Source organism: Leuciscus leuciscus (genome assembly GCF_965113295.1).
Source record: "Leuciscus leuciscus genome assembly, chromosome: 1".
Classification (NCBI taxonomy): Eukaryota; Metazoa; Chordata; class Actinopteri; order Cypriniformes; family Leuciscidae; genus Leuciscus; species Leuciscus leuciscus.
The window spans coordinates 31,935,329-32,007,417 of NC_138725.1; the positions used below are offsets into that span (position 1 = coordinate 31,935,329).

General features: G+C 37.3%; 3 protein-coding genes and 1 long non-coding RNA gene across 4 annotated transcripts; 3 read left to right on the plus strand and 1 right to left on the minus strand.

Annotated features, from left to right (window-relative positions):
* Positions 1–26,422: 26,422 nt before the first annotated feature.
* LOC309478419 lies at positions 26,423–40,797 on the plus strand. Its single transcript, XR_014198984.1, has 3 exons — positions 26,423–27,276; positions 27,866–27,977; positions 40,756–40,797. It is a non-coding gene; the product is annotated as an uncharacterized lncRNA (long non-coding RNA).
* On the minus strand, positions 32,547–40,098 carry LOC309477909 (uncharacterized protein). The gene is made up of 2 exons (XM_082141415.1): positions 34,527–40,098; positions 32,547–34,362 (listed from the first exon to the last, which is right to left on the minus strand). The coding sequence occupies exons 1-2, from the start codon at positions 35,346–35,348 to the stop codon at positions 34,282–34,284; spliced, it is 903 nt and encodes a 300-aa protein (XP_081997541.1). The 5' UTR covers positions 35,349–40,098; the 3' UTR covers positions 32,547–34,281.
* Positions 40,798–48,991: 8,194 nt separating the features above from the next.
* Positions 48,992–59,346, plus strand: pick1 (protein interacting with prkca 1). The gene is made up of 13 exons (XM_082141230.1): positions 48,992–49,150; positions 49,330–49,449; positions 49,740–49,851; positions 51,439–51,567; positions 52,327–52,393; positions 52,762–52,851; positions 53,740–53,793; positions 53,877–53,939; positions 54,752–54,885; positions 55,779–55,871; positions 55,960–56,010; positions 57,038–57,182; positions 58,462–59,346. Exons 2-13 carry the CDS (start codon positions 49,409–49,411, stop codon positions 58,713–58,715), a joined length of 1,233 nt encoding a protein of 410 aa, XP_081997356.1. The 5' UTR covers positions 48,992–49,150; positions 49,330–49,408; the 3' UTR covers positions 58,716–59,346.
* Positions 59,347–60,421: 1,075 nt separating this feature from the next.
* plbd1a (phospholipase B domain containing 1a) lies at positions 60,422–71,224 on the plus strand. The gene is made up of 11 exons (XM_082141087.1): positions 60,422–60,743; positions 62,256–62,478; positions 63,933–64,016; positions 64,098–64,236; positions 65,213–65,353; positions 65,426–65,570; positions 66,460–66,660; positions 67,326–67,466; positions 67,551–67,736; positions 69,493–69,599; positions 69,674–71,224. The coding sequence occupies exons 1-11, from the start codon at positions 60,671–60,673 to the stop codon at positions 69,848–69,850; spliced, it is 1,617 nt and encodes a 538-aa protein (XP_081997213.1). The 5' UTR covers positions 60,422–60,670; the 3' UTR covers positions 69,851–71,224.
* Positions 71,225–72,089: the final 865 nt, after the last annotated feature.

A 72,089-nucleotide genomic window follows, 5' to 3' on the forward strand; every position in this document is an offset into this window, starting at 1 on the left:
TAATTCCTACTTCCATAGGAATTCATTGAAAATGCTCGCTCTACTCAGCACCATTATTAAAGTCTGTGCAGACATCTGTATTTTACTTTAAGTTAGCGATTTAAAAGCCCCCAGCGGTGTCACACGTCGATTAACCGACATCCCTAATATATTTATACAATACAATAGGCCTACCTGAAAGAGAATTTAGCCCGACCAGAGTAGCCTGATTAGAACGTCAATGACAAAAAATAACTTGGGAATCACAAAAAAACGAGAGATTATTCTAATTTTATTACATTCATTTTAAGTTGCAATCAACAGTTGATAATAAATGTATTACTGATCAATGGTAACAAGGTTGCGCTGCTGAGACTCGTGCAGCTTCTCCAGGAGAAACGTAAACAAATGAGCGCAGCACACAAAAAAGAAACCCAGTTAACAACATACTGACTATAAAAATTACAAATATGGAGTTTTTATATATTTTATAACCTATGATCAGAGGTGGGTAATCCAGGGGCCAAAGAGTAAAAGTCCTGCCATATGTTTATTCCACCCATAAACTCAGTCAGCTGATTTCACTAATTAGTTCTCTCTCCTGTCTGAATTAGCAAATGCAGGTGATCGGAACAAAATACTGAGGAGGACTTTTACTTTCTGAACCTGGACTTTACACCTCTGCATAGCAATGCCACATGTCAGCCAAGAGCAAAGAAATAAACCAGAACTGGACCTTATCGTAGCCAAAATAATCTGTGTATATTAAATATGGAGTAATTTCAGCCACAGCCTCAGATGAAATCAACTGAAGAGAAAAGAAGACATTAAATCTGTGAAGATCTCAGCAGAGGAGGATTAAACAACTCCACAAACAGCATTACCAGCTTCACTTATTACTAACCAGACTGACTTTATTTCTGTCAGACGTCTACAGAAGTTTTATTGAGAATTAACAGAGGTTTAACTCTAATGTGTTTCATTTGAAATCACCATAAGAGTGAATAGTGTTTCCATTAGTTGGGCTCTTAACTCTTATTATACCTTTTGTCTTTTTTGGCTGCTGTGACAGTGTGTTTGTCAAACACATTTGCAGCTGCAAAGAAAGCTAAAGTGAAATGACATCAGGTGATGATGTTCACCTGTTGATGGTTTTATAATCATCAGGAAATAAACTGATTCCCTGAGGTTTTTATAATCTAAGGAATATGTTGTTCCATTAATATTTTCACGTCACAAACCCTGTTTTACTGCAGCATGAGATCCAGAAATATAACAATCGGTTTAAATCTTTTAACAAACATGAAATTTAAAAATTAACTTTTGCTGACACACACAGATATCAACAATCAGCATATGAATCTCGACAATGGTGACAATCACAAATATTTAGATAAACAGATCAATTCAGAACATCACTGAAAAGCTACTTATTCACAACAAAACCAACAGCAAAAAATAAAAGCAAATATTTAGAATCAAACAAAATTATAGGTCAATTCAGCTGCATAATTGATTTATGTTGCAATGCATGCTGGGAGTTTTTTTACTATGCTGGTACCCAGCATGCATTGCAGCAAAGTACTTTTGATTGTCACCATTGTTGAGATTCATACGCTGATTGTTGATGTCTGTGTGTATTATGTTAAACCGACTTTTTTGTGCTCATGTCTGTTAATGTCTTCTAACTTACTGTTATAATATTGCTGGATCTAATGCTGCGGTAACACAGGGTATGTGTTGTGAAAAAATATTAATGTGATAACAAAATTGTTAGATGCAAAAGACATCAGTGAATCAGTCTATTTCATGATGATTATAAAACCATCAACAGGTGACCATCATCACCTGATCTCATTTCACTTTAGCTTTCTTTGCAGCTGTAAACGTGTTTGACAAACACACTGTCACAGCGGACAAAAAATACAAAAGGTATAATAAGAGTTAAGAGCCCAACTAATGGAAACACTAATCACTCTTATGGTGATTTCAAATGAAACACATTAGAGTTAAACCTCTGTTAATTCTCAATAAAAACTTTTGTAGACGTCTGACAGAAATAAAGTCAGTCTGGTTAGTAATAAGTGAAGCTGGTAATGCTGTTTGTGGAGTTGTTTAATCCTCCTCTGCTGAGATCTTCACAGATTTAATGTCTTCTTTTCTCTTCAGTTGATTTCATCTGAGGCTGTGGCTGAAAGTACTCCATATTTAATATACACAGATTATTTTGGCTACGATAAGGTCCAGTTCTGGTTTATTTCTTTGCTCTTGGCTGACATGTGGCATTGCTATGTAGAGGTGTGAAGTCCAGGTTCAGAAAGTAAAAGTCCTCCTCAGTATTTTGTTCCGATCACCTGGATTTGCTAATTCAGACAGGAGAGAGAACTAATTAGTGAAATCAGCTGACTGAGTTTATGGGTGGAATAAACATATGGCAAGGACTTTTACTCTTTGGCCCTGGATTACCCACCTCTGCCTATGATAGAGTTAAGCAACCTCACTTGACGAGTAGGCTACCGTTTCCTGAATACAATCACGATTGAAACTGTGACATTGATTTCATACAACAGGTTAATAAACAGTTATAATTAAGTCACTTACATTTTAGATGCAATATTGACTGTTTTTGTTCTGTTTCAGTAGCAAAAATAGTTAAACAAAGATCACAGCAGAACCGTCGCGCATCTCACGGCAACTTGTTTTCTCATTACTGAATGATTCAGCATTTTGAACGAATCGGTTGACTCAAAGATTCAATGATCAATCCATGAACATCTGTCTCAATCATGAATGACTCAGTCATTCGAACGAATCGTTTGAACGAATGAATCAATGACTCGCTCATTAAGACGGTCGCCTGGCGACACCTAATGGCGGTTTAGTGTTATGTTTAAAAGTATCATTCTTTCCAACGTGTGTGCACCGTTATCAATGTCCGTGCGGACGTCCGAATTTTACTTTCACTTTTATATTAGTGATTTAAAAGCACCCGCTCGTGTCACACGTCGATTAATCGATGGGAAAATATCCTCACAGTCATATACCTAATACATTTATATTTAAGTACAATATAGGCCTACCTAGTAAAAAGTTTAATATACTAGTTTTATATCCTTTTGGACACAAGAGGGCAGTATAGCCCTATGTTTGCTTTTTTGTTGAACCAAATAGCACTAAATAGCCTGTTTTTAACTTTTTTATACTTCTTGAATTGCAAAAACAGAATAAAATGGGTTTAGTTCTAATATTTGTATAATTTTCTATAAAAATAAACGGTGTATAATTACATTTGTAGAAGATATGAGATGTTTTCTGATTCCTTTTTTGACATTACTTTAATCCCTCGCCATATCAAAACCGTTTGAGATATTTATTATCCGTTCACAATTTAGCATATTTAATGTATTTTCATCATGTTGAAAAAGTTTGGTGAGAATAAAATAAATAGTTTAAGAGGAGTGGCTAAACATTCAGAGGCTGATTTTGCAAAAAAAATCCACATTCAGACCAAAATATCTGACTTCCTGATGGCCGGAGCTAATGAATGTAAATTAGAAAGTTGTCCGGCTAGATGAGTACAATATACAAACTATTTTTTTTTTACTGTAGTTAAAACTAACCCGCCCACTTTTGTCAAAAGCATTTTGAAAGTGACACACTTCCTGCTGCCACTTGGTGTCGCTATAACTTTGACTCACAATAGTTACATCCATCTGATCGGCCTCTTACCACGAACACACTGCTGAAGTTTCATCAAGATCAGTTAATGTATGCAGAAGTTATTCCACTTCGTGTTTCTCTTTTCTCGCCATAAATTCGTTTCCTCGCCACGGCCAAACCGTTCGAGATATCAAAAATCCGTCCGCAATTTAGAATCCTCAATGTCTTGACTTCATGCACACCGAGTTTGGTGGGGATTGGATGAATTCTCTAGGAGGAGTACTTCGCATTCCACAGCAAGCGTTTTCCAAACAACCCATAATAGCCGACTTCCTGTTGGGCTGGCGTAAAACTTAGAGCACGAAAGTTGTTCGGCCCGATGAGATCTATATGTGTACCGAGTTTCATATCATTACATGCAAGTGTGTTTGATTTATGGACAAGTGTTCGGATCCCGTTCCAGGGGGCGCTGTTGAGCCCCCCTGCCACGCCCGGGTACCAGCTTCAGCCCGGCCCTGATGGCCGCACGTTCTGACCTGTGTGCAAAGTTTCAAGAGTTTTCGAGCACGTTTAAGGCCCCAAAATCCCCTGAAACCTTGAAAAACAGGAATTTTAAACAAATCTCACTCAAAAGACAAATCCCCCCACCCCTCACACACACAGAGACGCAGAGGCAGAGAGAGAGAGGGAGAGAATTCTCCAAAAAATCACATTCAAACCAAAATATCTCACTTCCTGTTGGTCACAGCTTATGACTATAAATTAGAAAGTTGTCCGGCTTGATGAGAACAATATACATAACGATTTTTGTGACTCTACTTAAAACTAAGCCCCCACTTATGACTAAAGGTGGCGCTACTGAGCCCCTCACCACGCCCGTTTCTGAAACTTTGCACATGTCTACGGGCTAATAAATGTGATGTGTCTGTCGAGTTTCATCCAATTTCAAGTATGTTAAGAGTCTCAAAAGCATCAAAAAAGAATATTAAAGTTTGAAGCGTTGCCATGGCAACAGTATTAAAGATATCAAAAATCCTTTCACAGGTCTACATCTGCCGTGTGTTTACATTATACACATAAACTTTGAAGCAAATCGGGTAAAAATAAGAGGGTGATTTCAAAGCATTTTGAAAGGGACACACTTCCTGCTGCCAGTTGGTGGCGCTATAACTTTGACTCACAATAGTCACATCCATGTGATCGGCCTCTTACAACGAACACACTGCTGAAGTTTAATCAAGATCAGTTAATGTATGCAGAAGTTATGACACACTTCCTGTTTCCATTATTCGCCATCAATTCGTGTCCTCGCCACGGCCAAACCGTTCGAGATATCAAAAATCTGTCCGCAATTTAGCATCCTCAATGTCTTGACTTCATGCTGACTGAGTTTGGAGGCAAATGGATGAATTCCCTAGGAGGAGTACATTAAATTCCACAGCATGCGTTTCCAAACAACCCATAATAGCCGACTTCCTGTTGGGCTGGCGTAAAAAGTAAAAGTACGAAAGTTGTTCGGCCCGATGAGATCTATATGTGTACCGAGTTTCATATTATTACATGCAAGCGTGTCTGATTTATGGACCAAGTTTTCGGACCCCGTTCAAGGGAGCGCTGTCGAGCCCCCCTGCCACGCCCGGGTACCAGCTTCAGCCCGGCCCTGATGGCCGCGGGTTCTTACCCGTGTGCAAAGTTTCAAGAGTTTTCGAGCACGTTAAGGGTCTCAAAAGTGCCCGAAAGGTTGACAGAAAAATAAGAATAAGAAGAATAATAATAAATAATTCTACCGAAAACAATAGGGCCTTCGCCCTTTCAGGGCTTGGGCCCTAATAATCCTACCGAAAACAATAGGGCCTTCGCCCTTTCAGGGCTTGGGCCCTAATAATTCTACCGAAAACAATAGGGCCTTCGCCCTTTCAGGGCTTGGGCCCTAATAAATAATCCTACCGAAAACAATAGGGCCTTCGCCCTTTCAGGGCTTGGGCCCTAATAATAAATAATCCTACCGGAAACAATAGGGCCTTCGCCCTTTCAGGGCTTGGGCCCTAATGATTGTGATGACAAAATCATTAAATTGCATTTTCATTCTCTAAAGAATTCATTCTCACTCGTTCAGAGTTTAATCCTCAATCAAAAGTGTTACATTACCACCACTGTGAAATAACAGCAATACGTTACAATGACTCTTTTTTTTTTTTTACACATCATGAATAAACCCCCCCCCCCAAAAAAAACAGAGCTACACTGTTATTTAGAAACACAGAGATATCACAATTTAGCACATGAATCTCAACAATGGTGGCAATATTTATTTTTTATTTTTTATTCATGCAGCAGTGCATGCTGGGAGTTTTATACTATCCTGGAACCCAGCATGCATTGCGACATGAAACTTTTGATTGTCACCATTGTTGAGATTCATATGCTGATTGTTGATGTCTGTGTGTGTCTGAGTCGAGCAGGAATTCAAAAAGTTTTAATGCGCTATATGATTATGATATTCTTCAGAAGGCCTGATAACAGAAATAATGATTTCATGTTGTAGATTCACAGATATATGCTAAATATGAAATACCCATAAATTCAAAAAATATACAGGAAAGATCAGAGAATCAGACATGTCCAGAATGATTGTGACATCATCTCAAAAGCCAAAAACACATGATCATCTTCCTCTTGACTTTTTCTTGCCATAACAAATGTGTTTTATAAACTCACTGTTACAGCAGCCAGAGAGAGAGGAATGGTAAGAAGTCAAGGGACAAGAGACCAACTAAAGCAAATACTGATCTCCATTATGGTTACAAAAAACTTTATTATTAACTAAATCTCTGTTAATTCTCAACAAAAACTTTTGTACATGTATGAAAGAAATAATCGTAAACTGGTTTGTAAACTGGTTTCACACTCAGTGTTGCTGGAAGTCAGTTGTAGTTCTTGTGTTTCTCTTTTTTCTGTTCTTGTTTCTCTGTCCTTCAGTGATTCTGCTTATCAGGTGTTCATCAGTGTCTCAATTCACTCACTTCTTTTCATTCACTCTGTCAAGGGGACTATATTAGTGAACTAATGTAGGGAATAGTGAATGAGGGTATAGGGTGTGATTGGGAAAACAGCCTCTGAGTGTCGATTTTGAGCACTGTTCATTTACAGTATATTCCTGTAGGCTATTTTTGTTTTCTACGGTATATTACTGTTTTAATGGAAAATGGTATGATACTGTCAGAATTAGGCCTTTTTTTACAGCAAGGGTTAACAGTGTATGTTTCAACACACTTGTCACTCCTTTTCGATTTTATCTTCACCCGTACTATTGACAGCACACATTCTGCTTCTCCGGCCCCCGTGAGGCTACAGGACTCTTGCAAAATAGAAACTTGTGCACAAGATACTTCACTTTCATGACGACCGTCTTTCTTTTCAGGTGAGACATAATTCTTCCTTTATTATGTGCAGAATGTCTGGATGCTTCAAAGCACACTCTTTACACTCAATTCTTCTTTTGCAGAATTTGCTAATATGACCCGGAACTAAGCATCCAAAACACAAGCCCTTCAGTTTTAAGAAATCCACACGCTCCTTATGTGGTTGGTGTTTGATTTTGCTGCATGAGGCAAGGGTATGTGATTGCTGGCAGTACAAACACGGCTTCTCAAAGGCACTCACAGTTTTAATTGAATGTGTTGGCTTAACATGCGTTTCTTGAGGCCCTTTGCTTTCGGTGAAAACATTTGTTGCGAAACTGCTTCCACGGACCTCTCTTTTTCCATGATGCTTTTCTTTTTGGTCAATCTTTCCACTTGAGATTGGGCGGCTGTCTGAGATATTTCCAAAGAGGGGATCCATCGCTATTCTAGCTTGGCGGTTTATGTAACTCACCAAATCAGCAAACCTTGCTCTTCTGCCTCTTCGCTCTTTTATGTCATAAGCTTCAGCACGCCAACGTTCTTTCAGTTTATATGGTAACTTAGACACCACTGTCCGTAAGTTGGTTGGGTTATCCATCTCCTCTAAGAATTCGATGTCTTCCATAGTATTGCGACATCCAATCAAAAACATTGCATAGGCGCTCAATGCTTTCCCATCATCAGATTTCACTTGAGGCCATTTGAGTGCTTTGTCAATGTACGCACTGGCAATCCGTAATTCATCCCCATAGTGCTTATGAAGTAGTCGCTTCGCCTCGCAGTAGCCTTTGTTTGGCATCATATGAGCACAGCTGCGAACAAGCTCTTGAGGTTCTCCGGCCGTAAATTGTTCCAAGAAGTACAATTTGTCTTGATCATTGCTGGTTTTCTGCTCTATTGTGTGCTCAAACGCCCTCATGAAAGATTTGTATTGTAGCGCATCACCCTTGAAGACAGGAATGTCCTTGGTTGGTAGATGAGATAGCTGCTGTTGTTTTACTAGTAGCTCAGTGATTACATTTTGTTTTTGCATAACCGCTATTATGTCATCACCTCTGTCAGATTGAGCATTAGACACATAATTGAAGACCGGTTGAGATTGATGTATTCGGGAGTGCTGTGTTTGTGGTTGAACATGACTGTTCGTATTAGCTTGCTGTGGAAGCAAAATGCTAGTTCTTTCCTTCACGTGTCCACCTTGTGGCTTTTGTACTGCCGAATAGCTACTTAAACCATCTTCAGATCTTTCATATTCTTTAAGCACCCTTAATTTAGCTTTACTCTCAGCTAACGCAGTTTCCAGCACTAACTCTTCCTTTTCAGCTTTGATTTTAGCTGCTTCAAACTCAAGCTGTTGCATTTTCTTAAGTGCTGCAGCACGTTCGAGCAGGGCTGCATGTTCTGCTTCCTGTCTTTGCTCTTGCTGACGATACTCGTGACACAGCTGAGGTGCGACTGATTTGTGATCCACGTGTGCTGGCATGTGTGACATCACTGACCCCCACTTGTGAAACACTGTCATTTGGTTTAACAGTTTCTTGCAGATAATCAACCACATTTTCTTCTTGCAACACCTTTTCCACTGGCAGTATGGGTTCATGCTCAGCTGCAATCCAATTTTTTGTAGTTTTCATAAATCCTCTAATTACTGCCATTTTAGGATCAAACCAGATCTCTTGATCAGCTGTTTTTTCATCTTCAGTCAAAAGATTTGCAACTTCGTTGTTGAGACGGTTAAACTCATTTAGTGATGTTGCAAAATCATTTTCCATCATGTTTTTCACCCTTTGTACATTTTGAGCATCACTCATCATTGATTTTAACTCCTTTTTTTTTGCTTGTCAGAGTTCCTAATGTTCTTCTTCTCAGTGCAATGCACCTCTGCAATCTCTCTTCTAATTCCTTCTCTGTCAGCTTATGTGACCTTCCCTTTTTCATTGTATCCTCAATACATCTTTGTTCATCTTCCTCAGCCATCTTACAAATAGCAGAGTTAATGCTTTAGTTGTATGCAAACGTTTCAAACACTTTCTTCAAAGGTACTTTTCTAGATAAACCGAGTGCAAAACAACTTCTTAAAGATCGCCATAACTCCACATTGACTGAATCAGAGCTTGCTATAAGCATACGTTTTACAGGGAGAAGTTGATCTACTTTTTTTTTCTCTTCAAAACTCACTCATTATCTTCGTGCTTTGTATCACGTCTTTTGAAGAAAAAAGTCCTCACTTCAGCGCACTGCGTTTACTGACAGGTCGACCAACCGTTACCCAGATAGCAACATTGTTTCGGCCCAGATCCGGCCCACATCTGGCACTTGTGGAATGCGGATCTGGCCCACATGCAGCGTGGAATGACGGCACTTGGGTGGCCCACTCCTGTTTGCCAGATCTGGGCCACAAGCAGGCCATAGCAATGCCACATGTCAGCCAAGAGCAAAGAAATAAACCAGAACTGGACCTTATCTGAGCCACAAAATCTGTGTATATTAAATATAGAGTCATCTCATCCTTAATAAGCCTGTTAACAAGCAGAATCACTGAAGGAAAGAAGAGAACAGAAACAGAGACAAGCAGAAACACAAGAACTACAACTGACTTCAGCCACAGTCTTAGATGAAATCGACTGAAGAGAAAAGAAGACATTAAATCTGTGAAGATCTCAGCAGAGGAGGATTAAACAACTCCACAAACAGCATTACCAGCTTCACTTATTACTAACCAGACTGACTTTATTTCTGTCAGACGTCTACAAAAGTTTTTTATTGAGAATGAACAGAGGTTTAACTCTAATGTGTTTCATTTGAAGTCACCATTAGAGTGACTAGTGTTTCCATTAGTTGGGGTCTTAACTCTTATTATATCTTTTGTCTTATTTGGCTGCTGTGACAGTGTGTGTGTCAAACACATTTACAGCAGCAAAGAAAGCTATAGTAAAATGAGATCAGGTGATGATGGTTACCTGTTGATGGTTTTATAATCATCATGAAATAACCTTTTTCACTGATGTTTTTGGAATCTAACAATTGTGTTGATCCATTAATATCTTCATATCACAAACCCTGTGTGTTACTGCAGCATGAGATCCAGAAATATTATAACAAGTTAGAAGACTTTATCAAGCATGAGCACCAAAAAGTCAGTTTAATAAGACGCACACAGACATCAACAATCAGCGTATGAATCTCAACAATGGTGACAATCAAAAGTACTTTGCTGCAATGCATGCTGGGTACTAGCATAGTACAAAACTCCCAGCATGCATTGCAACATGAATAAATTATGCAGCTGAATTGTCCTATAATTTAGTTTGATTCTAAATATTTGCTTACATTTTTTGTTGTTGTTTTTGTTGTGAATTAGTAGCTTTTCAGTGATGTTCTGAATTATTCTTTTTATCAAAATATTTGTGATTGTCACCATTGTTGAGATTCATACGCTGATTGTTGATATCTGTGTGTGTCAGCTTAAGCTAATTTTTTAATCTCATGTTTGATAAAAGCTTTAAACTGACTGTTATAATATTGCTAGATCTCATGCTGCAGAAACACAGGGTTTGTGATATGAAGATATTAATGGATCAACACAATTGTTAGATTCCAAAATCATCAGTGAATGAGGTTATTTCACGATGATTAAAAAACCATAAACAGGTAACCATCATCACCTGATCTCATATCACTTTAGCTTTCTTTGCTGCTGTAAATGTGTTTGACACACACACACTGTCACAGCAGCCAAATAAGGCAAAAGATATAATAAGAGTTAAGAGCCCAACTAATGGAAACACTAGTCACTCTTATGGTGACTTCAAATGAAACACATTAGAGTTAAACCTCTGTTCATTCTCAATAAAAAACTTTTGTAGACGTCTGACAGAAATAAAGTCAGTCTGGTTAGTAATAAGTGAAGCTGGTAATGCTGTTTGTGGAGTTGTTTAATCCTCCTCTGCTGAGATCTTCACAGATTTAATGTCTTCTTTTCTCTTCAGTTGATTTCATCTAAGACTGTGGCTGAAGTCAGTTGTAGTTCTTGTGTTTCTGCTTGTCTCTTTTTCTGTTCTCTTCTTTCCTTCAGGGATTCTGCTTGTTAACAGGCTTATTAAGGATGAGATGACTCTATATTTAATACACAGATTTTATGGCTCAGATAAGGTCCAGTTCTGGTTTATTTCTTTGCTCTTGGCTGACATGTGGCATTGCTATGGCCTGCTTGTGGCCCAGATCTGGCAAACAGGAGTGGGCCACCCAAGTGCCGTCATTCCACGCTGCATGTGGGCCAGATCCGCATTCCACAAGTGCCAGATGTGGGCCGGATCTGGGCCGAAACAATGTTGCTAATATCTGGGAGCTGTACTTAGCCCTATCGCCTAACGATTACAGCCCCATTGACTCCCTGTGCCAATGCATTAACGAAGTCAACAGTTGTTCAATTAAACAAAGACAAAACTGAAGTCATTGCGTTTGGAAACAAAGATGAAGTTCTCAAGGTGAACGCATACCTTGATGTAGGGGTCTAACAACTAAAAATCAAGTCAGGAATCTTGGTGTGACACTAGAGTCAGACCTTAGTTTCAGTAGTCATGTCAAAGCAATAACTAAATCAGCATACTACCATCTCAAAAATACTGCAAGAATTAGATGCTTTGTTTCCAGACAAGACTTAGAGAAACTTGTTCATGCTTTCATCACCAGCAGGGTAGATTATTGTAATGGACTCCTCACTGGCCTTCCCAAAAAGACCATAAGGCCTGGTTCACACCGGATGCAGAAGCGACGCGGAAGCGGCGCGGAACGGAGGGCGCTTCCTTTCGGCGCCCATGTTAACCTATGGTGTCATTCACACCAGACCGTGAAGCGCCAGTTTCGGCGTCTGGTCTATTTTTTGCGCGAGCCGCGAGTGATCCACGTCAATTCCGGCAGGAAGTCACACCAAGAAACACGAGACAATCCGGTCAATTGTCAAAATATAAGCAATTTTCAAATTAAAATACCGCGAGTGACAACTGCGAAGCAATAGATATAGGGCAAGGGCTCTCCTCCTGTCTACTCGCACTGGGAAACAGGAAGAGGAAAATAGATTTAATAAATTTGAAGAGAGGATGTATATTACAAGAAGACCGCGCGTGATTTTCCGTTCCGCGCCGCTTCCGCGTCCGGTGTGAACCAGGCATAAGACAGTTGCAGCTCATACAGAACGCTGAGCAGAACCAGAACAAATGAACTCATCACACCAGTCCTCAGGTCTTTACACTGGCTCCCAGTTAAATTTAGGATTGATTTTAAAGTATTATTACTGATATATAAATCATTCAATGGCCTAGGACCTCAATATATTGCAGATATGCTCACTGAATATAAACCCAACAGATCACTCAGATCATTAGGATCATATCAGCTAGAAATACCAAGGGTTCACTCTAAGCATGGCGAGTCCGCTTTTAGCTATTATGCCAGCCACAGCTGGAACCAGCTTCCAGAAGAGATCAGATGTGCTCCTACAGTGGTCACATTCAAATCCAGACTCAAAACACTTCTGTTTAGCTATGCATTTACTGAATGAGCACTGTGCCGCTGTTCGTCCGACTGTTTGTACTGTACTGTATTTCATTTTATTTTTCTAAACTGTTTTAATTCTTTTTATTATTTTAATTTCTTCTATGTAAAGCATTTTGAATTGCCATTGTTGTGTATAAAATGTGCTATATAAATAAACTTGCCTTGCATTGCCTTGCCTAAATATGATGGTTTCATTATAAATATGGTGATTATCTCTAAAGTGGACACCAAACTTAATATGGTATTTGAATCTAACCATGTCATTTCAACACATGGAAAAGTCAGCCAGATGTTTATTATCATGTTAATTATTGTGCCTTTTACCCCAAATTCCATACTTTTAGAAATTATTACGTTACTGAAAAACTGTTGTTTTAATTACCTTGAACACAACCTTAAACAAAACCTTGAACAAACCTTGATACCTTGAACATGAAAATCATTAACAAGACCTGTCTCAAAATATAGTCAATCATTTTATTGATTCCGGTGCGCCTTGAACTCCATATACCTACTTCAAGAAAGACGTACTAGTTCTGTTTGAAGTTAAAGTGCAACATAAAGGTAAGCGTGTCATTATTATTGTTGTTAATTTTCTGAACACGAAATGACACGTTGGCTTTTAAGGTGTGTGCAAGGTTTAAAGTCTGTACATTTTTTGACTGTCGTTTGCAAATATTTGACATAGGCTACTGTAATATTTTTAATATTAGAAACATTTGATGTCATTTGCTAATTTTCTCTTTTACTAAATTTGCCATGTTTCGATTTGTTTTCTTCTTGTATTGTTCACCTGGCAGGAGAATTGATTCATTTTTATAATTTTATTTTGTCATTAGAGGTGCGCGATATATCGTTTAGACGATAATATCCAAATTGTTGTCTGGACGATATGCAAAATTGGGATATCGAATATTTCATAATTTGTACAATCCGACCCCCCAAACATGAAAAAAGCTGAAGTAAGTTAAAGAGAAAACAAATAACGCACACTATAACCTTCTAAACAATTATATGTAGCGATTTTAATAATGGGGTTTGTTTGACTGTATTTCTTTTTTTTTTACAAAATCACGATCGTTCCTCAATTGCACGAGAGTAAGCTGCTACTAATTTGCAATACAACTAACGTTACGGAGTTCTTACCTGTGTGTTATGACGTTTCTTAGGTTGAAGCAACAATCCAAAAACGTAAAGAGTAAAGCCGATGAACGATTAATAGCTGCTAGAAAAGGCAAAATATGTTGTTTGCGGAAAACTGAAGTCTGAAGTTAAAAAGGTTTTCTTAAATGTCTGTGGCGTCCTCAAGTGGCACGCTTCGTGATTGCATCATTAGAAAATTGCGTTGCATTGCAAATTGCATACATTTTTGTATTCTACAGGGCTTCTTTTCAGTTCAAGAAAAAACTTTTTTTTTAGTACAAACTAAAACATTTTTATTAATACGGGGAACTGCCCATAATGCCTCAGTGCCCCTGACGTCTTACGTCATTACAGTGTGCCGTGCGTATGTTACTCATCGTCATCTGTCACTTGTTAGCTTCGAGCGCAACAACACAAAAATGAGCGAAGAAAGCGAAAATTCAAACTCATCCTCAAAACCAGTACAAGAAGAGCTAATAGCGAGACGTGGGTCAGCTTCTTTAGCCTGGAGATGGTTTGGGTTTGACAAAAAAGACGAGCAGCAAACGTCGCCCATCTGTAGAATTTGTCGCAAGCAGATCGCCGTTAAGCACAGCGCCACAACCAACCTCTTCCATCATCTCCGTACCACGCACAAAACACAGTTTGAAGAGTATGAACGGCTTCGTGCTGAACAAAACAGCACTGCTGCTACAAGCACGGTACAGAAAAAAACACAGACACAACAGACCTTGGCAGAAACATTCACAAAGAAAACACCATATGACAAAACAAGCGAAAAGTGGAAAACAATTACAAACTCTGTAACAAGTTTTATTGCAAGGTCTATGTTGCCAATTCAATCAGTCGAGAAGGATGGGTTTCAAGAAATGTTACATACTTTAGATCCCAGATATAATCTGCCTTCAAGGAGATATTTCAGTGAAACCGCTCTACCAAAACTGTACGAGTCTTGTCGACAAACGCTGTCCCATAAATTGCAGAAGGTCACCTATTATGCCACAACCTCCGATCTGTGGTCCAGCAGAACCTCAGAGCCGTACCTATCTCTGACAATACATTTTGTCGATGAAGAATGGCATCTACAGAGCTTTTGCCTTCAGACATCTTACTTCCCAGAGGACCACACCGGTGAACTTATTGCACAAGGTCTAAAAGATGCCCTGTCCTCATGGTCTTTGGACGATAAACGTATGGTTTGCATGACCACTGACAGCGGGGCTAATGTGGTCAGTGCTCTGAGGATCAACAACTGGCAGCGACTTCCATGTTTTGGCCACAGACTTCACATTACCATTGGTAAGTATTTAAATTTGAAATGATATTTGAGTTTAATTTTATTGTTGTTGAGATGTATAATTATATTATATTTATATATTTTATTTATAATGCTAATCGATATAAATGTTATCATTGTGCAGACAGTACAGTATACTATAAAATAATATATTCCGTCAAATGTTTTTATCCGAAGCCAAATCAGATCACAGTAGGTTATTTAAAACACTCGAATAGAAATATAAAGCAAGTTATAAAGCAAGTTTGGAGCAAAAACATGGTTTTAATCTCATAAATTGTCATGTATTGATGTGTGCTAACTAAGCTAACATGCTACCTAGCCCTCAGATGCACCTGCCACCTAAGTTAGCTGTTATTTTTATTTAAAAAAATCTCTCATGAAGATATTTCATAAAAATAAATTTCTAATAACTTTTCAAAACTTTGAAGATATTTATAACTATTTTTTTCATTATGGCAATAATTTAATCTACATTTACAACAAACAACAAAGTGTCAGCTTTCAAATGAGATCATACTTGTGCTTTTAGTACCAGGGTTAATGTAACTGTATATGTTTTAATTTGGGTATGTCATTTCTGTAGATTTTTTAAAAGTGGGCTTGAAGCTTAACAGGTTAAAAATATAAAAGAGCAATGAAGACTTTATTGAATAATATTTTTTAATTATTTAAAAAAGTTAAGTGGTTTGTTTTTTTCCCCACAGAGCGAAGCATGCGAGATCCCCGCATTGGCAGAGCCTTAGGAGTCTGCAAAAAAGTTGTGGCAGCTTTTTCCAACAGCTGAAAAAAAAAAAAAGCTCTGGCAAAAGTACAACAACAGATGAATCTTCCCCAACATGCACTCATAACTGAGTGCCCCACAAGGTGGGGCTCAAGGCAGCGGATGGTCGAAAGGATTTTGGAGCAGCACAAGGCCATACAACAAGTACTGTCTGAAGACAAAAAACACAGGCACCTGATTCCTACATGGCAAGATGTTGAAGTTTTGGAATCAATCAACAAAGCACTTGGTCCTTTGTTGGAGTTCACAGATGCTCTGTCCGGTGAGCAACAGGTCACAGTTTCTTACGTTACACCTGTACTGTCCTTGTTCAACAACGATGTCCTGGCAGTTCAGTCGGATGATACAGACTTGACCAAAGACATCAAACGATCCATTCTGACATACCTGAACAGCAAATTTGCAGGAGACAATGCGGTGGAGCTGCTAGGGATGGCGTCTACTCTTGACCCTCGATTCAAACATCGCTACAATAAGGATGAGCAAATCCTGGCCATTGAGAGTGCGCTTAAAGCTGAGCTTATGGCCCTGGGAAATGAGGAGGACCAGCAGGCTGCAACAGAGGCAGCAGCATCTCATTCCACTACAGCAGTACCTGAGGAAGAAGGCACCACCAGTGACAGTGAGACACTGCCTGCAAAAAAGAAAAAGAAATCTTTTGGAAGTTATTTTAAAAAAACACAGCAAGCCAACAGGGTAGAGGAGTCTCTCCAAACTGCAGTTGAAAAGGAAATGCAGAGCTACCTCATGATACCGGAAATAGACAGTGACACAGATCCATTAAGCTGGTGGAAAGCTCAAGAGGTAAATTTCCCTAGAATTGGGAAATTAGCAAGGAAATATCTGTGCATCCCTGCTTCAAGCAGCCCTTCAGAGAGGGCATTTAGCACAGGTGGGAATGTAGTTACATGTCAGAGAGCTTCTCTGAAGCCAGAGGCTGTGGACAGGCTGGTGTTTTTGTCCCACAATATGAAGAAAAAATAAGTCAAAGAAACAGTTGGCCGCTTTAGTTTCTCAAGTAAATTTACTTTACTGTTACTGACCGTAAATGTTACAGTACTGCATGTTTACACTTACAGTTTACACTGGTGTTTACCAAAGAAGTGTTTTGTAATTTCAAAAGCATGTTTGCTTTATTGCACATTTGACCTGCAGAGCAGTGTATTTATTTTGTTCCTTTTGTCTTTGTTTTATCCTCATCTTTTATATTAATATATGTGCAAAAATGTTATATTGTGTTGTGTTCTAATGTTTACATTTTGCAAAACAACTTTTTTTTTTAAAGAGGTAGTCACATTGTTGTTAGTCTATTACTAATAGTGTAGGCCTACTGTTTGCAAGACCAAAGTTAATTTATTACGTACATATATTGTACTGAAGAAAAAGCACTGTTCTTGTATTAAAATAAATATTTAGTACAGTAACTTGGTTCATGTTTAAATCAATAATGTCTCATATCTTTATGTACTAGTAATTCTATACAATAATAGGTCAAATGCAGCAAGTCAAAAGGCCAACTGGACCTTCTTTGCCAGTTTGCACACATTTCTTTGAAGGATTGCAAAAATATCGTCTGAATATCGATATCGAGATATTGAAAAAAAATATCGAGATATTCATTTTTGTCAATATCTCCCACCCCTATTTGTCATACATTTTTTTTTTACTTTATTTATCAATTTCTCCACATATTACAAAATTCCAACCATTCCAGAACACAGTTGTACAATTTAACATATGTAGAGAAAAAGTGTAAAATAAAAAGGTTAAGATCAGAAGATAAGCAGGGGTCTGTCACATCCACCGTCTGTCTTCTTCATCTGTCTTTGCACTACACTCCCCAGAATCCTCCTTGGCGCACACCTGCACTCACTCTCCTCTCTCTCCTCTAATGCTGGGTACACACCAAAAGATAATCGGGCTGATTTTGGGCCGATTTCTCCCCTTCCGACAATCCTAGCTATGTCCCGATTATCTTGATGGTTTAACAGATTATTTTATCAGATTTTCCCTTGGTGTGAGGTGTGTTAAGAGTGTCCGAACCTGCTCGGAAGAACGTCGGAGCCGCTCCGATCGCGAATCGTAAATATTAAACATGTTTAATATTTACGATCAGAAATCCTGATGTGTGGGGGGAACTCCGAGGACAAACACGCGCACGCTCTGGAGATTATCACGTGAAACGAAACAATATCCAATCAGAAAGCGAGATGATGGAAGACACGGCCATTCTCTCTCACACACACACACACACACACTTTCAGGAAGCTTAATGTTAAGATTTAGTATTCATAAGTGTAAATTTCGAGGAAACAAGCCTTTGTTTTTCATTTTAAGAGCAGAAATTTTACAATACCTAAACACAATATTGGGTTTGAAAAATAAGAAAGCTGCAAAGTGCGTTTCAATCTGTAAACATTTTCAAATTTTTGTTTAACTTTTAAGTTTGTCACTGTTTATGTATATGTCTTTTTATGTTTGTTTATCGGCTTTACTCTTTGTACCCCCCTGACTGTAATTGTATAATTCTTAAAATCAATTTAAAAAAAAAGATAAAAAAATAAAAAAAGCTGAGTGTTAAGGGTTCAGTGAGGTTCTATAGACTAGAGGGATTAAATAACTTTTTCTAAAGAGACAATAAATCCAATAAAGAAAAAATAAAGACAATAAAGAATGAATATATTTCTGTATAAAAGGTTATATATAATGGTAGGTACAATGTTTTTTTCACGTGAATTTTCTGTGAAAATCATTCCAAACACTATCGCCATTTCTTCCTGCATATCGTCCGTCATGCTTATTCTGAAGTCTCACGATATTTTGCGAGATTTCCTGTGTTCATAGTCGAGACTCCGGATGAAAATCTGTTTGTGTGTGGTGTGCTGTCTTTGTCACATCATGGCACACCACACACTATAGGAGCAAAACGCTTAAATCTAGGATTTTTTGTCCTCATGTTTGTGGTCTGTCACATTTTGAAAATCTTATAAGATGTAAAAAATCTTTTGGTGTGTACCCAGCATAAGTAATTATCATCATCACCTAGGGCTGGGCGATATATCGCACGATATTAGGCTTGTTTGAGATGCGCCTTGCCTCGCCTGAAATGTATGCGAGAGTAGGCGGCTGCAGTGAGAGGAGGAGTGAAAAAAGCGCAAGCAAGCCGGATTAGTCGTTGAAGAAGTGCTTTGCTAATTCTAGCAGTCTTTTTATCCCAAATAAACTCTGAAATTAATCTGTCTACTCTCTGAAAAAATAATTGAGGGAGAAAAATGGGAATACACTGAAACAAACATAAACTTTGGGAGGGTATTCATTTTTACAGAATTAATTCTACCAGCTAAGGATATAGGAAGTACCAACCATCGTTCAAAGTCTTTCTGAACCTGAAGCAGTAGATTATCAAAATTAATTTTACAAAAAGATCTTGATATCTATTGGTTATACAGACCCTGAGATATTTAAAATTGCACTGTGCAATTTTAAATGGTAAAGTATGCAAAGGGAATTGATTGGCCGCTGCATTCAATGGGAAAAATTCACTTTTGCCTAAATTTAGCTTGTAACCAGAAATAAAACCAAATAATTTTAAATTGTTAAGAACCACAGGTACTGAAATAGAAAAATCAGAGATATGAAGAAGACGATCATCTGCATACAATGAGACCTTCTGTTCAATACCTAATCTTGTTATTCCTTTTATTAATGGGTCGGACTTTAAAGCAACGGAAAGAGGCTCAATGGCAATAGCAAAAAGAAGGGGGCTTAAAGGGCATCCTTGGCGGGTGGAACGGTAAAGATTAAAGTATTCTGAACAAATATTATTAGTCCTAACTGAGGCCTGAGGAGCAGAATACAGCAACTTCACCCATGAAATAAAATTCTCACCAAAACCAAATGTTTTTAATGTATAGAAAAGATACTCCCATTCTACCCGGTCAAATGCTTTCTCAGCATCCAATGACAGGGCAGCTTCTGGGATAGAAGGGGGTGAAGAATTATAAACAACATTACATAATTGCCTGATATTAAAAAAGGAATGTCTACCCTTAATAAAACAAGTCTGGTCTGAAGATATGATTGAAGGCAATACAGATTCTAGACGCACCGCCAATTATTTTGATAAAAGTTTAAAATCAACATTAAGCAAACTAATAGGACGATATGAAGAGCAGTCCAATGGATCTATATCTCTTTTTAGGATCAGGGAGATTGAGGCCTGATTAAGTGTTTGAGGGAGTTTTGATAAATTGAATGATTCGTTGTACATGTCCAATAATATGGGAGCCAATTTGTTCAAAAATTTCATATAAAATTGTACTGGATACCCATCCGGTCCAGGGCATTTGCCACTTTGCATCGAGGAAGCAGCTTTAGCAAGTTCATCTATAGTGATGGGTACTTCTAGCTGATCAACAAAATTAGAATCCACTGTAGGGATACTGAGGGTAAAAAAAAAAAAATCAAAGTCAGAGAGGTTGGCAGTTTGCTCAGATGTATAAAGGGAAGTATAATAATCTTTAAAATGATTGTTAATAAATATGGGATCTGTTGTTGTCCCTGAAGGTGTTTTAATTTGGGGAATAAGGTGGGAAGTTGCTTCCTGCCGCAGTTGGAGAGCCAGCAGCCGACCTGCTTTGTCTCCCTCTTCATAATACCTAGACCTAGTTCTAAGCAGTAAATTGTCTACATGACTTGTTGAGAGTATATCGAATTCTGCTTGTAATGCTTGGCGTTCCTTATAAATATCTGGAGATGGGGTAACAGCATATATATTATCTAATTTAGTTATTTTCTGCGTTATCTCAGAACGCCTCTTTTTGTTTAACCTTGCCTTATGGCAAGTATATGAAATTATTTCCCCCCTAAGAAATGGAAGCCTTCAGGGCTTCCCAAAAAAGAGATGCAGAAATCTCCGGACTGCTATTTGTGGATATGAAAAAATCTATTCGCTGAGAGACAAATTCCACAAAACTGTTTTCTGATAGCATGCGGGTGTTGAATAGTCACGGTGGGCGAGTACCATTGAGCCCCTCCACATAAATATTCATGGAAACTGGTGCATGGTCCGATATTACAATAGCATTGTAATTGCACGACTCCACTGATTGGATAAGTCTATTAAAAAATAATCAGTACGTGTAAATGTTTGATGAACATGGGAAAAGAAAGAAAATGCTTTACCACATGGATTAAAGAAACGCCATGGGTCAGAAATGGCAAATTCTTCCATAAAAGACTGAATTACCCGAGCAGATTTTGAGGGTGAATTACGTCTGAGAGAAAAGTTTAAGCCAACAGTTGAAGTCCCCTCCCATAATAATAGAATATGAAGAAGTGTCTGGCAATGAGGAAAATAAATGTCTAAAGAATTTGTCGTCGTCCCAATTAGGGGCGTAAATGTTAACTAAAAGAAGTGCAGTGTTACCAATTCTCCCTGAGACGATGACAAATCTGCCATTAGGTTCCGTTTTAACATCTAAACATACAAAGGGCACTGATTTATGTATAAGGATTGCTGTCCCTCTGGCTTTACCCTGGAATGTGGAATGATAAACCTGGCCTACCCATCTTCTTTTTAGTAGCTGATGGTCTTTTGTTTTGAGATGAGTCTCTTGGAGATAAACGATATGTGTCCCCAAATGATGAAGATGATGTAGTACCTTACTACGTTTCACTGGTTCGTTTACCCCTTTGCAGTTCCAACTAACAAACTTTTAAGTTGTTACCTCCTGCTCGGTACCCTGTCTTAGACTGTGACATGTTTAAAGTAAAAGTAATAAATCAAGTGTACAAGTAATAATGATAAAATAATAATAATAATAATAATAATAATCTGGCAAAACACTGTAGGTGGCACACAAAAAAAAGAAAAAAAAAAAGAAAAAGCATCTCCCCAAACGAGATACAGATACAACCCCCCTTAACATTAACCCTTAAATAGACACACTGTAACAACACTAGCGCTAACTAACACAACTCGTGTAATGTTGCTTCGAAAAAGGTAACAGTATTTTAAGTATGAAAATATAAAAATATCACTGAACAGAACAGCAGTCATGGAGTTCTAACCAGTCCCCTATATCAGCAAAGAATAGTTCAAAAAGATGATAATAGAGGGGACATGATGATTACAATCATGAGCTCTCAATAATTAAGGACCAGCCAATATCAAAAATAAACATAATAATATCCATCTATGTTGCTCAGGCCGATACTTGCCCCATCTGTAAATTACAATGACTCGCTACCTGACGCATCTGCAGGTTTCACGTTACTGCGAACGAAGTTTAGTGCAGCAGATGGCTCTGTAAACTTGTGTGAAACTCCATCAGGTGTGTCGTCTGCATAGCTGTGGTAAGCAATTTGGTTCTCTCTCATTATTTGGCTCATTGGGAGCATACAGGTTGAACAGGAGTGGTGCAAGAATTGAGCCTTGAGGGACTCCGCATGTCATGGATGTCCACTCAGACAGACTCAGTGGCGTACCGGACACCCCCGCAGCCCCCGTGGTGCGTGAGGGCCCCGCCTCTTTGGAGGGCCCCGCCCAGGCCCTTCTAAAAGGCGTTCACATACCACATAGGATAGAACGTGTTTTTGCTTTGAAAAACTCAAGACGCGGCAAATGAATTTGAGATGAATTTAGAATGCCGTGTCATGCTGGAGAAACGGCACGCAAAGCGTGAAGGTAGTGCGATGATTGAAAAAGTACGTGAAAAACTCTTAATAATGCTAAATAATTTTCTAAAACAGCAATCAGGGAAAATCAATTTTCTCTTACATTTGACTTGTCATTAACACTATAGCCTACAAACACAATGTGTTTGAAGAGCAAATTTTACGCTTAACTCTTAACTGGCTATGATATTAAAAGATCGAACTGCTGAAGAGCCCAGTATATGAACGCAGCGCATGAAGTTTTACATTAAGCATCTCAGACGGAGGAATGGGCCAATGGGGGGGTTACGCTTACCCTCACGTATTTATCTGTTGGTCCAGTGAGGTTGGTCCGTGTGCGAGCACCCATCCCCCACTGTTATAAAAAAAAAAACGGCTAGCCTAACCTGACGCTTCATTTGACTAAAGATTAATTCGCTGAAAATGAAAAGGAAATATTTAAGTGGAGCCCAAAAAAGGCTGATTAAACAAAAGAGCATAGAAAATAGTGCTAAATTTATGAAAATAACGTCGCTATTCTTTCCATCACCCATAGACAGCCCCACGCATCTTGACGTGCTAGGTAAGTGTTACCGTTAGTAGGAGTGTGCCGTTAGCTAAACAGACAAATAAACAGATAAAATCAAATTTGCAGTCTCCTGATCTTTGCCGAGGCATTTATTTATTATTTTATTTTATTTTATTTTATTTATTTATTTATATTTATCACAAATCGCTAATTTCGCCCTGTAGTTACACCATCGGCCGTCAGCGCAGCTAGTAATGATCAGCTCCTGGACTGTCATGCTTCTTTGACCCTGCCCAGCAACAGTGAAACCAACTTAGAATCACTCTCAGAAAACGGCAGCGCTCTCAAACCAGCAAACTCTCAGGCTGAGCCTGAAGTATCACCATGCATCGACCTTCTTCCACCTAGTAGTTCAAAATCAAAACTCACTACTCCCCCACTATCACCAGTCCCAGAATGTAGCAACCCCGGTCCCAGCCAAACTGTCAGCGATAACACCTGCACTTCAGCAGCATCCACTCCAGTACCCTGCTCGCAGTATCCATCAGACAGGGCAAATTACCCAGTCGATATCGCGGATGATGAAATTAAACGATGCATTCTAAGAAATGGCCCGTGCCAGCCCGAGGGACCATTCCCCCGTGATGTAAAGAATAGATGCTTCTCTGCAGAATTTTACTACAGAACATCTAAAAAGGGTAGTAAAATTCCTCGTAGATGGCTTTGTTACTCGCCCAAAATGGATCGAGTTTCCTGCGAGCCATGCTGGCTTTTTGGAGAGAGAAAGTCTGCGTGTCATAATCTCTCTTGGACTGTTGGTATAAAGGACTGGCAGGGGCTTTCTCGGAAGATAAAAGAGCATGAGCTTACCCGTTCACACTTGTCTGCATGTGTGATATACGATACATGGAAACGGAACCTTACTGTTGATGCCCAAATGTCATCCGCATACGCGCAAGAGGTCAGTTATTGGACAGAGGTTCTCACTAGAATTGTAGATGTGACACTCACACTTGCATCTTGCAACGCAGCGTTTCGTGGTCATCGGGAGAAAATTGGTGAATCAAACAACGGATTTTTTTTTGTCGCTCATTGAACTTCTTGCGCGATATGACCCGGTATTGCAAAGGCTACTTGAAAGGAAAAGCAAGATAAACTATTTGAGTCCTCGCATTCAAAACGAAATCATAACTATGCTCGCTCAAAAAGTGAAGCGCCAAATTGTAAACGAAATAAAAGATGCCGACTTTTACTCTGTTATAATGGACACAACACAAGACATCTCCAAAGTAGATCAGCTGAGCCAAGTGTTCAGATACGTCACCATCGTTAAGGATCACAGTGAGACACCGACTGACATGAAAATTAATGAGAGCTTTTTGGGTTTCCTTGCAGTACATGACCAAAGTGCTTTGGGGCTAGAAAAAGAAATAGTAAAGCTTTTAGAGACTGAAGGCATATCTATAAACAGGTGCCGAGGTCAGGGATATGACGGTGCAAGTGCAATGAGTGGAGCATATTCTGGAGTTCAGAAACGCATTCTTGCAAAGGAACCCCAAGCAATTTACATCCACTGCGCCTCCCACAACTTGAATCTGGTTCTTAACGACGCCTGCCAGAATGTGGCAGAGGTGCGTGAATATTATGACACCATACAGAAACTTTATGTCTTCTTTAGTGGGAGCATAAAGAGGTGGGAACTGTTAGAGGGACATCTCTCTGGTTCATCTTGCCAGCGCACTTTGAAGCGACTATGTCCCACGCGTTGGGCATCCAGAAATGACGCAATCGAATCCTTACGATTTCGCTATGTGGATGTTTTACAAGCGCTCAGTAAAATCATTCTTCTCTCCAATAAACCTAATGAGCGCGCAGAAGCTCTAGGTTTGAAAAAAGCAATGGAAAGTTTCGAATTTGTCCTAATGACAGTAATGCAGGGCAAAATTTTGGAGACCGTAAACGTTGCCTCGCGTGCGCTCCAAGACAAAAACATTGACATCATGCTGGCCAGCAAACTCCTAGGGAATGCACTAGACACTCTCACCAAACTAAGAGGGGAGTTTGAGAGCCTACAAGCCACAGCAGAAGCTTTGGCAGAATCATGGGGCATTAGGTCTTCATTTACTCACAAGCGCGCAAGGCGAATTAAGACACACTTTGATGAATTATGTGAAGACCAGCGTCTGCAAAACGCCAAGGAGTACTTCAGGGTGTCAGTTTTTTGCGCAACGATTGACACATGTACAGGCCAACTGCAACGCAGGTTCAGTGGAATGAATGAAGTGGCAACGCGTTTTGGGTTTTTGAACCCTGGTCCGCTGCTGCGCTTCTCTGACAACGACCTGTTTCAAATGTCAAATACTTTAGCGGTTCAGTACACTGACGACCTGTCACCAGACTTTGCCATGCAATTGTTATCGTTCAGAAATGCGCTGAAGCCCGAAATACAGGAGATTGAGCGTGGCTCCATTGCAGATCTTGCGCAGCTGTTGTTTATTAAACACCACTCTATTCTGCCCAGTGTCCCCGATGTTGCAACAGCTCTCAAGTTGTTCCTGACTTTACCTGTAACGGTTGCAACTGCTGAAAGATCGTTCTCGAAGTTGAAATTGATCAAGACATTCCTCCGGAGCACAATGTCACAAGAAAGACTGTCGAGTTTAGCTCTCTTGAGTATTGAGAATGCCCGTGCTCGCAACACTGACATTAAAGATGCAGTGAAAGACTTTGCGCACCAAAACGCGCGGAGAGCACAAAGGAGTCGCTAGATGTTTTGTTTGCCAGTTGATCGTCAGAAGTTGGTATGCGAATTTCTTTAAAGCCACACTAAGTAGAAATTGTGTTTTTGTCAAACAGCGACCCCTAGAGTCGCTGTGGAATACTTGCACTGTCGTAAATTATATTATAACATTTTTACATGATTGCAGCTAAATCACAAGTAAATAGTCTATAGGCCTACTGTATCATTTAATTTGTGTTGTTTTTATTGGAATGTAAACATTACAAAATGCCAGATAACATCAATTAAGTTAAATGTACGTCGCATTATTTCATAACATTGGCCGTTATGATGTCATTAGACATGATTATTGCAATTTATCATAATAGTTTGCAAATTGTGCTCGTTTACACTATTTACAACCTCTACGTTAGGCTTATTTATGATAATTATGTGAGATATTGAAAGCTGTTCTCATGATAATCGCAGGAATCAACGTCAACAGCGTCTGATATCCCTCAGGACTACGTGATAAATACACCTCACAACACCTGAGTTCTGCTGGCAAACTAATTCGTGAGGCATAGCTATCTGATTTATCATAACGATTCCATTTACACCTGGTCACATAAATGTATTTTTGCGAAACGGATTTAAATTCGATCTTCAATTCTCGCGCTATATGCAGATTTAACCCAGCCGGCACATGACCGACCTTCAACGTTGAAATATGGTTGAAATAATGTCAGTTGTTGTTTCAACGTTGAAACAACGTTGAAATAACGTTTAATGCTAAATGGTTGAAAAAGGTTAACAAAAACACTTCTAAATCAACGTTGAAATTTTTACAAGATCTGTACGTTGAAACAACGTAATGTTTTCGACAACATACTACAAAAATATCTGCCTTTTAACATATTATTATGATAATTAATTAGCATTTAATGACTTTTTATCATAACAGCTCTTCAATGTATATGTTAAAATACAATTATTATCATTATTAACAATAATAGTTTCACCCTCAAGAGAGCAGTGCAGCAGAAACCTTTTGCCTTATGTGATTTTGTGTGAATTTACAATTTTGTCTGCTTGCCTAACAGTTTACATTGCATTATTACATTTGTATTCACACTCATGTCATTTGACCAATTAATTAAATATTAATACAGACAGACTGCAAATAAAACTCAAATAGCCTACAACACAACGTTAACTCTCGCAAACTATCGTTATTGGTTGTTTCGCCGTTTTACTTTGAACATGATTGGTTAATCTGTCTGTCTTCCAGGAAACTGTCCAATGAGAGTGTGCGCGGCTCTGGCCGCCTATTTTAAGTTTGAAAATACGTCCGTTACTCTCGGTCGGTGTGTGTGAGCTGCAGCTGCTGCTTTTGATTACTCGGTCAGACCTGGATTATTTTATATCTGCCTGTTGAATTCTTAAATTTTGAGCGAATTTGAGTTGATATGTCAATGAAGAACAAAAGCTGGAATGTGAACGGAGGAAGGGGTCGTACGTGGTCTGTAAAAATACTGGCGATATCAGGTAAGAAAACATTTTTCAGTCCTTAACAGTCTAACGTTAGGGACACGGGTTACGGTCATAGGCTTACTGCTACTGCAACCTCATAAGATAAATAAGTTATCTCTGTGTGTGTTTTTGTACTGCTTCACCATTAGCATGTATTTCAATGTAAGTTAGTACCATCCGACATTGCTGTGTTTTGTTGTTGGTAACGTTAACTTATGTGTTTAATGTTGTCAGCTATTAGTTTAAAAACGCATGAGAGGTAAAAAAGCGTGGGAATGAGTAAAGTGGTGAAACTGTCATTTATTCGTTAGAAGTTTACATAACCTCTTCAAACACTGATAACGATATTGAAAAGATATTTGTTTAAAACATTTTTTACATCAAGCATTGGAATAAAATATTTATCGGGGGAGAACACCCAACAGAAAGACCCATTCACCAACTACAGTAGCACTAGCTGCTAAGTCAATTTTACCCACTGTTCGAAAACCTACACTGGGATTAATAGTATTAAGTATGATTTTCATCTTTAAAGTAAGACATTTAACGTTACTGATAGAAAGTCTGTGTAACTTTTTGTCCTTTTGTCTTTCTTCTGCTGAAGTGGCGCACTGAAAGTGGATTCATGTCACCTTAATCAGTCCTTTCTTTAATCACTGGAAACCATTAAGGGAAAGAGCCTCAGACGTGTCATAATAGGATAAATGCGGCTGCAGGTAAAATTATTTGATGGTTTGATTTTGGTACCATTTGGCTTTTTTGTGTGTGCTTCCCTTGCTATGATACACATTTCTGATGGAATTGCCATGCACTGTAAAAAATTCTGCTGTGATTTTACAGTAAATTACTGGCTACTAATTGCATTACTTTCACAGTAATTTACAGTAAGAAATTTAATGTAAATTACAGTAAAATGACAGTTGTGTACAGTGATTTCACAGTTAATGATATCACATCATTACTGTAATTTCACAGTGCATAACTGTATAAATATAGTTATCAGCTGTAACTTGAACAGTAATTTATTGTGTTTCAGCTGTAAAAGTAATGCAATTAGTAGCCAATAATTAACTGTAAACTTACAATTTAATACAGTAATGCAATATGATAACATAAAAGTAGTAAAAAAAAAGATTAAACAATAGTTTCCACAATTGATTTTATTTTCAATAAAATTGATACAACAATATCATAACAAACGTTGCAAGGGTCGTTGCATAACAGCGGGCAAGAGTCGGCAACGGGCAAGAGTCGGCAATGAGATGGCAGTCCAAACACAGCCAGAGGTAAATACCAAAACAATAGGTAGAAGTGAAGGTCTTGACCAGAAGGGCAGTCCAACATATTCAGTGGCGATATGGCAAGTAAAAACGGAGAGAGCCAACAATGACCGGAGCAAATGAAAAAAGTAATACCATCAAAACAAATAACATAGCAACCCAAGCCCCAACACACAGGTTTCATGCCGAGTACATGCTTAACACAAAATCTGATTATGTTGCCATCCATTCAAAATCCACAAGTTTGCGCAGCAGAGAACAAACTTGCTGATTGATGCCTCCCTGCTTCTTCTTGGATTTAGATCCTGTATCAGGGTTGATGCCCAGGAAGCACCTAAGACCACAATAAAAAAAAAAAAACATTTCAAAGTCTGAGAGATTCCCTATTTTTGTTATATATTTGAAAATACAGTCTAAGAATAGAATATATTTTACACTGATTATTTTTCAATAATCCATTTAGTTTTTCCACATTTGCTGACCACAACAGCACATGCAAAACACCTTAGGTAAGAGGTGCTCATTCCTGTAGCTGGATATCTGCCTTTTGTTGGATCAGACTGAACTCTGCAGAAAGGTAGATATCCAGAAACAGGAATGAGCACCTCTTACCCAAAGTGTTTTAAAAACAGTCTTAATTTTATGGACGGAAAGACAGGAGTCACGATATACAGTGAAATGGGATTATTAAACTTCAAAAAGTGACAGTTTAAAGACATGCAATTGCACGTTTGAAAGTGAAAACTGTTGCACGTCCACCAGGTTTGAGTTCATTCATGACTCGTGGTTTCAGAGCAGTTTGTAATAATGTGCAGTACTCAAAGAAATGGTTAACTTAAAAATTAACATTTGCTGATAATTTATACTAATACTTTGGATTATCATTCCATCATTGGACATACCATTCACTTCAGCCTGTAATGAAACCCTAAAAATCTTAAATTCTGTTCTGATGAAGAAAGAAACTATAAATTATCAGCAAATTTCATTTTTTTGGGTGAACTGTTCCTTTAATAAGTACTGTTTACATTGTTTATAATATGCTGTTGATGAATTTTGAGTTTACTTTACTTTATGGTGTTTACATTTCTAAACATATTTTGCTATTCATTTTAATAATGGAGTGAGATTTTTGTATACCAAGTCCAAAGTCTCTTATCCACTGCAAGGTGCAGCTCAACTCGGCTCGCTTTACATTTCTGTTTGCTTCTGCAGATAGTCTTTGGTACCATCTCAATGTAGGTGTTTTTACAAGCAATTGTCATGGTTACATTTTACATTTCCATTTAACAACCGTTAGAGGAGGTGCGTGACATGATCTTAATGGCAACACAAACACATAACATGGAATGGTGAGAGGAACATCTGTACCTAATCTGTTCGCCGTGTTTTGCCTAGGGATGCGATGTTCAAGTCAAGTCTGTCTCTTCACCACAGTGAAAATACAATATATTAACAATTTAACACTGGTATGATTGGTACTCGGTATCAGCCGATAAAGGTCTTAAAGGAATGGTTCGGAGTAAAATCAACCTAGGCTCCTTTGCACCATGACCTCGAGCCAAACACCCCCCAGAAGCCTTTTTTCCCTTGGTTGAACATTATTAAAGTTAAAGCTTATTTAGAGATATCAGCCGGATGGTTTAGTGCAGGCGCTAATGGATCCAAGGTTGTATCTCGTAAATTACCCACTAATAATGCCCAGAATGGTGCCAAACTTCTACAGTAGTACAAATAGGTTCTGTACTCATAAAACGAGGCATTGGAAAGTTTGTAAGTACATCAGTAGTTTATTTAAATAACACTTGCCTGATGGCTAATGCTACCGCTAACCCAGACGTCGACGTCACTTCAGTGGTTTGTGAAAAGCACGTAAAAGTCCTGACAGAAAGCGATGCATAAGGATGTAGTGTAATGACAAATAATTTATTTTTTTCCGAACTGTTAACAACTTACTGTTAACTAATAATTGTTGCAAACTGGTACTACCAACAAAATATGAGTGCATTCCTGGAACTGGGCATTGTTACACTACATCCTTATGCATCACTTTCTACCAGGACTTTTACGTGCTTTTCTCAAATCACAGAAGTGATATCGATGTCTGGGTTAGCGGTAGCATGAGCCGCCAGGCAAGTGTTATTTAAATAAACTATTGATGTACTTACAAACTTTCTAATGCCTCGTTTTATGAGTACAGAACCTATTTGTACTACTGTAAAGGTTTGGTACCATTCTGGGCATTATTAGTGGGGTAAATTATGAGATACATCATAGGATCCATTAGCGCCTGCACTAAACCATCCAGCTGATTTCTGTAATAAGCTCTAACTTTAATAATGTTCAACCAAGGGAAAAAAGGCTTCTGGCGGAGGGGTGGGGGGTGTTTGGCTTGAGGTCTTGGTGCAAAAGACCCTAGGTTGATTTTACTCTGAACCATCCCTTTAATCCCACATGAAACATTGAAAGGAGATTAAATACCTTTGAATAAATTCAAGAGTGCATGCAGACTCTTCTGGATATTGAAGATTCAAACAGTAGTAACTGGAAAACAGCGAAGCAATACCAGTGATAAAGTCTGCGTGTGGCCCCATGACAACTTGTCCTTCGATGGAGAGCAACCATGCTGCAGGCTTAATCATATCACCTGAAATAAACAAAAGTACCAAACATTAGGCAGGACCTGTAAGACCTGCACTCACAAAACAAGAGGAACTAATGGTCAAGCATTTTAAAGGGATGGTTTGGAGTAAAATCAACATAGGGTCCTTTGCACCATGACCTCGAGCCAAAGACCCCCCAGAAGCCTTTTTTCCCTTGGTTGAACATTATTAAAGTTAGAGCTTATTTAGAGATATCAGCCGGATGGGTTAGTGCAGGCGCTAATGGATCCAAGGTTGTATCTCGTAAATTACCCCACTAATAATGCCCAGAATGGCACCAAACCTTTACAGAAGTACAAATAGGTTCTGTACTCATAAAACGAGGCATTGGAAAGTTTGTAAGTACATCAGTAGTTTATTTAAATAACACTTGCCTGATGGCTAATGCTACTGTAAACTCGCGCTAAATCGGCCCAAAGTCCGGCGTCCGACCAGCGCGGAAGGTTATCACGTGTTCCTGTCCTTTTCTCATGCGGAGTATTGGTTGGTTATATTTGTAATACATTAATCATGTATTCTCTCGTAATTTCATCTGACTCCATAAATGAAAGGTTTTAATAATATCTGTGCCTCACTAAAAGTGAGCAAATGTTTGACTATTCCTTTTAACCATTAAATGAACAATGTCACAATCAGTTAGAATAATCACGTAACAATTTATTATGTCAGGTAAATGTATCATGCCAATTTCATAATCAATTCAAAGATAATCGATACAAAACATCAAATTCTTCGGAATAAAGAAAAGATGCAAACCCAACATTAAGAAATACATGAGGCTGAGAGATCTCGGTCTCTCAGCCTCACGGGCCATCTGAAGTACAGAAAAGGCCTCGATCTCCCTACTGCAATTCCTTAAATAGACAAACCTTTTACCTGGAAACATGTAACAATAGAAATTTGCATGTAGTGGTCGCATCTTCATGGGGGTGGGAGACCATTTGCTTGAGAGATCACCTTCCCTTGTAAGTCAGTTATCCATAAACTCTTAAAGACCTTACTACCTTTTATTTTATCTGTCTGGATATGAGATATCTGTACCAGTCGCACTGTGACATTTTAAATGATACCAAACTTGAAAATACTCTGTGATAATCATACACATTAAACTATACATTTTCTTGGGTGATTTCAGGTGATGATCTGAGCATAAGAGAGAGGGGTGAGGGGAAAAGGAAAACGATGTAGATTACATGACTCGGGGGTGAGACTTTGTCTCGATGGTGCATGAGAGCCAGTTCAAATGCTAATCTCCGGAGAGGTCCTTTTGTCCTCTCAGGGTCTGGTCAGCCCCAAAACAGACTGTCTGGAATTTCCTAATTTATCAATTCTTACACTACCGCTAACCCAGACGTTGACGTCACTTCAGTGGTTTGTGAAAAGCACGTAAAAGTCCTGACAGAAAGCGATGCATAAGGATGTAGTGTAACGACAAATAATTTATTTTTTTCCGAACTGTTAACAACTTACTGTTAACTAATAATTGTTGCAAACTGGTACTACCAACAAAATATGAGTGCATTCCTGGAACTGGGCATTGTTACACTACATCCTTATGCATCGCTTTCTACCAGGACTTTTACGTGCTTTTCTCAAATCACAGAAGTGATATCGATGTCCGGGTTAGCGGTAGCATGAGCCGTCAGGCAAGTGTTATTTAAATAAACTATTGATGTTCTTACAAACTTTCCAATGCCTCGCTTTATGAGTACAGAACCTATTTGTACTACCGTAAAGGTTTGGTACCTTTCCAGGCATTATTAGTGGGGTAATTTACGAGATACTGCCTTGGATCCATTAGCGCCTGCACTAAGCCATTTGGCTGATTTCTCTAAATAAGCTCTAACTTTAATAATGTTCAACCAAGGGAAAAGACCCTAGGTTAATTTTATTCCGAACCAGCCCTTTAATGTTGTATGCATTGTTATAAAAAATACAGTTGTGTTAGTTAAAACGACTTAAAGGTATAGTTCACCTAAAAATTAATATTTGCTGATAATTTACTTACCCTCAGGCAATCAAAGGTCCATCCACACGACTCCAGTCATCAAAAGAAGTCTTCTGAACCTCATTTTTAAAAACAAAACAATACTTGAATTCTTATTAACTGTAAATCTGCACCACCGTCCAGCTGTGCAGTGCTTGTTTGTGAGAGGTACTGCACGACATATTGCACAAGGAGAGTTTGGTAAATATCACGTGTGACATCATCATGTAGACATGGTCATACACGATAAACCCATGAAGCTATAATTTTGAATAATAATAATACAAATACAAATCTAGAGCAAAGAACATTAAACGGCTCTATAGCGCTCCTCTTTTAATTGCGACCTAACCTACATGATGTCACCTGTGATCTTTGCCAATGCAAGTTGTGCAAATCCCTCTCACGAACAAGCACAGCACAGCTGGACGAAAATGAAGATTTGTAGTTAAAAGTATATAAGATTTGTTTTGTTTTTAAAAATTATCAATGGTTTGGGTTCAGAAGACTTTTATTTGTCGACTGGAGTCATGTGGATTATTTTTATTCATATTGGACAGTCAAAAACCAATGGACTACAATCTCTTTCAATGTTAAAGGTGGAGGCCTGAAATAAAATTTCTGTTTTGATGAAGAAAGAAACTCAGAAATATTGGATGACCTGAGGAGGAGTAAATTTTTGAGTGAACTATTCCTTTTACAAGACTTAACTCACTGCCAATATAAATCATAGACAATATAATGCAGAGGTCTTCAACCCTGCTCCTGGGGACCCACTGTGCTGAAGCAGGTTGGAAATAAACTTTGCAGGACAGCAGGTCCCCAGGAGCAGGGTTGAAGACCTCTGTATTAAGGTACTGTACACATGTAGGTTTAACCAGTAGTATACTGAATGACGTTAGTAGGGCCCTATTAATTATTTCTTTCTATTTGATTACATTTACATTTTACATTGTTTGCTTTATGAATGAAATTGATTATACATGCTGTTTGATGATTAAAATTAAACCATAAATATGGAATCCATGAAAACTAAAACGGAAAAAAACTAATTTGGGAAAAAATAAAGCTGATTTCATAGGGCCTTACGTTAGACATTACCTTGGACAATCAAGCGAGGTGTGCTCGGCAATCTGGTCATCCTTTGGACGTCGGCAGCTGTGGCCGATGGCTGTAAAGTAAGTTTATACAGAAAACATTTTTATAGATGCAACGGGGTGCAAAGTACACTGCCTTTGACTTTACACCTTATATTCAGTAAGAACTTTACTGAATATACATTCAAAGAAAACTTTTTACCAATAACTGAATAAGTGTTTGCAAAACAAAACTTACGTCAGCCTCAAGCACGATGGCGTCTTGTGGTTCTTTAAAGTATGTCCTTAGGAGCTGTAGAACACACATGGCCTTGTCTGAAACTTCAACGTCATAATTAGCCAGGACTTCAGCGATCCCCGGATAACGGCTGAGTCCCTGGCAGAACTTAACAATTGTGCTGCCTTTGCTGTGGATGGCCTCTCTTAGCTTGCTGATGATAGAGACATCTGTGAGCAGCTTAAAGTGAGAGTAAAGGCATCTTCGTGAAGACAGAAAGGGCCATTCTTCTATAACCTTGTCAATGGTTGGTGCAGGTACCTGATTAAGATACCTACGTTGCAGTATATAAGTCTTTTCCATCAGTGGCTCAGCTCTTTCTGCGCCATCAAAGCCATCCTCTGAAAACATGCGGTGCAGGCGCATTTTCATCTCATTCAATGTCGTCTCGGTCTCGCCACTCGGTAGATCCGTAGGAGCCCATCTCACGCACCCATATTGATCCACTGGGCCTCTTGCCATTGTCCCTGCTCCACTGCAGGCCCTCCTCTCCCTCCGTCGTCGTGCAAGAGTGTTGTTTCTATTTTTGTACTCAACCCTTGTTTTAATTTGTTGAAGGAGCGACTGGCAGCCATCTCCAATAATATCTCCTGTTTTGCCTATATCTGCAAAACATTTGGGAAACTCTCTAATGATGCCCCGAACTATAGTGTGGCATGTTGCTCTACTAGGATTAGGATCTTGTTCTAAGATCTGATCTACCACTGCCTGTACTATGTTTTTTCTGTCTACTGGGAGGGGTCTTGCTTGATTTACCAAACATTTTTGAAGAGATGAAGGCATCCGTTCCCAATTTACTCTGAAATCAACATGCCATGGCCTTCCAAGATGTGGTGCAAAGCTCTCAGTGCATGAGGAGTGTGAGGATGGACTGCATGTGCTTCCCAAAGGGCTCTGAGATGAAGAAGGTAAAGGGACAGCCTCTAGATTTAACTGAATTACTGGAAGTCCTAAACAAAAAACAAAACAAAAAGAAAAAAAGAAAAGAAAAAAGAATTACTTTCATAAAGTTTCGTCATAGATTAAATTCTGAAGTAATAATTAAACTTAGTTTTTAAACCCTCAATCTTGTCTGCTTGTTTGTCAATTGTGATCATGTCCATAGCACCCTGCCGTGTAGATTTACCTTCATTTTTAAAAGCACCCAACAATTTTCTGCACTGTATTGGACGCAAGTATTTTTCAATGTCTTTTTCTTCGACCAACATAAGGTCTTCCTTGTTTTCGACTCCCAGCTCCTCCAGAACTTCCAACAAATGTGCCAGTGTTTCATCTGAGAGGCTTGGTAAAATTGAAATCACCAAATCCTTAATGCCTTGATTCATTTTCTGAAAGAGAAAAGGTACAATTTTCTTTTTAGTTCAAATGAATCTGTAACACATTGCTCAATAAACCTCTGGAAAAGCATGATGAAGAGCAATTAGTAGCAAGTCAAACACCTCATAAGTTGGAAGAGGATAGTAGTCAAGCAAATGTTCTTGGTTAACACAAAGATAATCATCTTGAGCTACTCCTAATTCACAATAGACACCAATGTCTTTCAACTTAGCGAAGGTATGTTTCTCTGCAACAAAGTACACAGACTCATGTCCGACAACCACTAGAATAATCCTTCCAGCATAAAGTTCATCATCATGCTTTCCAAGTAAAACAAACATCCCCTTTCTGTACAATGTGCCTTTCACTGTGATTTCATTACATGCCACTGTAGACTGTGAATCAAAATTGTAACTGGCCACTGCCTCTCTAATTCTGTCACTGTAATCATCAATATAGAATTCTACACCCTTCTGTATCTGTACAACTGGAGGGAACATGCTGCCTGCACCTAGATAAGCTTGCAGAAGTTGGTGTCTCTCTGCAAGAGTTTTGCAAAGATTTTTAAAATTGTGCAGTTTTCTGGCACACTTCTTAAAATAGCTGTGCTTGCTTTCGAATCTCAAAGTCCAGAGGCGAATTAGTGGACCAAAGTGGTGTATAAGGTCAGGGTAATGACACATGTAATGATGCTTAGGTCGTAAGGGATTATCAGGGAAGAGCTTTTGCCTGGTGCAAATGTATTCTTCGATTAAAACTTTGAGATATGCAACCTGCCCTGTTGTTACCGCTGGTGCACAAACAAGCTCTACTATCTCTCTCAGTTGCAATATCAGTTGCCATACCTCATTTCTACATGGATCTTTAATCCTGTCACCAATCAAGAGAGGTAGTATCCTGAGAAAACACCAATTCTGAACAGCATGTCCACTTAACCGCTCACTTCCGGGTGAGAGTTCGCCTGGTTTGTCATTTGCATCATTTCCTTTGTATTTGAACTGATTTTTGCATCGATTCAATTGCAAGTATGTAAAATGCTTCTCCTCAACTAAACGACCAACAAACAATGCAAGGTCGTAAGAAACAACACCCTCAAATAGATCGTGCCCTAGACATGGTGGGAGCCCAGGCTGACAGACATGGAAATGTGCAAGCTTGTTAAAAGGAGAGTCCCCCTTGATACCAAATACAGAGCCAGCTACAGCAGTGTCTAAATCTTGGACATGGCTTTTATATGACTGCACAGTTCTTGCAGTACCACACAGGTTTGGCTCATTCACAAATGTGGTTTTATTTATCTCACAATATCGGCAGAAATAATCTGCACGACTGAAGTTTTCCAAAAAACCCCCTATACAATGGGATCCCAAATTATCTCCGGAAATGGCAACAAGAGTCCCTTTCACGATTTTACCACTGGACACTGAAATGCCAGTTTCCTCTAGAAATTTAAGATCCTTGATCAATGGCTCAAAAACTTTGTTTATACCAAAGTATTTGAAGTCGTTTTCCCTACAAAGAAGCACAAGTTGCATGTGATCTGTAGTTGATCGGTTGTGTGGCAAAATATCAGTCAGAGTACAGTAGACCGCTAAAACCTTATGTTTTTTCTTCCCTGAACCAAGAGGGTTTACAACCTCAAAGGCATCCTGATATAAAATGAGGCCAAGAGAATCAGAAGCTGTCTTCATTAAACTATTACTCTTAAATCCCTCACCATCCTTAACATCACGTAAAACGTCTCCAGGAGTGGGTGGTTGAGAATGCGTGTAAGCATGCTGTTCTCGCACAGATCTGGTTTTGAACAGTGCAGCCAACGTTTCCTTTATAGGTATATACTGGGCAAAACGCTCTTTGCCATTTTCATCATTACCTAAAAACAATGGCACAGGTTCAACATAGTCAAAATGACTTTTAAAAACAGACTTTCTTTTTTGGTCTGTATTTAACAGCTCCCTGTTATAAAACCTCAGAAGATCATCTCTACGCATTTCCTCAATGATGTTGCTAACAATAGCCTCTGAAATTTCAAGAGCCTTCAGTTTCTCACTCAGGATCTTAAGTGCATGTGACAGACCAATTTCATGTGCGTTCTGAAAGTCCTCAATTATTGTTGTTATAGTACTTGCTGGTAACAACAATTTTGATTGTAATTTCAAGTACAGAAGTGTAATATTTTGTAGGAACAATGATTCATCGACAGCAAATGGCTCTTCACATTCAAATCTGTCTTCATCGGGTGTCTCTAAACAAGGTTGATTAGAAATGCAAAACTGCTCAGTGGGAGCAGATCTAGTTGACATAGAATCATCAAGATCTTCAACATGTTTGTGTTTCCTTGAAATATGAGCTGCTAAACTAGACTCAACTGTAAAGGTAGAACTACACTCTCTGAATGGGCATTTAATTTTGAGTCCTTCTCTTATGTGTGACTTTAAATGCTTGATGAGGGAGGTTAAGCTGTTACACACAATTTCACAAGATTGAGCTACACACTTTAATGGAGCATCAGATTGCTTGCTAAGAGATGGGCCCGATCCTTTATGATCTCTATACATGTGTGCTTTCAGAACGCTATCTTTATTGTACATGCGAGTACACTGAGAAATGCCACACTGATATCTGTAATTTGGAGTATTACTGTGGAGCTTTGTGTGCTGGATAAACTGGACAACAGTCTCAGACACATGCTCACACTGACTGAATTTACAGTGAAACATTGCAAACTGAAAAGAAATAGCCTAGAATATACCAAAGAAAAAAAGAAAGAAGGCTATAGTAAAATTTACAGGCTATATTTGAGTGACATTCCAGAAAATGGTGAATAATATCTCAGAAATTATCTTTTCGTGGCATGTGTCGTGTTTGAATTGAAGTTCACAGGAATTATTCAAAATGGACGATGGCCAACTGAGTTTTTTTCAGATACGAAAGTCGACGGGGAGAATAAAATAATTTTTAAAAAGAAAATAACAAAAGTACAAAGACGGGACAATAGCCAAATTTACCTATAAAACTAAAGTAAAGTTACAGTCAATCGCAAATAATCTCTCAGAAATATATTTTCGTTGCACGTGCGCAGTCTTTGAAATTGAATTGAAGTTCACAGGAATTATTCAAAATTGATGATGACAGATTTTCCAGATATCCTAACTCAGCTATACGAAGATCGACGGGGAGAATTAACACATTCTTAAAACACAAATAATAAAAGTACAAAGACGGAATTAGTCCATTTTACCTATGAAGTGCAACCGAACGTTAACATTAAAGTTACAGAATCTCTCAAAAATGATATGTTCGATGCGCGTCGTCTTTGAATTAAAGTTCACAGGAATTATTCAAAATTGATGATGACACTGCATTTTTCCCAGATATCCTATTCGAAGATCGACGGGGAGAATAAACACATTCTTAAAACACAAATAATACAAAGACGGAATTAGTCTATTTTACCTATGAATGCAACCGAAGTAAAGTTATAGTCAATAATCTCTCAAAAATGATCTTTTCGTGGCATGTGCGTTGTCTTTGAATTGAAATTCACAGGAATTATAGCTAAAATGGATGATGACGCACTTTTTTTCCACTCAGATATACTAACGTCTACACGAAAGAATACAATTTTAAAATGCAAATAATAAAAGTACAACGACAGAAATAGTACATTTTACCTCTGAAGCAATAACTGAAGTAAAGATACAGTCAACACGGTAAATAATATATCAGCAATTATTCTCGTGTGCGTCGTCTTCTAAGTTCACAGTGATAATGCAAAATGGATGACCAACCGTGTCGAGCTAATAGCCTACCCTGGGACATCCCGCCCATTCTTCAAGTTCAAACTGTGTGTGTAACGCAGACTAGCCTATTTTGTTCAAGATTATTCACCTCTCTCCAAAGACTTAATAAATTTCGATTACGTTCACTTAAAATACTTGCACAAAACACAGGATCATTAAAAAAAAATTTGCAAGCCGTCCTTTAACAAAACTTGATAACAAAAACATAATTCATCATAAACAACTGCTGTAAAGCACTTTTCTAAGTTTTTTAAGTCATTTTTCGGCTGCTTTCATGCCAATGTCAGGGATTTTCAACCACCACTATGAAACGCTATAACTTGCTAGCTAGCCAGATCTCTAACATCGTAAATAACTGCTTAGAAATCCATTTTTGTTTTACTATGCACTTTTTATTTACCTCGTAACTTACCTTTATACATCAGATAGCATCTTTATACATCAGATAGCATCGTCAGTGCCAAGAGAATACATTTGGCGTCGTGTCGTGTCGTCGTGAGCTGGATCAAAGAGAGCATATGTCAGACTTATTAAAGTACGGAATTTTCGCTGTTGGAACGTTATGAAATAATTTCAAATAGGTTAAACGATTACATTACTATTTGTTGGAAGAATATTTTCTTTTTTTTAAGAGAGAGCATACTTACATGTAAAGTAGCCAGACTGAAGATGGCGCCTTCGTTCTCAGCTGAATAGGTATTTTTACAGTAATTTGCTGTCATATCACAGCAGATAGTTAATAGTCAGTGAGCGAATCCGCATTACTGTGATATTACAGTAAAACAATAAAAACAGTATTTTACTGTAAAAAAAACAGTTAAATATTGTGAAAGTCTGGAAATATTTTACAGTGTGCTTTAAGTGTACGTTTACATTTTTAATCATGCAATACTAACAGTCTCAAAGATGACATTACACAGTTCATGATGTGTGAATGTTATTATTGCCATAGGCAAACGTTTTTACTATTTAAATCAATTTTAAGATTGTTTAAAGGAATGGTAAAAAAAAAAAAAAATACTGCTTTTTAAGGACTTTTCATTGAATAATTTCTTCTTTCCCCCCTTCAGATTCGCAAAGGATCCAGCTGATTACTGGCAATTTGGTGGAGGATTATTCTTTAGCTGCTAGTCACTTCTGGTACGGATTCATTGGCCTTTTGTGTTATTTTTTGTATTTTACTTGATTTAATAAATTACTTTTAATTAGTACAATGTATGGTTAGGATTCTGAATTAAAACAGTGTAATGTTCTCCACAAATATTATCAGAAATATATAATTGTTGAAACAATATAAACCTGCATTGAAAGATATAAAGAACAACTGACCTCAACCCTCTCAGCTCAACACCACAATTTGTTGATTTCTTCGTCTGTTTTAAGGATGAAATCATGACCTTATGATTATAGTGACCGTAACTGACACATGGGAGTAATATTACATTTTTTACAATTCCACCTTGGGGCTCTGAAGAATTTCTTGTGTAAATGTACATCTGAATACATAAAATATGTGTTTTAGAATGGATAGTGTTGTATACTTTGTTTTCTACCCGACAAATTGAACTGTAAAGTGAAAATCTTGTACATGATTTATTTTGTATTCAGTGTTTTCAGTTTTCAGTGTTTTTGCTTTTATTTATAGGATAGTAGCAGACAGCGGGCAAGAAGTGAAGAGGAAGTGATGGCATCTGAATGGACCTCGAGCTGGGACTCTGTCGGAGCACTGCACAAGGCTGTCACATTTTATTTAGAATTTAAAAACTAAAATAGAAACTAAACTAAAACTAAAATTCTTTAAAAAAGAATACTTTACATTTTAAATATTAAATGTTTAATTTAAGGGTTACTGTAATTGAACAAAAACTGTCTTTAAATATTCCATTTAGATGTTTACTTCTACAGGTTTTTAACATTACTTCGAAAACGCTGCAATTTAAAGTTTGAGATGTTTTTCATCTGTTTTAGAAAGTATTTTTAGACTTGTTTTTTCAGAATAAAACTTGTTTTACAATCTTGAGCATGTGTTAACTCATTATTTAATGTGTTTAATTAAGCCATTGCTGCCAGTCATTTGACAGTTAACAATTTTTAGTGTACAGTATGGACAGTTAATCACAAATTCAGTCAGCATGGTCATGACTCATGTTTCAACTGCAAACTAGGTTGTAATTGAATGTACAATTGTATTATCCCATGATGAAAGGTAAGACGGTGAAACAACGTCACGATATCAACGTTGATTCAATTTGCAAAATCGAAAGGTAATTCAACGTTGATTCAACGTCGACAGAAGACCATAACCCGAAAGGTAAGAGTGAAACGATGTCGCGATTTTAACGGTGAATCAACGTTGTTTCTTCCGCGGTGAAACGACGTCACAATATCAACGTTGATCCGTTTTGCAAAATCGAAAGGTAATTCACCGTTGATTCAACCATGGTACCTGACGTTGTTTCAACGGTGAATCAACGTTGAAATGCCGGCTGGGAATGGAGTGCACGTCACCGAGATATGAGCTGCATTTTATAGATCAGCTAAAATTTCAAAATCAAAGACCGCAATAAGAGAGAGCAGAAACAGCCCTGGTAAGATCATTTCGTTTCTTTACTTTTAATGAAGAAGATTGTGTGTTAAGCGTCTGTGACTTACTTTCACTTTGATTTGCGATATTGCACGTTGGCTTGATGCAGTTGCTCATCTGCGGTGATGCGTGTTCCAGCGCGTCGTCAAATCTGGATATAACATATAGCCTATACAACGCTCTCACACGTTTTTATTTATTTATTTTTTTAGCATTTTTGGGAGGAGTACAATTTACATACGGTTTCAACAACCATATGCATTTACACTTGTCCAGTTTCGTCTGGAATGCGTCTCAGATCTCCTCCTGAAGTGGTTTGAGGGATCGGATTCAAATCCGTCTCAAATGCGTTTCGGAGGGCATTTAAACCTGGACTTTTCACGATCGGATAGCTATCCGATCTGAGAAAATGCATGAAGTGGCCAGGTGTAAACAGCCCCCATGACAAAAACATACGCACGAAACCCGAAAACAAACGCTGGTTGGCCTCTCACGTCCAAATTTGACGAAGTGGTGGGGGAAGTGACGTATGCCGTAAAGCAGTCGAATTTTGTAGTTCTTTTTGTGCTCTTGTTACTACCCGAACACCGAAGTTACATCGTGCCAGTAAAAGCGATACAGACCCTGTCAGGCTATGGCAGACGTGTCATTCAACCTATTGTAAGTCGATGTACCATCACAAGGATCTTGGAAATATATTATGAAGGTTGAAAAGTTACATAGTGTCGCTTTAAATGTAAAGTAGTTCTTTAAATGTAGCATATATCGTAAAATGTAGAGTCATTCTTTTTTCTTTTACTGTTCATTTTTTTACTACAGAATAATTTATTTTCTACAATTACGCATACTTGTGTAGGCCAGCTTAGACTTGTTCTGCACCTTTTATTGAGCCTATACTGTTAAATAAAATACGTAGACCGGGGCCATTGTGTGTTATTATTATTAATATTATTATTAGCCTATTGAATGATCCTCATGCTATTGCTAAAATAACAATCAAATTGAGGCAGAGGCACTTTTAATGCCTCCACGTTCAGACTAATTATTTATTCCAGCGGATATTTCTTACTAAAAAGCGATATCAAAACCAGTACGCATATTTGTAATGTTATTCAATAATAACATAAAATGCACCAATGCAATGCTAATTTTCACATTCATTACTGAAGACGGACTCAATAGTGTACTGCAGCAGATGCGCCATAAAATTTTAATTCGTGGCATAGCATCACTGCTGGTGGGAGGGGCCCCGTCGCCTTCTTTGCGGGGGGGCCTCAGAGATGTGCGGTACGCTACTGCTCAGACTTATGGTCTCCTATACTCACATAATAACCTCTCCCATCTAAGTATGACCTGAACCATTTTAGGACTATCCCAGAAAGCCAGACCCAGTTTTCCAGCCTGTCAAGAAGTATGTTGTGATCGACAGTGTCAAATGCAGCACTGAGGTCGAGTAGTATCAGCACTGATAATTTTCCTGAATCAGTATTTAAGCGAATATTGATTATTATCTTTATGAGCGCTGTCTCTGTTCTGTCGGAAACCAGATTGAAAATTGTCAAAGTATCCATTCGAGCATAAGAATTTTATATTTTATTTAAAAAAATAAAATAATAAAAAAATGTTAAACAGTTATGTTATTTCTTAGTTTTATTGATCTTAAATGTTTTTATACATTTTCTTCTATATCTTTGTGTGATGTTCTGTATAGTGCAACTTTAAAATGTTAAAGCCCCGCCCCCTCCCCAACCCCACACACATGATTCAACTATTAGTCGACTCTATAGGCAAGACTTTACTAGTGGGGAATTTTTCTACAATATTTACTCATGTAAGGTCAAATAGGGCATTCTAGTCAATCTACTGCAGTATTTCCTCTCTCAGTCAGTAGAAAATGTGGTTAACACCCAGTCATGCTTGGAAAAAATATCGCAGTCATATACCGTGAAACCGGTATAATTTTGAAAAATACCATGATACCGCCCAGCACTATATAGGCCTAATAAAAAAAATCATATTGATGTGTTACTACTGTAAAGCTTTACCAAATTATTATGGGATCTCATTCAATAGTTTCAGAATATTTACTTTTTTTAAATAGTTTTGTTTTTGTATTTTTTTTTAATTAACATTTTAATGACAATATTTGTCATTATTTGACAATATATCATATTTATTGTCATAAATATCAAAAATCTAAAAGGTGTGCATCATACATGACACCTAGATGAACAATGTACAGTTGGTTTTATGACTGTAAGTCATTGTCTTCAAATGCTATTGAGCTTTAAATATTGTCATATTTTGTGTATGACCCCATACAGTAGTGAAATACATAACAATATTTGCATATGATTTAGCAGTTTATTGTCATAAATATCAAAAATCTAAAAGGTGTGCATCATACATGACACCTGGGTGAACAATGTACAGTTGGTTTTATGACTGTAAGTCATTGTCTTCAAATGCTATTGAGCTTTAAATATTGTCATATTTTGTAAATGATCCCATACAGTAGTGAAATACATAGCAATATTGGTATATGATTTAGCAGTTTATTGTCATCAATCTAAAAAATCTAAAAGGTGTGCATCATACATGACACCTGGGTGAACAATGTACAGTTGGTTTTATGACTGTAAGTCATTGTCTTCAAATGCTATTGAGCTTTAAATATTGTCATATTTTGTGAATGATCCCATACAGTAGTGAAATACATAGCAATATTGGTATATGATTTAGCAGTTTATTGTCATAAATATCAAAAATCTAAAAGGTGTGCATCATACATGACACCTAGATGAACAATGTACAGTTGGTTTTATGACTGTAAGTCATTGTCTTCAAATGCTATTGAGCTTTAAATATTGTCATATTTTGTAAATGATCCCATACAGTAGTGAAATACATAGCAATATTGGTATATGATTTAGCAGTTTATTGTCATCAATCTAAAAAATCTAAAAGGTGTGCATCATACATGAGACCTGGGTGAACAATGTACAGTTGGTTTTATGACTGTAAGTCATTGTCTTCAAATGCTATTGAGCTTTAAAAATTGTCATATTTTGTGTATGATCCCATACAGTAGCGAAATACATAACAATATTTGCATATGATTTAGCAGTTTATTGTCATAAATATCAAAAATCTAAAAGGTGTGCATCATACATGACACCTGGGTGAACAATGTACAGTTGGTTTTATGACTGTAAGTCATTGTCTTCAAATGCTATTGAGCTTTAAATATTGTCATATTTTGTGTATGACCCCATACAGTAGTGAAATACATAACAATATTTGCATATGATTTAGCAGTTTATTGTCATAAATATCAAACATCTAAAAGGTGTGCATCATACATGAGACCTGGGTGAACAATGTACAGTTGGTTTTATGACTGTAAGTCATTGTCTTCAAATGCTATTGAAGTTAGAAACGTTTATAATACCAATGTCGCATGTAATTTTGAGACGGTCCCTAAATATGCGAATATCGAACGTCCAACGTCAAACCAACTTCGTGCCAGTTTCTGCACCTGCGTGTAAATGAGACAACTGTCTATTTCTGCAGATATATTCATCTATATCTGTCTATATTCATCATTCAAAAAGAGAAACCGACGCTGCAGATACAACCCGTAAACAAAGCAGTGCGTGCTTACCGTTTTGAATATAAATCCTGCTAAACACTTTCTTTATTCCACTCCTCTTGTGTATTGAAATATGCGCCAAGGAACACTCAGGTAAGATTACATATCATTAGAACAGCTTTCTATCTGTACCGTTTTGACTTTGCTCGCTGTTTTGCTATTATTCTCGTGCACTGCCTTGTTCACTAATGCCTAGTTCACACTACACAACTTTAAACGTCGGCAGATCGCTGTGCTGTTCAGACTACATGACTTGCTCTGGAGTCTTGAAGTCGTTGTGGTGTTCAGACTATGTGACACTACGTAAATCTTCTGCAACAGGGGCTTACACACTACAGGAGCTGACAACAAGTCTTGGCGCATTCCAATGGCAAATGGACGGCGGGACAAAATTGTTGGTATATACATATATATATATATAGTTGAGCACCGTCATTAGAACTCTATAACCGCAAAAAAACGTGTTATTAAAATATTTTCTATTATAGAGAATGTTTAAATACTAATTAAAAACAATTGTTGACAGTCTGTGTTATTATTGGTCTATACGTTTCCAACTGTAATTGATTCTTTCAATCATTTGAGATAGAAATAAAAGCTATGACTATGATATAGTGATGTGCCATCATTATGAGATTTATTAAACAAATGAAAAACATTTCCAATAATAAACATTAGCAATAAACATTTGCAATAATAAACAATATCATTACCGATAACTGATCGTGCAGTTTAATTACCCCTTGACTGGCCCCAAACATGTTTGATAAAAGAAACATATACAGTGTGTATATATGATGTGTATTACATTTTAGCTCAAAAACAATTGTAATAAAAGATAGGATCATAAGATGCTATATTGGGTTTTTACCACTTAATGAAGTTTTGTTTTGTAAATCGTGAGACATGATTTTTACCACTTTGCTTTGTAGAAATAATTTATTTAAAACGAATTTCGTTTTGTACAAATTGTATCTTAATTTTAATAAATGTTTCATCAACCAATTGCATGTAGGCCTATTTATAAAATAAAAAGGAAATAGGCAATATAATAACCGATGAGTTATGTCATTTGACTCACGTCATAACCGTCACACCAATTCTGAAACCGGCACACGCACACCCCATATATATATATATATATAGGCCTATATTGTTTGTGCAATGATCTGTTTAGAACCCCGAAAGAAAAAAAAGAATATGGGTGAACGGATGGATAAGCACACGCGGGCAGCAGGGATTGTCTGTCAGATAGAGATTTGGAAGTGAGTAAAACATTATAATGAAAAAGCAGCTGCCTGTTGTGGTTTGGCAATAACGATGGTTACAAATACAAAGGGCTTTTGTAATATCATAACAAGATGATCATTGGCTGTTGCTCGTCGCGACACGTGACACCACAGGCTATCGAGTCGGCCGACAATTCCAGATATTTGGCATGCTAGATATTTTTCTGGCGTCGGCGACGCGTCGGTGATGTGTCAGCGAGGGGTTTTGATGCGTCGTTAAGTATTTCACACTCAAAGATTGGCGAGCGCGGATCACCCGCAGATTTGCACGCGATTACAGCCTGACCTGTCGGCGAGCTCGTTAACTTGCAAATCGGGCTTAAAATCATGTAGTGTGAACTAGGCATAAGCTGAACAGCCAATCAGAGTTCCCTCTTTCACCGACGGCCCGACGCCGATTCAACATGTCGAATCGGCCGTTACAAAGCCGACGAGGACCAATTTCAGCCGACGGTGCGGAACACACTGAGAAGATTTAGTCGGCCGACACACGGAAACTGCCCGACGGCCGACCGTCGGCTTGGTGTGTTCCAGGCTTAAGGCTCACCTTGCCACCTCAGATATATATTTATAAGATTTTTAAACAAAATAAACCATTTTATGATTTATTTCCACACAAAATCTGTTGCTCCGTCAATGTTCAATACAAAGTTTTTTTCTCTGCAATAATACTCTATGGGAATAGTGAAAAGCACATTTCACATTTCACACATTTCGTGCGTCTTTAGCCCCGTTGTACCCTATACTACACATTGTAGAACATAAAACAGAAAATATCTCAGTCAAAACATATTAATCATTCAAACCTTTTTCAGCAGCTGTCGGGGCCGAGAAGAGTGCAGTCTGGACGGTGTATAGTCGCAGATGTCCTCAGGCCGATGGATAGGAGTCGACCCATTTTCGATGTCAATTAAATCGTTCAACTGCGCTCTCGTATTTCGGCCTTCGAGTCATCTCCCACTGGTGTAATCCACGTTTTGGGAATAGGATCACTCTTCCACTCTTTACTGTAGATACAACTGAACTTACTATATATTTGTGCCACTTTGGCATAGTGATCACTTGAATGTATAGCTAAAAGTTTTTCGTGCTTAATGATCACGTCTGCCTGCTGATCGCTGATAGGCTAAAAGTGCTTGCTCGTCAACGACATCAACACACGTAATATTGAATGATTTTAATAAGTACATGCAGATAATAAAATCAAGAAGTTTTTAGAGGTTTTGTCCACCCGCCCAAACCAATTTTCACCCGCACAATCAAATTCAAAACCTGCAACCGGCTGGCGAGGCGCCCAACTGGTAGTTGTGACGTATCTCGTAACGAAATAAGAGCTCACCAATCACAACGTGCGCTTTTTTAATAAATTATGTAAATAGCTTTTATGTCATTGTATCTCAAATTAATGTTAAATATCTAAAATGAATATAGTATTATTATATTGTATTATGTATAATATTTTAATATTAATAACTGGTGCAACAGTAGAGGCTACCTAAATTATATTACTATATGTCTGATGATAGATATGAAACATAACAACGTAATTTGCAGAGATGTACTTTGCTCATTAAATAGAAATTCGTGCTTTAAGATTATTTGGATTTGACAATATTTCACTCCATGTAAAAAAAAATATACATTAGTAATATTATATCAATATGTATCATACTCACTCCATAAACATGAATTGTTGAATTATTTGAGACTTTTTTTGCGCTTCACACTCCAGTCCAGTGGGAGGCGGAAATGCGCATTTCCATTGGTTTTTCCAGCCAACATTAAACAACAGCAGAAGAAGAAACATCCTGCAGACTGGTGTTCAGATGAAAAAGCTGGATGTTTATCGAGTTATCTTCATTAAATGACACTGAAACATTGTTTCAATATTTTCACATGTTAACAGCATCAGTGAACTTGAAGTATTAATCGACGGAGCGGTAAGAGAGACACCTGAATTATTGACTTGCGGAAACACCTGTCGCCAACTCATAATAACAACGGGAATAATAATAATAACAACAACAATAATACCGAGCAGCTTATTGAATATATCTTCGATGTTACAGTAGTACAGATGATTTACACCATGAGTTTTATCAATACTGTTGTATTTCAGTTGGAGAGTTCAGCGTCTGAATGAATGAAGAGAGTTTGATCATCAGATCTTCATTGAACACAAACTATCAGAGCTGATCATGTTCACAGACATGGACTATGAGCTGGAGGAGGACAAACTGTGAGTATCAGGGACGGCATTCATTAAATAACCTTGATCTCATTAATATTAAGTTATATGATGTCACATCCTGTGAGGTTTCTACAAGAGAATAGAGATATTTCTGTAAGTCAAATGTCATTGCATTGCATGTTATCAAATAGTATGTGATTGCAATTGAAAGAAAGAAGAGGAAGGACTCTTTACAAGCAGAGCCTTTGACAATAAGATGAATCAACAGATCTAGTGTATGAATGAAGACAGGGAGTATTTCTCACACACGTGTGTGATGTTGTTGTGTCTGTGTCCAGTGGGATTCCTACAGTTCCTGGAACAGTGACTCTGAAGAAAGACTCACAGAACCTGATTGGGATCAGTATTGGGGGCGGCGCTCAGTTCTGCCCGTGTCTCTACATCGTACAGGTCATATATATTACATATACATTAATTACATGTCACACATCCACTCTCACGTCCTCTGACTGTGGGAATGTTCTGTATATGATGATTATATTCATGTATTTTTGGAGATACTTGATCAAATGCACGGTCCACTTCTAAATAATGTCCTTTACATCTGTTTTCTTGTCAAAGTGCAACAGAAAGCTTTATTTTAGGGCTGGGTATCGACACAAATTTCATGATTCAATTCACAAGCTCGATTCAATTAGGTTTGCTGTTGATTCATTTGGATATATATCAGGTTGGTACAGTGCATGTCAATTTTTCTCAAGGAAAATAATGCTGTAAACTTTACAGGGAACTCTGTAAATTACTGTAATATCAAAGGTTAAAATTAACAACTTATTCATAATATTTTTACTTCAGCGGTTTTACATGTATATTTGAATATTCTGTCCTGAAAACAGGTGTTTATGTCAGCCACCGTTTAAACGTTTGTATTTTACTATTATTATATTATTATTAAAACTGCCTTATGTGCACATATTTATATTTGTATAAATATGTAATATAGTGCATATATTGGTAACACTTTACAATAAGGTTCATTAGTTAACTACATTAGTTAACATTAACTAATAATGAACTGCACTTATACAGCATTTGTTCATCTTTGTTAATGTTAATTTCAACTTTATTAAAATCTTGATAACGTTAGTTAATGCTCTGTGAACTAACATGAACAAACAATGAACAGCTTTATTTTTATTAACTAACATTATCAAAGATTAACAAAAACAGTAATAAATGTATTGCTCATTATTAATTCATGTTAGTTAATACATGAACTAATGTTAATAAAGGAACCTTATTGTAAAGTGTTACCCATATATTTATCAAAATTCTCCTCTTGAGTTATTTTTTGAATGAATCTAACTGTTGAGTTTATGGTCATTGAATGGCTTTCCTGAGGTAAATGTGACGTTATTGTTCTCCGGCTGTTTAATTGACGTCTTTCTGCGGTTGAAACACGAGACGTGATCATTTCAGTAAGTTGTTCTGATGTTCACTCATGTTTGTTTGGTGCTGTAACCGATAGTTAAGAAGAAGAGACGATCGGTTCACGTGCGCTTGAACTGTGTCACGTCACATTAAAGAGACATTTTGTGATGAAACTGCCAACATTTGGAAGCTGAGACTTCGTTTCAGATCAAAAGAATCAAAGCACAAAGTTTATTGTCATTATTTGATGGCAGGAGCTACAAATAACGTTTAGTGAAGTTGTAATCGTGCATAAACTAAAAAACAGCACAGACTAAAAGAGAAAATTCTTGAGATTAAAGAATCTATATCGGTTCATCAAAATGAGAATCAAGAAGTCGATATTTTCAACCCGGCTCTACTTCATTTATATATTAAAATCACTATTTCTGGGGAGGACGGCCACCCTCTTTTTTGCCTTTAATGAATTTGCAGGTGTGGTGTATGAGTTGATGTGTTATTTGAGATGATAAGGTCGTGTGTGTGTGTGTGTGTGTGTGTGTGTGTGTGTGTGTGTGTGTGTGTGTGTGTGTGTGTGTGTGTGTGTGTGTGTGTGTGTGTGTTCAGGTGTTTGATAACACCCCGGCCGCCCTGGACGGGACTCTGGCCGCAGGAGACGAGATCACTGGTGTCAACGGCAGGCCAGTGAAAGGCAAGACTAAAGTGGAGGTGGCCAAGATGATCCAGACAGTGCAGGTGCGTTTAGAAACGACTATATTCACAGCACACATGGTTTTAAAGAAGCTTTATGGATAATCATAATGTTAATGCTTATGTTTCAAAGTCATATTGAGCCGTTTAGAGCTGGACGATAGTATAGTTAACGTTTGATACAAACCATCAATCAGATGAGATTTGCTCTTGTCTTTATCATCTACAACACTCGAGCAAAACTGCTCTTATTTGATGATTTGAAATGATTATTGACATTGTTACATCTTGAATTCATCATTCAGTATCAGTTCACTCATTCAGTCTTTGGAAATCTCTTCTGGTTTTTCCATAATACGGTTGAAATAACGTTAAATAATGTTAATATCAGTTTGATTCACTGAAACATGTCATTTCCAAAGTGAAAGATTAATAAAATATAATGTTTAACACATGTTCAGTATTAGATTTACAGCTCATTTGTTGCTTTTTTTAGGAAATTGCATGTTAATTAAGTGAATTTATACTTTATATGTGAAAATCTGTCGTGTTTTACAGTGTTAATAGTGGATTTTTTAATATGAATTATGTTTTGAAATCATGTCATATGACTTGAAATGAAACTGCGGTGCATTACGAGAACCACAAGAGTGTTATTATCCATAGATTGACATAATATTGACCCGAATATCATCAAATGAAATCCTCAGGTGTGTTTAACTGCTGCTGCGCACCTGTAATAGTCTTTGTCTGTCAGTAAATCACATGTTGTTTTGTCTTGAATAATGTGTTTATGATCTGCAGGGTGAAGTCGTGATCCAGTACAATAAACTGCAGGCCGACCCCAAGCAGGGCAAATCTCTGGATATCGGTAAAAACGGTTTACTTGCAGCAATAAATATACATTGTGTTTAAATGGAGGGAGAAATGCGTTTGTTTCTCTTTTAGAGCCCATTAAACCATTTAATTTTTTCCCAGAATTCTGTGTTCCATTTAGATTTTTCTAATTTAATTTTAATATAGACATGTTTTACTTATCAGTTCATGTCCAATCAATTGAATTCATAAGACATTAATAATGTAATCAATCTTTTAAACGTGTTAAAAATTATTATATAGTCATGTATTTCTGTCATAATTTCTACAGGTTAAAATGGACTTTAAGGCAGTTTGTAGTGAAGATATTTGAGTTTATGTGTGTATTTTGACTGTCTGTTTGTGTGTGTCTGTGGGTGTCAGTGTTGAAGAAGGTGAAGCATCGTCTGGTGGAGAACATGAGTTCAGGAACCGCAGATGCTCTGGGACTCAGCAGAGCCATTCTGTGCAACGGTCAGTCTCTCTCTCTCGCTCTCTCGCTCTCTCGCTCTCTCTCTCGCTCTTTCTCGCTCTCTCTCTTGCTGTTTGAGCATTAAAAAGCTCTGAGTTCTTCTCTATATCAGTGTCAGTGTTTCTGAACTCCTGAAACGCCTGCACTATAGTCTAGAGTTTCTTCTGGGAACGAACACGTCACAATATTCCTCATTTAAATAATTAATACGCAGAATAAAGAGGCAGGGCCTGGTTGAGTTAGTTAGTAGTGTGTTAAACTGGCGGTTATTGAAATTTGGGGCGGGACATTTCCCAAACACACTCGAAGCGCTCGACCAATCACAACACACTGATCCAGCCGACCAATCAGAGCACAGTGTGCTTTTCAGAAGGAGGAGCTTCATAGAGACAGGAACTAAACAGAGCGTTACTGACAGACTGGGAAGAGAGGAGCTGCAACAATGGAGAATATGGGGAAAATAATAATATTCAAGAAGGAAAACATGTTCTAGAAGAGCTAAAAACAACATCAAGACTTTGTAAAAGAGCAGAAACATTAATTTTATGACCTACACAATACAATTGAGAAAATAATCCACAGAAAACTGCCCTCAAAAAATAAGTTATCTTTAAAGAGACCTAGTTTTCTGTGGATTATTTACTTAATTAAATGTGTAGGTCATAAAAGTAATGTTTTTCATAAACAAAATGAAGCTTGTTTTTCAGAGCATTACGATTTTGGACTGGGATGTTATTTTTATAAGGAACACATTTAAACCCCCCAATTCTCCTTAATTTAGGGATTAAATGATTTTCAGTACTGTGATGCACTCAGATGTTTGCTTTTGAATTTTCATTTAATTCCCATGTGTGGAAATAATGTGTGAAATCTGTGTTTGTGTGCTTCAGATGGTCTGGTGAAGAGGCTGGAGGAGCTGGAGAAAACAGCTGAACTTTATAAAGGTCATTCATTCACACTAATCCTGCATTAAACCAGTGACTGAGATGAAAATATGGAAATAATCTAAGTGTTTGTGTGTGTTTAGGGCTGATGGAGCACACGAAGAGACTCCTGAGGGCTTTCTATGAACTCTCACACACTCACAGAGGTCAGATATCACAAACTCACACACACACACACACACACACACACACAGCAGTTTACAGTGACAGAGAGACCAGTTTCAATCAAAATCTGTGTTTTATGTGACTTTAGTGATAGTCAAAGGCCAGAACAATGAAACTCAATGCAAATGAACAGCATCACAAGCTGATGAGAGACAGATGATAAGAAGATCATTTTGCTTAAATTAAGAGTTTGCATGATGGAAAATGTTAATAACACAAATAGTAATAACTGTAAGAAATGATGCACGTAAGCCATGGTTATTAATCTTGTTCATAATGTGATGTATATACACAGTTGCTGTTTATATACACCTTCTCCTGAACGTTCTTCATTTTATAGACAAGAAAAGTGGTTCGCTGTCAAGGAATGCATCTAATTTGTGACCAGATGTTCAAAAGATGGTCTCTAGTTACACAACGTTAATTTTGTTCATAAAGTTGCATTTTATATTCACTTAAACACTTTCTGCTCCAGAACGTTCATTTTATAGACAAGAAAAGTGGTTTGCTGTAAAAAAATAGACTGTTAATGCGTTTAATTTGTGATCAGATATTCAAAAGATGGTCTCTAGAAACACAGCGCACCAGTAACTTTGGGTCTGTCTGGTAGTAATAACCAAATATGAACAAAAAACACTCCATGATCTCCATCCTCATCTCTATTCGTTTATAATTTATAATTATAATGTTTGATTTCTCTCTCTCTCTCTCTCTCTCTCTCTCTCTCTCTCTCTCTCTCTCTCTCTCTCTCTCTCTCTCTCTCTCTCTCTCTCTCTCTCTCTCTCTCTCTCAGCGTTCGGTGACGTGTTTTCCGTCATCGGCGTCCGTGAGCCTCAGGCCGCCGCCAGCGAAGCCTTCGTGAAGTTCGCTGAAGCTCATCGAAACATGGAGAAGTTCGGCATCCAGCTGCTGAAGACCATCAAACCCGTGAGAGATCAGATATGAAACGACTTCATATTTAGGGTTAGGAATCGAATACTTGAGGTCAGGAATCAGATACTTGTTATAAAATTAAAATCTCAATTGCTCTTATCGATTCCTTTGTGTGCATTTTAACCTGACTTTAAACCATTCAAGCGCGAGACGACTTGCTGTTTTCTGTGCTGAACACACACACACACACGTGTAACAGTATATCGTGCAGCTCTTAAAGTGACAGCAGCCTAATATTCCTGCTGCCGTCGCTTTAATAACACTAATCAAACAAAAGACAAAGAGAAAATTCACTCGCTGTTCTTGACTGAATAACTTTTGTAACTATATTTATAACATTTGATTACAGTTTCTGTACCTGGAAATCTTAAAACACTGTTTATTACAATCGTGTCTTTGTTCAGTTGTATCTTTTTGCTGCGATTTATATATTTTTATTTGTTCTTTTTTAATTAAGTATTTACCTGTATTTAATAATGCTTGAAAATTATATTAGTTAGGCTAGTTGTTTTTGCAATGGTATTTTCAAACCACAGGCATAAAAGTTCCTTGTGTAAGTGTTGTTTAGCCTGTTGATTTTTGTTCATGACATTTGGTTACAGTGAAATGTTTTTGCAAAAAGACTTAAAATAAATGTGAAATAAAGTTTTTTTTTTTATCTTATTGGAATCGAAATTAGGAATCGATAAGTAGAATTGGAATCGTTAAAATTCAAACGATATCCTGTAATACAGATGAATGTAGAGTAACTGTAACTTGCATAAATAAAATATATGGTATAGAACAACAAAAATATATAATGAAAGAAATCATGTTTAATAGAAATTATTAAATAAGATAAATGTTATTGATAACCCCTTTAATAATGCTGTCTGTCTGTCTGTCAGATGCTGCATGATCTGAACACGTATCTCCACAAAGCCATTCCAGACACCAAACTCACCATCCGCAAATACCTGGACGTCAAGTTTGAGTATCTGGTATGAAACCAGCCAGAGGATTCATTAATAGAGAGATGAGGTTTTTTAAGTGTTTTGTGGTGATTATTGATGTGTGTTTGTGTTTCAGTCGTACTGTCTGAAGGTGAAGGAGATGGATGATGAAGAGTACAGCTGTATCGTAAGTTCACTCTCTTTATTTACCAAAATTCTCTACATCACAAGAGGGAAATCATCTTGAGATTATTTAACGCTAGTACCGTATATTTTTACTGGTAAAACTTCCTTAACCTGTTTACTGAATATAACCTGATTTGGAGTTCAATTTAATGTTAAACTTTGACCCTGACACAGTCACGCTGAACAGAAATATATATTTTTTTTTTCTGTGTTATCGCTAACTGATGTCAAAGTGCATTATTTAAAGAAGGTACACACATTTTATTTTATTACTGATAAATCATTTAAAAAGTAACAAAAAAAATGTATATAAAAACTTTACCATACATGTATGCATACACACTTATTTAAAATATTGAAATAATTCCATGAGATTTTTAGATTTATGTAATATGGCATTTTTTCTGTATTGTTGTTAAATGAAGCTGGATTTTGCCAGTGCGCCCGATTATTTTAAATAAGAATGATAAATTATAAATAATTGTATTACTGTTAATCATATATATATATATATATATATATATATATGAAGAGTTCAGATGCAGAAGAGTTCAGATGCAAAAGCCTCTAAGTGCCATCTGAAATTTTCTTCTAGAATGATAATTTTTATAAAACTTGTATATTTAAGTTAAGTAATTTCACTTAAATGACAATTAATAGGTAATTTGCATTGCCATTTAAGTGAAAATATTGAACTTAAATATACGAGCTTGATAAAAAATATCATTCTAGAAGAAAATTTCAGATGGCACTTAGAGGCTTTTGCATCTGAACTCTTCATATATATATATATATATATATATATATATATTAGTATCCTATTACTATTAATTATATAAAAATGTTACAAAATTAAAACCAATAACGAGATAGTATAGAACAACAAATATATTATTTAGCAAAATATTATAGAGTATTATTAAATATTATAAATATTATAATATAAATATTAGCAATAAATATTTGCAAAAAACGTTATTTAACCGTGTGTGTGTGTGTGTGTGTGTGTGTGTGTGTGTGTGTTTCAGGCGCTGGGTGACCCGTTGTACCGCGTCAGCACTGGAAACTACGAGTACCGTTTGATCCTTCGCTGTCGACAGGAAGCTCGTGCACGCTTCGCTAAGATGCGCAAGGATGTCTTGGAGAAAATCGAACTCCTGGACCAGAAACACGGTGTGTTGAGTAGCTCGATACTAGGGCTGCACGATGTAATCGCACTTAAACTGATTTGCTCTGTAAACGCTGCTCCATCTGAAAGCACTGAGTTTGAGTCTCTTATAACGTGCATTTGAAAAAGCAACACACGTCAAACATATTTCCAAACATGAGAAGCATTTATGAACCTCTTGTTCAACAAAAGACAAAATTTAATAACATGCTTTTACTCCAAACTCACTTCATAAGGACAGTTGAGCTCCTCCTTCTGTGAGATGATGATTCTTACACAGAATAAGGCAGTCGTGTGTTTATTAGTCGTGTTTATTAGTCATGTTTAATCAAAGCATTTCAATCTTCTGTTTATTTAGATACAACGATAGGGATTTCCTGGAATGATGTGTGTTATCGTACTTCTGCTGGGCATATGTGGTGTGTGTGTGTGTGTGTGTGTGTGTGTGTGTGTGTGTGTGTGTGTGTGTGTGTGTGTGTGTGTGTGTGTGTGTGTGTGTGTGAGAGGACACCCTCTGGTGTTTAGGTGTGTGTGTTAGACACCCTCTGGTGTTTAGATGTATATGTGCTGTGTGTGTGAGATGCACTCTGGTGTTCGAGTGTGAGAGTGAGTGAGTGTGAGAGACACCCTCTGGTGTTCAGATGTAAGTGTGTGTGTGTGTGTGTGTGTGTGTGTGTGAGACACCCTCTGGTGTTCAGATGGGTGTGTGTGTGTGTGTGTGTGTGTGTGTGTGTGTGTGTGTGTGTGTGTGTGTGTGTGTGTGTGTGTGTGTGTGTGTGTGTGTGAGACACCCTCTGGTGTTCAGATGGATATGTGGTGTGTGTGTGTGAGAGGACACCCTCTGGTGTTCAGTTGTGTGTGTTAGACACCCTCTGGTGTTTAGATGTATATCTGCATATCTGCTGTGTGTGTGTGTGTGTGAGATGCACTCTAGTGTTCGAGTGAGTGAGTGAGTGAGTGAGTGTGTGTGTGTGTGTGTGTGTGTGTGTGTGTGTGTGTGTGTGTGTGTGTGTGTGTGTGTGTGTGTGTGTGTGTGTGTGTGTGTGTGTGTGTGTGTGTGTGTGTGTGTGAGTCCTCTGGTGTTCAGATGGATATGATGAGTGTGTGAGACGCCCTCTGGTGTTCAGATGGAGCGTTTACTACCAATCAGCTGCTGGACTGACAGCCTTTGCCAAAGTGCATGTGGTTTCAGTGCGATTACTCTTGCAGCCCTACTCAATACTCATCAGAATACGGCGCAGGATCTGTTTGACTGCGGTTTAACCCTTTACGTTCCCCCTTCAGTCCAGGACATCGTGTTCCAGCTGCAGCGCTTCGTCTCGGGCATGTCCCGCTACTACGACGACTGCTACGGCGTGCTGAAAGAGGCCGACGTGTTCCCCATCGAGGTGGATCTGTCCCGGACCACCATCAACTACGGCGGACAGAGCCTCTCCTATGAGGATGAGGAGGAGGAAGAGGAGGAGACCAGCAGAGGAGGAGAGGAAGACGATCGGCAGACTGAGAACGGGGCCGAGAAACTCGTCGACGACGAGTGAGAGAGTTGAGTGAGTGAGTGAGTGAGTGAGTGAAGAATATATTAAAACATATATTACATATTTATATATGATACTTAATATTACATTTCTATAATGATGAACTACTTTCATTCAAAACACTGATCAGACAGAAACGGAATCACTAAAGCGCCTGGCTACCACTTACTTTTAGAACAGAATGTTACGTTTGGTTACTTTGGTGGCGGAATTTAAACTTTCAAACAAACATTATTTTTATTTTTTTTAAATCTTTGCACTCTTGTTTCGAAACATTTCAAATGAACGGGACCTAAAGTTCAGTTGTCAAATGTGTTTTTGCACAACTTGTGTGAGTTTCTTTGCTTTTTTTGCCTCTGAAACACTGGATGAATGTCTTGATCTGAACATTTCACTGTTTTTTTGTTGGTCTTTTTTGTTTGCTTTGGGTGTTTGGGGTTTATTTAGTTGAATTCAACTGTGTAACTGTGGTTTATGTATGTCCTAGAAAGATTCAAATGTCTTGAAGGTAAGAAAAGCAATTATTTAAACTAGTTTGATGAATAAAATGCTTGTGAAATCTGTTATGTGTGAGTAAAAACATACATCAGACTTGTTTTATGGGCTTTGTCATTAAACGCCTGAGTTTCAGGAATATTTGTGGTGCTTTCCATCTCCTTTCCTCTGAATGATTCACATTGGCGTGACGGGCAGAAGCTCAAAACCGACGGCTGGCGTTTCAACTGGACTAAATAATCTTTTTTAATTGTGTCTGAATCAAAGGTTTTACAATTAAAATGTACAACTTTGGGTTTGAAAAAGCACTTATAAATAACTTCAAACATTAGTTATTAAACAGGCCCTCCCAAAACTGTAAAATTAGCCAGGCAAACATGTGCAGTTCATTATTTTACACCATGATTTCACTAGATTTACAGTTGATCCGGTACGTAGAGAAGGGTTAACAGATAAACGTATACAATCCTGCTGACAAAATATCAATACATGTATAACAAATATTGAATTAGAACACAATTATTGTTAATGTCTTTTTAATCTCATTGACAATATTGGTTATGTTGTTAACAAACTAAAATGTGTGTAAAACATTGCATGTGTCAAATGAGCTGTATTTGATTTTATAAGGCTTTGATTTGAGATTTAAATGTACATTAATACAGTTTGGGTTTTTAATTAAAAAAAATGTGTCCGGGTAATAATAAAAACAACATCTTAGACCTTTTTGAACCACTTTAATTCCAATGTATTAGCAGGTTTTATTTTCTTTATGCTGTCAAAAAGGTTTTAACTAGTGAAGATTGGTCACCAGTTCAGCTGATTTGAAAATTTTTCAACAGATAACGTTAGTTGAAATATATGATAAGTTGAACAACCATTTAAGTGCTGCTTGTAAACAAGCATAACTGTTTACAGACGGTTAGCATCATCTTAACTTCCCCAAAGTGTTGTTCAAACTGTTTATTTATTTACACTTATCTTAATTTTAACATCTCATTGGTAGTTCAATAATATGTAATTTATTATAACGAGAAATTAAGGCGTCTTAACTCCTCAGTTAAGCTTTATTAATTCTTAACGATTTTCCTAGCGACTTCGCTTCCGCATCGACCGTCAGCAGTAGTCACGTGATACCTTGCTGGCGTCCGATTGGACGCCTTTATAAACGTCTCCGCCTCCGAGTGTGTATCATCCGCCCCAGTGGCCTAATGGATAAGGCACTGGCCTCCTAAGCCAGGGATTGTGGGTTCGAGTCCCATCTGGGGTGAAGACTGTTTTTCTTTTTCTCGGCGTTCATAGTGTCGTTCATTAGTGTCAGTCGCTTCTTAGTTAAACGTAGTTTTATATTATCTCGCCTGACGATCGCGTTCAGATTTATTAATGTTGTTTTGCCACAAGGAAGCTGTTTATTGAGGGATTTCCCACTTTATTTTCAGTTCCTGGGCTGCGACTGACTGAACATGGACACAAACAAGACACACCGCATTTGCGTTTTAATTCTCGCTTGTTTTGCAGCAACAGCGAGAAGCGACCGTAAGTAACTCGTATTTAACCTTGACTTTCATAAAGCTCGTGTTCCACGACAGTCTGGTTTATATGTTATATGACCATGTGTTTAAAATATTTATACGACAATATGTTCAGTGTAAATCTCTTTAAAACACACGTGCTTTTGTTTCGTTCATAAGAGTTCAAGTCAAGTGTGTTTTAAGTGAGTTAAAGAGGAATTGGCTGAAGCTGCAGGTTTGTCTATTACACTGATCATGGACACACTGGAGAATCACATGATCCGATAAAAGTCAATCTGAAAACTGAGATCCGTGTCTCCTGTTTCTTTATGGTTACTTAACAAAGAGAGTTTGGAAACGTGTTATTGTAGTAAGTTAAGAAGGTTTGTTTAAAGTATTATTTATTTAAAGTAATATTTTAACCTAGATTTGAGAGAATGAGAAACAAATGCTTACCTTAGTGGTTCAGTTTGCAAATGTTTGCTTGTATCGAATTTATCTAACAATATAAAAAGCTTTACAAATTATCTAACAAAATAAAAACAAATGTATTACCTGTCTTTGAACTTATAACTTAAACTGTTTTCTGTGGGAGAAAGTAGAAAGATTGATACTCCCACATTTTTCAACAGGTTAAAAATGTTTTAGGCAAATTATCCTGAATTATTGGAGTTTATTGATGTCAGGCTGAAGCATTTTTGAGTGTTTTTTATTATTTTAAATTCACTCAATTCACTCATCTTAGTTAATAGGGTGTCTCGTCTCATTTTTCATCTCATATCCTGAAATAAAGTTCCTCTTATGGTTAAAAACAGCATAACATATTTTGAAGGAAGTAGCGGACGCCCACATGGCTAAGAGTCATGAAGAATCAGAACCTTTTTTTGTTGCTTTGTTTTCATGTGTGTGTGTGTGTGTGTGTGTGTGTGTGTGTTTTAGTGCTATGATTAATCAAATCCAAAATAAAAGTCTGTGTTTACATAATATGTGTGTATACATAATTGTGTATAATTATTTTGTTTACACACATATATCATGTAAACACAAACTTTTCTTTTGGATTCGATTAATCATTGCCCAGCACTAATACACATAAAAAAAAGTCGCTGTTTGGATTTAAATGGGCAAATAGTCTATGATTGGATCATTATTAGAGTGATTATTATGTTATTACGTTTCTATCATGTTATATGTTTGCCGCCAGTTCTTCTAACCCTAATTGGAGTGTGTAGCTTTTCATTTCTTAAACACCCATGTAGGAAGACACTTCATGGCCATCTTCCAGGATGACCATGTCAAGATTCATCAGGCTTAAATGATTGTGAGGAGAATGAATAATAATTTTCACACATGAAGTCCAGAGCTTAAACTCAATGAGAGTCTTTGGGATGTGCTGGAGGAGACTTTACAGAGTGCTGGACTCTTGCATTGACAATACAACATCTTGACCAAGAACTGATGCACCTCTTGATGGAAATAAATATTGTGTTGTTATTTTGCTCATATTAACGTCATACTGTTTCATACTGTGATCTAGAGCTGCTGAAGGCCACAGCGTACTGGGATTCGACCCATAAGGCCGTTGTGCTGAAGCAAGACGTTCTGGACCCGCAGGGCAGCGCTTACGGCTACTATAACGACACGCTGTCGTCGTCGGGATGGGGTGTGCTGGAGATCCGGGCGGGGTACGGGGCGACGCCGCAGACCGACACCATCACCATGTTCACGGCCGGATACCTGGAGGGCTTTCTCACCGCGCCGTACGTGTCTGAAACACCTCAAGCCTTATAATAATAATAATAATAATAATAACAATAATAATGCATTTTATTCAAGGCACCGTTAAAATCACTCAAGGTCACCATACATCATGTAGCAGCAACAATAACAATATTAAAATAAGAAATAACAATAACAATGGCAATAAAATAAATGATAAATAAGGGGAGATCAACAATTACAAACATAACAACAAAAAAATTAAATAAAGTACTAGACTGCCTTAAACTGCATGCTTCAGTTGGAGGTTGAGTCAAAGCAAATTGCTTCATAATTATAAAAAAAAATCACTTCATTAGTTGCGGCTGTTTCTCTGAAGTGCTCTTATAATGCAAGTCAAAGTTTCTTGCACTAAAAACAGTCATAATTTAAGTTTTCCATAATAATTTTTCACCCTCTCTCTGACTCTTATTTAAACAAACAGTTTCTGCTCCAATAAAATTAAGCCAGTATATGTAAATATGTGACTTTATATGTAAATGAGCCCTCGGATTGGCAAATTTGTTTGCTTGTGAAATTAGTAGAAATGATTGTATTCAGGATTAACATTTGGGTTAATCTTTAGTCAGCGCTGACCTGTTGTTCATTAACAGGTTTCTCAACCATTATCATTAACTAAAAATGTTTGTGTTAATTAAAAAACAGCTCAAATAACATCGAAATATGAAATAGAAAAACTTTTAAAGGAAAATTAGAAGTGACATGACAACTAACTCAACCAGAACTGAAATAAAAATCTGAATAGTAATATTTTAAAAAAATATATTATTATTATTATTATTATTATTATTATAAAAATGACTAAAACTGTTACGACCTGTGGCTCCAAAAGGCCGCAACAAAGGAAAGGGACACACAGTGCTATTACTTTTAACACGAAATTTATTAACAAAAGAAAAACCGAATTAACAAAATTACTATGCATTTAACTAAAATGAAAATTATAAATATAACAATTAAAGCTAATTAAAAATAATAATAATAAACTCAATTCAATTACATTTGCAGAAAAATTTAATCAAGTGGGGTTTTTTTCAGTGTGACATTCTGACTTTTGAAGCATTAACATTTCTAAATAAATAAAAAGTTAAACTTAAAAATAAATTAAAGCTTTATAATAATTAAAACACAAAAAAAAACGGACAAAAAAATTAAATAAAAAATAAATAAAATGAATACAAAAACTCTAGATATTTTAGAAAAATACAAACAAATGACAGCACACTAGATTACTAAAATTACTAGAAATTTAACTCTGAAATAAATATATTAGTATATTATAGTTATAATAATAAAATATCAGTGTTCCCAACAAGACTTCTTTCACAGTTATCAGAGTATTAATTTAAAATATGAATATTTAAAAATAATAATTCAATGTTTGATATGAGTAAAAAAGTGGGATTAATTGGAATGACACTTTGTTGTGTTTTAGGCAGATTTTGGATCATTACACCAACATGTACCCGCAGCTGATCCAGAATCCCAAAACCCTGGTGGTCGTGAAGCGCTTCATGGCGTGAGTGCCGTTCTCCCCTGTGTGTTTCTGTCCTGTGTTTGCTCCGTACGGAGTGTGTTGATTCTGTCTGTGGTGTTGTAGTAAGCAGGATGAGTGGACTCGGCGTCAGGTGACACGTAACACCACTGATCCTCTGTGGATTCACACGGGCCTGATTCTGGCACAGCTGGACGGGCTGCAGGCCGGAGTGACCGACTGGGCCAAACAACAGGGCAGGAAGGTGAGACGAGGAACTGATCCTCTCATACTCAACTCAGAAGATTAACAGCTTTTATTTGAGCTCTTTAAAAATTACTCTAGAAAACAAAAACAAAACTTTTAGATGTTCAGGTCATTTTTTTTAAGTAAGAGATGTAAAATAATAATAGTAAGTAAGAATAGTAAGAAATTATATATATATTTTTTTAATGCAGGCTTAAAATAGAGCTTAAAACACAAAAATAATTAAAGTTAGAAAAGGAAAAAAAAAACAGGGAATAGTTTAAAAAAAACTTTGTTTGTCATTTTCCCAAGTAAGAAATGGGAAAAATACAGGAACTAGAGCTTAAAACACAAAAAATAATCACTTTTTAGATGTTTGTCATTTGAGTTAGAAATAGGGGGAAAAGTGTAAGCTATTTCCTATTTGTCCCATTTCTCACTTAAATGACAAACATTTAAAATGTTTTATTTTTTGTTTAAAGCTCTAGTTCCTGTATTTTTTCCACTTTTTACTGGGGAAAATGACAAACATCCAAAGTTTTCTTTTTTTTTTATTAAATATCTTTCCTGTTTTTTTTTTTTCTAACTTTAATTATTTTTGTGTTTTAAGCTCTATTTCCTGTATTTTTCCTATTTCTTTAGAAAATGGCAAATATCTAAAAAATACTTTTTTTCTTTTATTAGCTATATTTCCTGTATTTTTCCTATTTCTTACTTTAGAAAATGGCAAACATCTAAAAAATACTTTTTTGTTTTGTTTTATTAAAGCTCTGTTTCCTGTATTTTTTTTTTCTATTACTTACTTAAAAATTACAAACATTTAAATTGAAATACAAGTATAACAGTTTTATTTAACTGAAGGTTTATTGGTACTAGTCAGTGCTTGTGTGTATTTGCATCTTGTTTCTGAATGGCATGTTTGCATCTGTTGAAGCTGTAGTATGTTTTGCTCTTTCTCTCTTATCAGACGTTGACGTGTGTGTTTCTCTCTGTAGCCTCTGTCCCAGTTCTCCATTCAGTTCCTGAATGCGGTGGGGGATCTGCTGGATCTGATCCCGGCGCTGGTGCCCGGTGAGATGCCCCTCATGAGGCAGTATAAAGCTCCTCCGATGGGCCACTGCTCCGCGCTCATAAAGGTAACATCAGTGAAGATCATGAAGGACATCATAAGCCAGCTGGTGTTTTCTCACACTCGCCGTGTGTTTCAGATGCTGCCCGGCTATGAGAACCTGCTGTTCGCTCACTCCAGCTGGTACACGTTCGCCGCCACCATGCGCATCTACAAACACTGGGACTTCAAGCTGAGCGAACCGCACACAGCCACCGGGAAACTGTCCTTCAGCAGCTACCCTGGTATGGACTGTTCATTGGTTCATTGGTTCAAAGGTTTATTGGTATATTTGCTCTGTCCAAATACCCACACTTTGGGGTCTTGGGTGCAAGCAACAGGAAGTAAGTGTGCAAGACTGTCCCATGTCTTAAAAATGCCAACGTGCAGAGCCCTTAATGCACACTAAACCCACACTATCTCCAATACTGCTTCGGAGCTAAGCGTATCCCATCATTCATTATGTTCGGGAACTCATGTGCCCTGAAATCACAAGATGTCGAGGAAAACATTCCACTGTAATTTAAAATAATTAGATGCATATAATTCGGTTGTAAAAACATAAAAGTGTAGCACATTTTATTGGTGCAAAGATGAGTATGATATGTGTAGGCCTATTTTGTACAACATTTGTAACTGTTTTTATCACTTAATTAGAAGCACCACAATTTAAAAATGTAAAGTCTTCTGTTAGTAACATAGTGACTACTGAACAGACATGTAGAAGTTTATTTTAAAATGCAACGTATTGGCAATATAATAAATATAAGCTCTGTAAACGCTTGCATTTTGTGCAATACTAAAAGTGTCCCATCGAGTGATTAAAAGTTCTACACACACTTGCAGTCTTTACACCTACTTTAACACTTGAGCCAAATATAGGAAATGCATCATGCTAGTAGACACAAGTGGTAAAGTGCAAAGACCACAAGTGTGGGTATTTGGACAAGGCAATAGATGTGTTGGTTCATTGAATCATTGAATCATTGGTTCATTGGTTTATTAATTTATTGATTTGTTTGAGTATGGGAAAATAGTAGAGTGGGCAATATATATATATATATATATATATATACTGTCCAGTTTTTATATTTTATTTCTTATTTATGCTGGTGTCTGTGACTGTGTCTTGAGGGTTCCTGGTGTCTCTGGATGATTTCTATCTGCTGGGCAGTGGTTTGATGATGACCCAGACTACGAATAACGTCTTCAACACCTCGCTGTACTCCTACATCACTCCTGCCAGTCTGTTCTCCTGGCAGAGGGTTCGACTGGCACACGTACTGGCACAGACCGGAGAGCAGTGGGCGCAGACCTTCTCCAGATACAACTCCGGTCAGAAACATATTATATACGTGTGTGTGTGTGTGTGTGTGTGTGTGTGTGTGTGTGTGTGTGTGTGTGTGTCTATCTATATATATATATATATATATATTAAAAACCTGTGTTTTATTTTTATATAAAAAAAGAAATACTATTTGATTTATGGAGTAGTATATAATTTAAGATTAAATATAAAATTTGTAAAGTTATATATGATTATATAATATAGTTAATTTAAAGTGAAATAAATGTAAAAATATGTATTTATGAATTTAAAATAATTAACTAATTTGTTTTCCATTATTATAAAAACATTTTCATTAAAATATATTTGTTTATTCTTCATATATTTGAGGGGGAAAAAATGTGTGTGTGTTTAATTATATTAAACATATAACATCTTTCTTTCTTACATATATATATATATATATATATTTTTTTTTTTTTTTTACTGCTTTGTTACTTATGCCCATGATGGTCAGATTATCATTTTTACTATTTAAATCTTTAACCCAAGTGTCATGTTGCAGTTCCTAATAAAGCTACTGGTCAGCTGATGTTTAATGTACTTGACGAAACCCGTTTTTGGCTTTAGTGAGTGTTCAGTCTAGACTCAGTCTGCTCTACTGGTGTAATGTGAATCAGCGCTCTTATCCAGAGCTGAATCTCTCCGTCAGGCACATATAATAACCAGTACATGGTTGTGGACTCCAGTAAAGTGAGTCTGGGCAGCCATCTGGATGACGGGGCGCTGACTGTGGTCGAGCAGATCCCGGGACTGGTGGAGTATTCGGACCAGACGCAGACGCTGCGCAGAGGTCAGACTCACACGGGCTTCAGTTTCATTGCTTTTTATTGTTATCCTGGCGTGAAATGAAACATTAAATGTGTGCGTCCTGCAGGTTACTGGCCGTCCTACAACGTGCCGTTCCACCGTAAGGTCTACGATCTGAGCGGGTACGAGCAGATGTGGAAGCAGTACGGCGAGGACTTTTCCTATGACCTTTGCCCTCGCGCCAAGATCTTCCGCCGCGATCAGTCTTCAGTGAGCGACCTGACCACCCTCAAACACATCATGAGATACAATGGTAACCATAGCAACCCCCGCACAACCAATCGGTTAGACCGCACTGAGTCTAGCAAGTGTTGACTTTGAGTCCTGATGATGTCACTTATGGAATAGGACTTCATATATATATATTAGGGCTGTCCCCGACTATGGATTTTCATAGTCGAATCAGAATCGTCATGTCTTGCCTATAGTCGACTAATAGTCGAATCATGTGTATGGGGGTGGGGCTGGGGGCGGGGCTTTAACGTTTCAAAGCCGCGATGTACAGAAAATCAAACAAAGATATAGAAGAAAATGTATAAAAACATTTTTGATCAATAAAACTAAGAAATAACATAAATAACTCCAGAAAGGCCACACTGCAGATTTGCATTTCACATGCAAATCAAATTAAATCGGCTAAATTACCTATGCGAGCAGGCCAGCCTACAGCACAACATCGATGCACCCAAAAAATAAACAATTAATTTACTAAATTAAATTAGAACAGAATATACCTTTCTAATAAATAAAAATACAAAACGAAATAAATCAGAATCAAGTCACAGGATGAGGAGCAAATGTGTGCAAAATGCCTAAAGTGCAGGGGAACATATATTCAAAACACAAGCCACAAATAGTTAGATTAGATAACCCTGACAGATTAATAAATAAAATAAAAATAAAGAAATTATTAAAATAACGATAGTAGCCAGAATTTTCAACTTTGTCTTTTTAACTGAAACAACAATAAATGCTAAACTGGAGAGGCAGTCTTTTTAGCTAAAAATGTTCACAGCATCCAAAAATAAAATTAGAAACGGCTGAAAAGTTTTGAAATCACTTGTACCTGATCGAGAGAACAAATCCTGAACGTCTTTCACTCTGTCTGTCCGTTGGAGTCTTTTCAAATTGTGCGCGCGGATAAAATACATTCTAACGTGAAACCCAGTCTATGCGTGAAACATGTTAACGTTGGCCGGCAGAAGTGCGATCATGGTTTTCCTGATGCTAAATCCAGCCTTGGAGAATATCCTTTCTGATGGTGTACATCCACACTTTAGATTTTCTTATCCCAGACATTGTTAAAGATTTAAATCCTTGCCGCGAAGACGCTCCTCTGTCGGTCACGGATTGAAAGTGAAACTTAAATCTGTCACGGGGTGTTTGGATTTATTCACGCACGTTAAAAAATATTTATTAAAAGCTTCTTTCTTTGCACATTTTTATATAGGCCTACAGCATCATCATAATAGGCTGAATATTAACGTATTGACATAAAAGCTAGTTTTATGTGAAATCAGACATTGAGCGCCCTCATATAGCCAAAGTGGCATGATCCTCGTTTCATAACACCTCTGCGAAGATTCGACCGTGAGATTGGTAGTCGAATCAGGCTCCTCCTATCGAAGCATCGAATCTTCGACTATTCGGGGTCACCCCTAATATATATATATATATATATATATAATTATTTTTTTTTATTTTTTTTTACTTTAGCAAACTTTTTAATGTTTTTGTGTTTGTTTAACGATAATAACCCTGGTCGTATCTACAAAAAGAAATAAGCAAAGCTAATTTTATTGTTAACAAAAAAGTATAATTAAAAGTATAATTTATTTCAGTTTGATTTAAGTCAAAATATAATAACTTTCATTTGTTTTATTATTTAAAAGAAAAAAATGATTTAGCCTTTAAATATCACACAGTGAAAGTCATATATTATAATGAGTACCTGTCAATCACTGTCTCCTCCTGTCAATCACTGTCTGATGATGTCAATGTGTCCTCAGATTATAAGAACGACCCGTACTCGCAGGGCGACCCGTGTAAGTCCATCTGCTGTCGCAACGACCTGCGCGAGCATCAGCCCAGTCCTGAAGGATGTTACGACACCAAGGTCAGCTGACCCACTCCATCAGCCAATCAGCTCATGCGTTCTCTGCTCCTGACTCTCTGTTGTCCTCTGGTCAGGTGACGGATCTGCTCATGGCTCGGGGGTTCGTGTCGGAGGCGCTGAACGGTCCCACCACTGAAGGAGGACTCCCCGTGTTCTCCTGGGACGCCTTCAACAGCACGACACACCAGGGGCTTCCTCTCAGATACAACTTCAGCTTCGTCAGCATGCAGCCGCAGCTCTTCCGCCCCTGAGGATCATGGGAGTTCACTGTCGCTAAAACCAATCTGAGCCCTTCAATCTGTCCAATCAGCTTTTATTCTGAACGCTAAACTCCTCAACCGTCATTTGACAATCAGTCCAGGGCTGTCTACGCCTCTTTTGATTGACGGATTAATCGTAATGATTTAGTGCAAACTGTTTGTTTATTACTATGGGAGCCCTTTTCTGCTGCATAAGGGCGAAAATCATGCTTTGGTTAATCATAGTTATCACAAAAAAAGTCATATTCATGTAATATTCATATTCATGAGATGAACAGTCAAAATGATGACATACTAAGATATATTTATGAGTCAAAACGATGGCATAAATATTCATAATTATGACAGATTAAAGAGCTTGTGAGTCAACAATGACTTGTCATAATTTCGACTATTTATGTCATAATTATGATTTACCGAAGCATAGTTATCACAAGAAAAGTCAAAATTCATGAGATGAAAATTCGACATTATGACTAAGTGATCATTGTGAGATAAAAAGTTGAAATGACATACCAAGTCATTTTTAAGATGAAAAATCAAAATTATGATAGTCACGATTAGGGCATAAGTTGAAATTATGACACTAAATCATATTTATGATGTAAAAAATATAAATTATGACATATTTATGAGATGAAAAGTCAAAATTATGACATGCTAATAAGTCATATTTATTAGTCAAAAGGTTGGCGTAAATAGTCATAATAATGATATAAATTGAGGTTGTAAGTCAACAATGACTAAGTGTGTCATAATTTAGACTTTTCATCATAGATTTACCAAAGCGTGGTTGTTTTTCTTTTGACTTGTCATAAATGTTACTTTTTTTTCTTTCTTTTTTTTTACTGTTTGTCATAAAAATGACTTAGTATGTCAAATTTGGACTTTCTTTGTCAATTTTGACATGTCTGTCATTATTGACATTTTGTCACAAATTACTGAGTATATGAATTTCAACATTGTCTTAATTTTGACATTTTGTCATACATATCAGTCATATTTCTGACAATGTTCAAATTCATATACTGTACTTTAGTATGTGATGTCATAATTTTGAATTTTTGTCATAAATATGACTTTATAGAAGCATGATTGTTTTCTTATGTGCCAGAAATGTGTTTAATGGCATGTTTAAAGTGAGGAAGGTTTGTCCTGACGAACAACACGAGCAGAAAAACAAAGTGTCTGAGTGATTCTCATGTCTTGTTGACGTCTCTTCCAGTGAAGATGTTTTCTCTCAGGGAACGCCGGTCTAAAGTGCCTCTGTTAGTATTTGCAGTGTGAATGATTCCTCATATCTGGATGTTTGTACTCTGATCTGTGCTTTTCTCTTTGATTCAACCAATGAATGAATGCACTTCATTTCTCAGTGTTGAGTGTTTTTGTTGGGTTTCACTTGTTTCTTCTCGTGTTCGATTGAAGCTTTGGACCATCAAAGAGTTTGAAAGCTACAAACCACTGAGAGAGCAATGAAGGTTTGGTAGATTGTCACAAACACATTTACACAGAGAAGGAAAAGACACATGTTTGAGCTCTAGTCTTTGCTGATTGTAGAGGTTACATTTCTGTTTTATTATTACAGTAATTCTACACATTTCTGACCGTCCAAGATGATATTCGAAGGCTGAAGGAATATATTTCTGGTGCTTCCCATGTAATAATAAAGCTGCTCATTTTACAACATTTAATCTACAGAAACTAATAGTGGCAATATAGTAAAATGATTACATTTCTGTCATTTCAGAAGTTTAGAGAACTGCATGTTATTCAGGATTCACACTCTTTACGACAAGTAACTTCTACAGTCATTCATGATTGTGGGGTTTTTTTAATAAAAAAATGATAAAATATATAAAATACCGATAAAATCTTCAGAGCTCGACATGACAAGAAAAATTAATTCTAGAAACTTCCATGACTTTAAAATTTAGAATTTTTCAATGATTTTTAAAGATTTTGATTTCCATATAAGATTTCAGTTGTCGATTTTCTTGATTTCCTTCCTATTTTTAAAAGATATTTATTTCCAAGACTTTTTAAAGATTTTATTTGCATGGTTTAAAACATAAAAAAGATTTCATTCATTTCTTTGATTCTTAATGATTTTATTAATTTCCTTGATTTTTTTATTTTTTTTAAATTGAAATATTATATTTATTTTCCATGACTTTTCCAGGTCTAAAAATCATCACACTTTTGATATTCCCTCATATATCCAGGTTCTCCA

Bases quoted from the DNA above. Each gene is read 5' to 3' on its own strand.
- LOC309477909 (XM_082141415.1), bottom strand. From the start codon at position 35,348: ATGCCTTCATCTCTTCAAAAATGTTTGGTAAATCAAGCAAGACCCCTC. The intron at 34,363-34,526 runs GTAAGTTTTGTT...CTTACTTTACAG, and splicing joins CCATCGTGCTTGAGGCTGAC to CCATCGGCCACAGCTGCCGA.
- pick1 (XM_082141230.1), top strand. From the start codon at position 49,409: ATGTTCACAGACATGGACTATGAGCTGGAGGAGGACAAACT. The intron at 52,852-53,739 runs GTCAGTCTCTCT...TGTGTGCTTCAG, and splicing joins CAGAGCCATTCTGTGCAACG to ATGGTCTGGTGAAGAGGCTG. The intron at 53,794-53,876 runs GTCATTCATTCA...GTGTGTGTTTAG, and splicing joins AACAGCTGAACTTTATAAAG to GGCTGATGGAGCACACGAAG.
- plbd1a (XM_082141087.1), top strand. From the start codon at position 60,671: ATGGACACAAACAAGACACACCGCATTTGCGTTTTAATTCTCGCTTGT. The intron at 64,237-65,212 runs GTGAGACGAGGA...TTCTCTCTGTAG, and splicing joins CCAAACAACAGGGCAGGAAG to CCTCTGTCCCAGTTCTCCAT. The intron at 67,737-69,492 runs GTAACCATAGCA...ATGTGTCCTCAG, and splicing joins ACACATCATGAGATACAATG to ATTATAAGAACGACCCGTAC.